Source organism: Gallinula chloropus, assembly GCF_964237585.1.
Source record: "Gallinula chloropus genome assembly, chromosome: 4".
Lineage (NCBI taxonomy): Eukaryota > Metazoa > Chordata > Aves > Gruiformes > Rallidae > Gallinula > Gallinula chloropus.
In genome coordinates, this window is record NC_140088.1 from 24140533 (window position 1) to 24212544 (window position 72012).

The following is a 72012-nucleotide window of genomic DNA, read 5'->3' on the forward strand; positions in this document are numbered from 1 at the left end:
CCACTCAGTTGTTAGTTTAAACTTGCTTTTCAGATCCCAAGACAGAAACCACTTATGTACACACTTGATTTTAATTAGACGTTTCTCTTCCTCTTTCCCCAGAGACTTGGCCCGGTCTTCAGGTTTGTTCATTCTTAAAATGGAGAAAAGGGAATGTGAGGACAAAAGGCTGGAGAGTGTGTGGCTCTGTAGTCCCTTTTCAGGCAAACTCTTGTCTGATTTGGGGTTGCAGATAGAGTAAGGTATCATCTTGCAACACATCATTGCTACAGATTGCCTGAATGACAAATTCTGCATCCTTCCCAGAAGAGGGAAAAAGTGAACAGTAGCAATAAACCATTTTGTGTTTCACCCTCTGGATTTGTGTGACTGTTGAGCGCTACTCTGCTGACAGCTCCTGCACATTAACCTGCTTTGCTGCTCTGTCGGTGCTGGAGTCTGTGTCCAGATAATTGTGTGCACAATTTTTGTTGCCTTTGGGCAGACAGCATCACTGTTTCCAGCAAAAATTAACCTGGTAGCTTAAAAGCATGGGCTTTTGCTCATGCAGAGCACAAGATAAAGTCACTCTTGCTTTATGAGGTAGTCTGAATGTGCTGCAGTCTTTTGTGACACATCCTCTAGAGGTTTCACACAGAGCAAAATGAAGTGCTGAAATCTTCTCTTAACTCAGAGCTTGATTTTGCTGGCACTTATGCACATGAGTAAGTGCTTCTGTGACTAGTTTTAGCTGCTCATGTCAGTATAATGAAGGACACACAAGAGTGTTCAAAGCAAGGTTATGCAGTTATATTGCCGTTATTGTTTAAGGTGACTAGCTTTCTGTAGAACTATTCTGCCTTCAAGGTTTTTCTCAGTCATGGACACATGGCAGCATATTTCTTCTGTATCAGTGTATAATAGGTGTAAAATGCTACCAAAGCTGAATATTGTTCTCATCTAAGTTTTGCATTGTTACTAACTGCAAGATGTAAGGTAATTGAGAATAAGGCTGTGTCTGATTTCAGAAACAGGAGTGATTCTGACCTGTTCTTGCTTTAGTGGTATTTTCTTTTGGTCATTCATATGCTGTTGGAGAGATACAAAGATGGGGCATGTTAGGCAACAGATGGGCTTATTTCTTTCAACAGTTTAAAAATTACACTTGTATTTGAAAGAAATAAAGAAAGGAAGCAGAGGAGGAACGTTTTAATTAGATGTGGAGTATGACAAGGCACCTGTACTGAAGGCAGATTCCAACAGTTGCAGTATAGCTTAAGAAGAGGTTACTTTATTTGGCCTCTCCAGAAATGTCATGTTTCAAGTTCCTTGAACAGCAGTATGGGTGAAAAAAACACTTCTATACCAGTGTTTGAAGATTGTGATGGATTGCAGGCAGTAAGGAAGGTCAAAGAACAGTGTTTGGGCCTGTTGTCTTTGCAAACTGCTTTATGCTAAAAACCAAGAAATGTCATCAAGTTACCTTGTGTCAGCTGAACCATAACAGCTATGCATGCCCACTCTTAGTTTCCTTTTGTAAAAGCACGAATCACAACTCAGCTTGAATTTTAGCAATGTTGTCTTCTGTTTGTATTGGAACGAGAGCACAACCTGTTCAGATACTGCAGCCCTTTGTGTCAGGACTGGGTAGCAAAAGGAGAGCTGTAAAGGGAGGCAGAGCATCTTCTGTTATACCACTTGACGCAGTTTGGAGATATAATTTGTCCTTCAGTGGTGAGTCAAGAGGCACCAATTCCTTTTTTCTAGTGGTGATCACTTATGAAATCCAGTTAGTTCTTGGTTCTGTACCTCACAGACATGCTCCTGAAGAGTAATGTGTGCCCTGCAAGGCCTGTTTTTCGGGAACTGTTGTACAGGGCTGGTGATAATGTCATTGACAGTAGTTTCATAGGAGCAGCAAGGGTGCTGATGGTGGACTTGGAACTATCCACACCATCCTTTTATGGTGCTTGTTAGGTTTTGAATGACACCTGCTCTTTAAAGGAAGGTTTGACTCCCCATGGGACTTGCCTGCAGGACATCTTTTCTGTGTTTGAGCTTAGGCTTCAGAAAACGCATCAGAAAACAAACTTAATAAAAACATCTAGCTGAAAATAATTGGTTGTCATTTTCTCCTGCGAGGGAGGGAGAGGTGTTTCTAAGTGGCTATAAAAAGTATAAATACCATCTGTATGCTTTATACCTTATTTTCTAGTTTTAAGAATAACTTTTGTATTATGTTTTGACACAGTATTTCTTATTATTGGACCTGCATAGCTCTTCCATACTGTGTTTGTATTTTTCTATTACAGATGAAAGACACAGCATGTATCCTGGTTTTTACAGGAAGTTTTGACTTGTAGTCCCTTGTCCTGGGTAGCAGAGGATTGCTTAGTGCTAAGATGTGCTATATTGGTTGAGGTCTTTTTTTTTTTTTTTTAATGCCTCACATATGACTGTTGAATTGTTTTTACCTGGACGCTGTTGTCTTGTATCTTGGTGTCTTCTAAGAATATGATTTTAATTGTTTTTAAGTATGTTTTTCTTTAACATGCAGATGTGTTTGTTTACATGCAATGATCACCTCATGTCTCAGTGCCAGAGGTGAAGTCTGCATATCAAGATGATCCTTGATTTACTAATCTATTATGAAAATGGAAAGATCAGTTTCTAGCGACATGAACTTTCTGTCATTTCAACAACACCCCTGTTAGGAGAGGGTACTTCCAGGATTTAGCCCTGTATGCTGTAATTCTTCAGGAGACTTCTTGATTGGGTTTGTGATGCAAAGTTTGTTAGCATCAGTAGAATTGGTGTATGTGGGCTTTGGATGAGACTATGGATGAACTGGCCTGATGTTCACAGTGGGTGGTGCTTTAGAAGTAGATGTCAAATCATAAAAGCCTTGGAGGTAGTACGTTGTATCATCTAGATGAAAAAATACATCTCTGGCCTCTCCTGCAGCAGAATTTGTAAAGAATTAAAACGTCTTTGCAGTTTATTAGAGGTGAATTTCTTTTTGGATACCTGCATGACCCTCTTTACCCATATTTTTGCTATGTTTTGAATGGCATGTTGGGGACAGGCTCTGAGGCTATGATGGACTGTTTCCAAATTATGTGTTCAGTTAACCTCACTGTGTGGTAGGTAGGACACGTTCAGCAGTCCTTCACAAGTAAGTACTAAGGATCTCTTTCTCTTACAAACCTTTAAATATTCTCTGAAATTTTATTAAAATTGGCTACTGTGATTTCAGCTGAAGGCTTTTCCCATATGGAACAGGTGTCTCCCAGCAAAGTTTAGTTTATGAATTGTCCTTTATCCTGAAATACTAAAAGAGTTTATGGTATGTAGCCTTTGGATACCTGGAAGGCTTCTGGTGGATCCCAGTTCCCATATGCAGGCAATAAGCAAAAACAAGTGGATCAGTAACAACAAAGAAATATTCTTTATCTCCTTTCTATGCTTCTCCAACCCCACAGATCAGTGGCTTGATACTTCCTCTATGAATGAATCATGGACTTTTAGAACATCTTTTCAAGAAAAATTATGTGTAAAAGCCCTGAATGATTCTTGGACATCTGACAGTGTTAAAGCTTAGATTTTTCACTTATTTTTTAGGATTCTAGTGCATAAAGGATGTAAATGATAAACCCAGAGGACCATCTGTCCCGGAGCAGACATTGGAACTATGTGACTGAAAGAACTGAGTGCAGTCAGGTGGTAAGTAGACCAAGGAAGATCAGATATAGCATACTGTTAATTCAGTACAGATGAAAAAGTCATATGCTCTTTCAGAATTTGTCCTGTTTGTAGAGAATGAAAGTAATAGGAACAAAACAAAAATAAAAGAAAGGAAAATTAATTGCAGAGCCCAGTTAGCATGGAATGTACTTTTTACTAGATCTTTTTGTTTTGCAACGCATCTTCTAATCTAGCTGTTGTTCACACATAGTGCAAAAAGTCCATTTTACTTCCATTGCCAACTTGATGTCTATGGAGCTCATTTTAACTAGGATTTCTAAGGAATCCGAAAGCCTTTGTCTCCTAAAAGCTTCTTTTAAATCCAGTCCATAGCCGTCTCAAACATGGGTTTTATTTGTTAGTGGTAAACACTAAATAAATTAGCTTTGTTTAATCATCAGTCATTCTGGACTTGATTCTGTTTTACAGTACAGAAGCCAGTTCAGCTGATGCAGGTGTGCCTTTGGAATCCATTCCACACTGTGAAGGAGGCCTAGCTTATGGATAGAGGATGCTGAAAGCCTTTATTAAGGAGCATTTCAAGGGAAAAAACATGTTCTTGTATGTGAAGAAGCTTTAAGGTGAATAGGTTCATTCCACCTGCTGTATGTTTTACTTCTGTAAAGCACTTGGGAGTTGTAACCTTTTACTTATGTAAGAATCCTGAGAAATTTCAGGTAACCTATAGATATTTCTCTTGGGTGTTCATATTCTCTTTCCGGATTAGATAGAAGTTGTCAGGTTTGGCCAACTAATAGTCAGTGCTTGCTACTCACTGGGTAGCAGAAAGGATGTACTTTCCTTTCTATAACCTCAGAGTCAGAAAGGCACAAAATGGTAGGGGTTGGAAGGGACCTCTGGAGAACTTCTAGTACAACACCCCAGGGAAAGCAGGGTCACCTAGAGCAGATTGCACAGGACTGTGTGCTATCCAGAGAATGAGACTCCACAGCCTCTCTAGTCTGTTCCAGTGCCCTGTGACCCTCAAAAGTAAAGAAGCTTTTCCTCATGTTGAAAAGGAACTTTCTGTATCGCAGTTTGTGCCTGTTTCCACTTGTCCTATGGCTGAGCTCCACTGCAATGATTCTGGCCCCATCCTTTTGACATCTGCCCTTTAGATATTTATAAGCATTGACAAAATCCCCTCTTGTTCTTCCTCAGGCTAAGCGGACCCAGCCTTCTCAACCTTTCATCATATGAAAGATCCTCCAGTCCTATAACCATCCTTGTAGCCCTCTGCTGGGCTCTCTCCAGTAGTTCTCTGTCTGTGTTGAACTTAGGAGCATAGAACTGGACACAGTACTCCAGATGTGGCCTCACCAGTGTAGAGTAGAGGGGGATAACCTCCCTTGACCTGCTGGCCACAGTTGTCTTAACGTACCCCAGGATACCATTGGCCACCTTGGCTGTGAGGGCCCATTGCTGTCTAAGTCATGCTAGTGTTCTTCACAGCACTTTGTGTTCTACATTCTTGTTCAGATCCTTTGAGAACAGTGTTAAATTTAGGCCATAAAACATCAGTAATATTTACTTTTCAGTTGAGGTGGTCTGTAGGTGTGCCAAGTAGATGGAAACCCCATTATGTTAGGATGCGTACAAACATACAATAAATGGCAAACATACACTTTTTGTCTCAAAGCACTTTTGATAGTTTAATATTAGTAAAAACATGACATTGTATGTTACCTGATCTTTATAGTAATAGACTACATTAATTTCAAAATAAGATACAAATGCAATTCTGCTGCTTATGCAAAAGAGTAAACTCAGAAATCATTTTGTGGAGTTGTTGAAATGTATCCCTGCACTGAAATTTGGATTAAAATTGAGTTTAAAGTTAAACCATGAGTGTATATGATCCATTTACCAACACAGAAGCCACTCCCACACCTATTTTTGTGGGAAATATTAAAAAATTAATCTGTAAATCACATACATGGTTATGATGGATAATGAGTATACTCAGAAGTCTTTTACGTTTCACTTACTATTTCCTGTCCACCAGTATGTCTGGTCTGGGGGAAAATGTGCTTTTTTTCTTTTTGCCCTTTTCTTTCTCCCCTGCCTCTCCTGGTTTATATGGTACTTCTTTCCCACCTTTTTTTTTTTTTCCCCCACTCAGGCTTTAATATTGCCCTAAGAGAAGTGTTACCCTCTATTCACTTCTCATTTGCACTGAATTGTACTTGGCCAAAGTATCATGTGTTCATGCACACAGCCAGAAGCTTTTTTGTCAAAAAGTTCTTGAATTCAGCAGTGATATTGGCCTACTCTTTATATGTGGGCAATACAAAGGGAAGGTTTTCAAACAGGTTTGTTTTTATTGCAGAATAAGGCGTGGGTAGTTTTCCTTGCAGAAAAACTTAGCCTGGGAAAACCTGATGTGGGAGGGGAAAGAGAAAAGATAGAGGATCATTTAGCATGTGACATCAAAGTGGAATAGTTCCAAAAAAGAAAACCTTGTGGTAAAGCTTTCCAGCTGAATGTTAACTGGAGGTCATGCACTTGCCTTCATGTTAACATAATAGCATCATCATAGAAGCACTGGTAAAGTACCATAGAAGTAAGTCTGTTTGTACAAGGGGCTTTTGGCAAGCATGCTTGCTGAAGAGGCCCCAATCTGAGCTGGCTGAACAAACTGGTTTAGGTACAAGAAGCAAAGATAATTAAAAAGTATTAATGGTAGTCATTTGAGTGAATGCTCAGGAAATGATGTGTGAAATGCAAATCCTTGTCTCTAAAGTTGACAGAAGATGTTGCTATAAATGTTTGAAGTCATTGTCCAGGCATTGTTACAGGATGATAGACTGGCCCTTTTTGCAAATTTGGCTATGAAGAGGGCCACAGCTTGGCCAACTATTTTCGAATTATCAGGTATTAAGAGTTATGAAGAGGGTAGGATTCTGTTCGGCTGTCAGAGACTTCATAAACTTCAGTATTGCAGAACATGTAGAATGTGGCCGAAGGTTTCAAATGTTTTAGTGCCTAAGTTGAACAGTCAATAAAGCACATGCAAACAAAATAGTCATTTTCATTGCAGGGCATGTGAGCTAAGGAGAAACTTCTAATGTGCTGCTTGGTTAGGGTAGGTTTGAGGGCAACTGTTAAACACATGTTCGCTTTCAAATTCTGAAAAGTGCACTGGGAAACTGTTAGGATGTGTTTGTGCAGACCAATGAAAAGGGATGGTGAAACCATAAAATTATGAACAAGATTGAAAAAATGGTCATTATAAGTAACTAGAAGGCTGTTTATTTCAGAGCATTGTCTCTTAGATTTTGCATGTGCTTGCATCCAACATAGTGCATGGAGCAAAAAGTGCGGAGTGAAATAAAACTGGATTATGTTCCTGGGGGGTTGCAGAGTTTTGCTGTAGCTGTGAAACATAGCCACGTGCTGGTGGAAAATAGGATACAAGTAAAAAAGGTTTCATGAATCTGTGGGGATGAGCAAAATTAATGTGCTAGTTTTGAAGGAGTCTGCACTTGGGTTGACAGTTGAGGTCTTTCAGTTAAATCTTTGTTAAAACAAGTTTCTTCTGCAGTGTCTGCACAAAACTGAGATGATGAAAATCTGATTCCATCTCTGAAGATCATCTGAAAATCAGATGGTGAAAATTAGGCAGTTTGCAGTGCTAACATGCCTACATCTACAGGTTTGCATCTACAGAGAGCCTGATTTAAACACGGAGTTAAACTAAAAATCAGTCTATTCTTTTTGACAAGTATCTATTTGGTAAATTATCATATGCCAGTTTTAGTTATACAGTCCTTATTGCTTTAGTGCAGTTTCTTTCAGGATTATGTAAGGTAGTTTACCTTCAAGGAACTTTTAAGAAATGTATTGGCTGTCCACAATACATAAGAGAGTAATTGTTTCTCACCAGCCAGATTGTAATCACTGTTTCATTTGATGGTGTTGCACAAATATTCCTGTGAATAAGCAAGCCTTAGTCTGGCTCTGTGTGTTTTATGCTGCTTTTGTTTGAAAAGTAAAATACAGCAAAATACTGTCAGCGGAAAGAACACTTCTATAGGTAAAGGAGGAAGAGATTGTTTTCTTAATTGTTTGGCAAATACAAGTTGAGAGAATGTTCATTCATTGAGCTTTCTTTACATGGACATTCCATGATTTCACTGTATTGTAGTAAACAGTAGTCAGTATTTCTAATGAATGCTTGATTCGGAAAGAGGTTTGTGCTTATGAAATGTTTGTATAGTAACTTGAGCAGAGTTTGGCTAACCATATGCTTGCATGCGGAATGCAAACAAAACCATGAAAAGAGCCACTCTGACTTTGGCATGAAAAATCCCACCAATTTTCTTGCAGGGTTGTGGGTTTTTTCTCTGTTCCGTGACAAATCAGATTAGCAGCATTCACAGCACAGCTAGGCAGTTCTTGTACTTCACTGTTTCTCTTACTGGACAGGTAGTAGAGAGTTGACTTGATGCTCTTCCTTTTCCTTCTTTCTGGTGTATGCTCATACCAAGTAAGAGGTATAACTCTGGTAAACTGGCATTTGTAACTTAGACTTGAATTTGTTGATGCTGTCCACCAGTGTATGTTTATTCCTCTGACAGCTCCATCAGCCCGGCATAGCAGTCACAATATCAAGGATATCTTTTTTGCTTAATACTAAAGATATTCCTCTGTAATCCACAGAGACATATATCTGTGTTATTCCAGGTGCATTCTACCCTGCCTCTTTACTTCCCAGATAAACAGTGCATTTCCAGTTGCAGTGACAGAATGGTTTGGAGTTCTTTTTCCAGATTGGTAAGATGAATGTGACTCTTGCTTAATAATGTTACACTGTGCTTGTAATGAAAAAATAACCAAATAAAGTTCAGTGTACATGAGTTTGGGCTCACATATTAATTTGACCAGACCAACTATTTGTTTTGGTTTCAGATTTTGGACTTTAACAGAAGAATGTCACTTGAAAAAGAATTGAGAGCGTATCTTAACAGAACATTGAGGCATACTTAATATGGTATGACCCAGTAATGCCAGCAGAAGTAGGCAGCTGTATTTCAAAGGTAGATAGAATCACAGAAGTGTTTTAGTTGGAAAAGACCTTTAAGAGTGTCAAGCCTAACCATTAACCAAGCGCCACAAAGTCCAACTGCTAAACCATGTCCTGAAGTGCCATATCTACACATCTTTTAAATACATCCAGGAATGGTGAATTGAACACTTCCCTGGGCAGCCTGTTCCAATGACTGATAACTCTTCCAGTGAATTTTTTTTTTTTTTGTAATATCCAGTCTAAACTTCCCCTGCTGCAACTTGAGGCCACTTCCCCTTGCCTGAGCAGTTGTTTTAAAGTCTTTTTTTTAAGACCATTTCTTGAAGTACCTAGGAAGATTGGGATCCTAGGTCCAAGCTAAATGTACATTCTACTGTCTCTCCACTACTATGCAGTGGAGAGACTTTGTACTATTGAAAATAGTATCTCTGGACCTTTTGAAAAATCTGGCCTTTTGATGCCCTAAATCATTTAGTGAGGAGGGTACTCACCATCATGTTTCCCACCAGAAAAACGAATCAAAATCAATGTCTGGTTAAGAGCATAGAGTGGCAATTGGGAAATGATAATCACAGAATGGTTTAAGTAGATTTTTTTTTTTACCTGCTTCAGAGCAGGTACCTGTTTACAGCAGGGTATTCCAGAGGAAAGAGAAGACTCTCTGCCCTAACTTTGATGTTACTTAATCCCCACAAGAAAGGAAGTTTTCAGTGTACTGCACTTGCATATGCTGCCTTGTTTGATTTGAGCTATTGCCAGACGCTGTTTTTAGTCTCCACTCAGTCCTTCTGCCAGGCTTTCACACTCCTCCTCCTCCTCCTTTGGCCTTATATTTATTTTCCTCCTTTCATCTTTTCTCTCATCAGATATTCTCATTTAAATTTTTCTCAAGCATACAACTTTTTTGTCACTTTTGTCACCTTTATTTTACCTTCTTTCTCTGCTTGTTGCTGCTAGTCTGTCTACCTTAACTTTTATCTTTCATGTTTCCTGATAAGAGTAGTTTGTAGAACCTCCTTTAATGTCATAGAACAGTCGTTTTAGAGGTAAAAAATAGAAAAGGACCAGTTTCAGGGATATAGGATCCAAAATGGTGCAGTGTTTTGAATTGGGTTTATTGTTCCATAACATATTTCATGCCTCTCTCATGGTCACTATTTGGGTTGGTGGTCAAACCAATCACTTATCTAAATGCTGAAATAAGCTGAAAGTGAGTCTCATAAAAATGCTGGGCGCTTTTGAGAACAAAAGCTGAACAAAACGTGTCTCTTTGCAGCAGTATTGTAAACTGAGGGTTTTTAGCTGAAGCAAACCACCCTTTGTAAGTCTAATATCTGTTGTCACATTATCTCAAGCCTCTAGTGCTTTTGGATATAATGCTTCCTAGACCTCAGCGTTACCAGTCTGCAGATTGAGATCTCATGCTTCCCTTATGCCTGCAGGTGACGTCTCTGTCACCATAGGAAAGTGCAAGAAACCTCAGTGAGAAAAGTATTTCAGTAAGGATAGTGTTAAGAAGGTGGGAGGGGAATACAATCCCCAAGAATCAGAGGTTTTAATGATGGAATTTTTTCTTCATTGTATCACAGTTACCTCTCAGAAAAGAATTACTGGGAACCTGAGACTTGCTTTATCTTTGTGAATCTTATCATCTCTTTCCTCCTACTCATGATCTCTGATCTTTGTTAATCTGGATCTGCTCTGTATGTTGACAGGGAAGAGTTCTTAAAGGAAAGAGGAGGAGCTGCAAAGCTGATGGAGAGCAAGTGTTGAGTCATGGTTAACTGTCCAAAAGGCAGTGAGGAGTGGAAACCCTGCTTCTGGGAAGAGTTGTCAAAGCAGAGATGATCTTGGCATGGTCTCACATGGTTGTGAAATTTTCAGCTGCAGTGTGTTGCACTAGGAAATCTGGTTGAATGCTATCTGGGAGCTCCCCATGGCCTTTTACCATAAAATGAGCCTTTCAATTGAGATCTGGCTGTGTCGCAAAAAAGAGCCATATTCAAGCATGTTGTTGAGGGAAAGAACAGGAAGGGGAGTCTGTCTTGGTGAACTTTCCTTAGGAGCATTTAGAGGGCAACTGAGGAGCTTCAGCTCTAAGATAAGTGGAGAAAGGAGAGATTCTGGCACTCTGTAAGAAGAACTTTTGAGAGGACAGAAGAGGAATTCAGTAAATACTGACATGCTTTGATTTTTTGGAGGGTGCATTTTAGCAACATCTGTCAAGCTTTTTTTAAAAAATACCCAGTTGGCTTTGGCTTAACTGGATATTTTCCACACTTACTTCCCAGCATAAGATATTGTCATTCTGATTTCACAAAAAAAAACCAACCGGCTGATTAGTTTCATCCACCTGCTCATGGAAACAGAAACCCCATAGCTTGAGTTTGTTCTCATGTGCTTTGCCATCATAGCTTTCTGGTTGTCATCTAAGCTTTAAAAAAATCTATTCTGTTCAGGTTTTGTGTTGTACTGTATTCTGTATAATTTCATCCCTGAAATTGCACCCACCACTATGATATGTGCTAGCACTGGGTTGTTAGACTGTTCTCACCATGGGTTCTGAATGAATGCCTCTTCACTGTAGTGTATTTGGCTTCTTGTGTGCTGAACCCCATGCTGTGGTAGCAAGCTGCCTAGATATTACTATATTGTGGTTCTTTGCACCAACCAAGGAGCATGAAGGCTTATCAGGTGTCCTTAATAACATGAATCTGGCACTGCTTTATTTTCAACTCAGCTGTTTAGCTAAAAGAATGTGTTATTTAAAAGAAAAAAGTGATTTCACCTGAAAGTAAATGGCCAAGTGGAATTTTATTTAGTCGTGACAATAAAGGCCATTTGCTGTTGATGATTGCCATCATGGCACGCTTTAAGTGAGAACAAACATACTACCCCACTCCAATACACACAGGCCTTTTTTCCTAACAGATTTATTCATTAAGCATATGTTCAAAGACTACAGCTATTACCACTTTTAAATAGAACCGTTTTTTCATTGCGTTTCATAGATACAATGCTACAGTGTTATGAAAAACCCATTAACGTTCCAGATTTAATTAACTAACATACTCTATTAAAACTCCTTTCTGCTCCAGCAGTTGTTTGACAATAGGCAGATAAATACTGTTTGTTGGATTCTGACCTTCAAATGACAGTCCAAAGTTGCTGCTTTGCAAAGTCTTTAGCAGTTTGAATGCGTTTGTCTTTCCTATATGTATGTTTAAAATGTCTCTTACTCTTGAGCCCAGAAGTAGGAGGGGAGGTGAATAGGATGCTAGGCTTGGTCCCAAATTCTTACACAAACACCATTCTTTCTGAAATAGGTGAAAGTTTCATCTGACCACTTTTGCAGGCTTTCAGGAAGAGGGATAGCACTCCTGAAAGACACCAAATGCCTACCATTTTTGTATGCCTTGTGGGAGACAAAGATAAATACAGAAAACTTTCTGAATAGGTAATTTTTCTTTCTGTCATTTCATGTAGGGGCTCTCAAAACTGCCTCTTTTAGCACATGTGCTCACTGGTAGTGGCAGGTTCTGAATGTCCTTTGCCAGAGCATTGAGGAGCCCGTGCTATTTTCTGTAGGGAAAAACATTTGTGCAACAGGTCTTAGGTGAAGCTTCCTATGTTCTTGAGGTTTTCTGTGTGCTCCTGAAGTGCTGTTCAGTTGGTAAGATCATTTCAAGATCTGTAGAGATAAAAGGATGGACTATAATGTTATAATTATCCCCCAAAAGTAGGACTTGTTATTTCCTTGATATATATTCTGTCGTTTACATTTCTGTTCAGCATATCTGAAATAGATCACAGTGCTTCTACCAGGGCCACACATAAAACATAGCTCTTTCTTGTCCATTCATCTTACAATCTTCCCAGCACAATTAATGCTATTTTCAGGAAGAAGGACCAAGGGGGAGTGTGTTGCACATAGTTGTCACTAGAACTTGAGGGCTGTAGGGAAAAAATCTTACAGCAGAATCTGGCCCCTGTGGAGGAAGACAGAGGAGGGCTGGGTTTGAAAGCACTAAACTGGGCCTTAGAAGCAAAGAATGAGATTTACAAGATTACTCGCTACAGGTTTAACTTCTTCATGTTGAAGTCAAGTGTACAGTGTGGGAAGAGACTTGGTATGGGGCGTTTGGCATCTCCTGTTAGTGCAGATGAAGTGTTCTGGATAGCAGAGCAGGAATATAGCTGTGTGGATGAAGTCTTACTTTCCATTGACACATACCAGCACCCACTCTTCATAAGAAACAAACTGTGGAAGGCAATTGATGACTACCCATATTTCAAAATATGTTATATATGCAGCAGTGTTTCAACAGAAAGAACAGTGGGACAGCTAGGCATCCATAAGGATATGTTTGGTGCCTTTGTGGTGACTTGAGTTATACATCTTATGAAATCAGGAGCTTCTGAAAAAGAAGAAATGCCTCAATTTGTGTTGTATATATGAGGTGGTAAAATAACTTTTTCTTTTTTTATACATGTAGCAATAAGATTTTAAGTGCACCTCATTGGTGGTTCTGCCATCCACAAATGCAGCATACCATGTACCTGCTTCCATTTAACATCAGCTCATACTTAACGCCTCTCTATGATGGTCTTGGTCTAAGGTATCAAAGAGAATTTCTGCACTCTTTGCTGGAGTACAGAACAAAAATCCCTGGGCTAGCTGATACCATACTAGCCCTGAAGCTATAAGTAGAAATGCTACACTGATGCAGAATCAAAAATTTTGTCTTCTCAGAGCTTTGCTTACCACCTTGTAGACCTGTTGATTAATGTTAGTTCTTGTTAAGGTTGCTCAGTATGAGGCTGTGGCATGAGGCACAGTCACAACAGATCGGGGGAGCCTTGGGATGCAGGTGTCTGTAAGAGGTTCGGTTAGGTAAGTGGTTCAGAATCCTCCCAGAATGATTGCAGAGCTCATCACCAGCATGTGCTTTCCTCACCTCACCTTCTCTGACACAGATCCATAACAACTTGTGCATGGCTGCTTATCTGTCTAGACAAAACATTGCTCTGTGCATGTTTCCTCACTGGGAAGAGGATGAGAAGACAAGCTGTTGTGGTTTTTCTTTTTCTTTTTTTTTTAGTTCACTACTTAAGTAGTGAAGTTGCCTTCCTTTACATGCACTGTTCACTTCTTGTGCTGGCTATGCGCTTAGCTAGGGAGAAGGTGAGAATATCAAGACAGTTATACTTGCCACATATTAATAATCTAAGCATATTCCTAGCATGAAGGGATTGCAGTTATAGAGGTAGGAAAGCATTGAAGTGGAAGCAGTGGTATTTAACTGTGCAGGCTTTGAATTTGGGCCCTTAACGGAGTAGCCCTGGGTGGAAATAGCACTCTAGTACAGAGGTGAAATTTGGTGTAGACATATTGTTTCTAGATGTCCTCACCCTTATTTATACAAGTGCTATTCTGGAGCCTAAGATAGTAACTGAATGATACCATTGCTTTCTGAGGAAGCCAAGGAGTGCAAATACAGCCTTTTTGAAAGCATGAAAGGAAGTGAAATGCTTATACTTGGGATAGTACCCTTGAGGCATGTTTCAGGTTTGTGGTTGAAGATGATGTTGAGAGTGGTCTTGATATAATTTACTTTGCTCAGAAAAGAGAGTGTCTTTGAAATAAACATTGAATGTGATAGCAGCTTTCCTAAATGTTTTTGCTGAAGGCTTCAGGGCATAAAATGTTAGTCACTTAGTAAAGCAGGCTATACCCAAATGAATGGCATCAAAATGTTCACATTTGAACTTGGCAGGAAGCTAGCATGTCACCCATCTGCTTCAAGGTCCAAACCCTCTCATTCACTAGAGCAGAAAGCAGATTTAATACCTTCAGGACAGCAGTCTAGTATGTCAAGGAAGAGAAATTAGAAACACACAACAGTACTAGCAGTAGAACTGCAGTAGTTATTAATTTATGAGAATAAATTCGCCTTTATTTTTTTCCCCCCAAGGAATACAAATGTGCTAACACCAATTTGGATGGTAGTAGTATGACTAGTAAATACTTTAAAAAGTACATGAAACCATAATGTGCTTCTTTCTTTTAATTGTCAGATTCATTCTTGTATTGCAGAGACAATAGGTTTAAATTACTTCTATATTACTGATGCTATTTTTTGATTGTGCATTCAGGCACTTTTAAGTATATCTGGCAGTTAAAGGTGCAAATCTTATAATTTGGGTTTGGGAGGGGAAGGTTCATTATCCTGTTTCAGAAAGAGAATTCAACCTTGTACACCTCAATCTACATCATCAGACTGTTGACAGTTCTCCCTGCCTGTGTGTCTGTGCAAGGCCAATTCATGAACAGTCAAAGCTGTAGCTCTTACACTGTGGAATTACAGAGCTGCTTTGTGGGTTTCCATTTTCAGTGTTAAAGGGAGTTTGTAGGCAGGGAATAATTCGGGAAAACTGACTCCACTGAAAGTCAACCTAGAGTCTGTTTGCAAAAAAGCTCAAGTCACCTCCAAAATTTTCAGCAGATACTTAAACTTTTGCTAAAGAAAACAGCATAACAAAGAAATTTGTTCCTTATTAAAAAGAAAAGAAAAAACCCTGCATCTAATTGTTAAGCAGTAATCAGATTGACCTTCTCTAAGGGGTTTAATGGGAAAGAAGGAAAGAGCCTTTTGCAAAAAAAACCCCGAAACCCAACAAAAGCTTTGAATAGAGCCCTGATTGAAAGATGGCAAATGCTCATTATGTGTGGGTGTGATAAAAGTTAATATTCACTGTCTTTGCCCACTGAAGGTCAGCATTCACTTTTCAAGAGTTGTAAGTTGACACTGTATTTAATATTTTAATTGTTTTGAAGCAAACACTGCTCTAGGGGCCCTAGCTGCCGCGAGAAATAGCATATCCTTTTAACTTGACACATTTCACGGCAGAAAAGGAAAAAGGACTTGTGTTTAAGGCCTGTAAGCATTAGCAGAGCCATTAAGAATAAGCCTCTTGTATATTTGATTAAAAGTGGGAGTATGATTTGTATGTGGACAAGGGCATAACTAATGTTGCATTGGAAATTAAGAGCAACTCCCACATTATTAGCAGACACATAGAAGTTTATAATGAGTATTTTAAGAGAATTGGACCTCAGCAGATGGTACAGTAGCTATCATGTACTTCCCATATGGTTGCTTTATCTGACAGTCCCATAACTGCTTCTGATGACTTGTAGTAATTAATCTTTGCTGAACTGGGTGGCCTGTATTTCTAGAGCAGAGAACCTGATGATTTTGTTGTCATCTGGTCCCATGTAAGTGAAACTTAGACCTGGTCTAGAGTGGCATCAGCCAAGTGTACAGTGAGCTGCTCTGCAGATGTTTCATATGAAGAGTTACGGGCTGGAGATGCAGTGAGGTGATCAAATAAATTATTTTCTCTCTTACTAGAAGGACTGGGTCTATTTAGTTAACACTTGTGTTGTTTAGGACTTGGGGTCTGGGAGAAGTACTGTCTTGAGCTTCTGATTTCTTCCAGGAAGGGTTTGATGGCAGTTCAAATGAAGTCTCCCAGTCTCACCCCTCAGTGAAACCAAGTCTCTGGTGGCAGGCTGTATCCTACCCTCTGCAAGGATGACTTCACAGACCTGAGTTCTTTCTTATATTTTGATTATCTGGAACAAAAACCCTGTATGGAGGCAGGGAATATTGAGAGGGTTTTGAGCTTTGCTTTTTTCTTTCCCATATTTCTTTTCCCCTGCAGTTAACCATATTTTTTCATGAGTTGTTTCTTGAGCAACACAATGATGAGCCATACTAGGAGGTGGGGAGTCAAAATTGATGTAGAATGGCATCCTAATGCAATATCATAAAGCCCAGTCAGAGAAGAGTTTAGTCTTTGCACTTAAGACCTGTACAGCACAAGCACATTTTCCATTGAACAGACTTGCACCAGAATTACTGAGAAGCAAAGCAGAACATTGCCTAAGAACAGACTCTTTCACATAGGAAAAAATAGGTTTACTTTTAAAATTGGTAATTCTGCTTAATAAAACAAAATCCTTAGTTCCCAATAAGCCCCCGGTTTTTCTACTGAATACTGACTGTAGCAGTAGGCTAAGAATTAGTCTGAAAATTAATCACAGTTGTCCTGGTTTAGTTTGAAAGTCAGTTTCAGAAGTGCTTTTTCAGATCATTGATTTAATAAATTAGGAAGCTTCTAGGCATTTTCTTTTTTTCATGACCTATAAACCATACTGTTCAGAAATCTAATTACAGAAAAAAATTACTACCTTGATAATTATATGTAATTCTATATGTACAGCCCAGCTGAAGAACAATCTGGACCCACTATAATAATGAGAAGCTTTTATCCCACCACTGATAGCCCTTTCCTACATAGAATTTAACAGGTAGTAGATGTTGGCTCCTGTTATGCTTGGGTTTTATCAAAGATGCAAGAAGATTATCAAGATTTTTCTAGTCATCTTTTTGAACAATGAAAGTTGAGGGTGGTAGACATATCCACTGTGGCAGCTCAGCTGCCCTTAGGAGCTGGAACCTATCCAGATGGTATGGGCACTTACCATTGTGGCACTTGCCTGTGACAGCCAGTCAATCACTGCACAGTACCTGTTGGATTGCTGAAAAAAATAATCTCGCAACAGCTTGAAAGCTCCTCTAAATCAAAGAAAAGAGGGCAAACCTCAAGGCCTAGTCTGAAGCCTGAAATGTGCAGGATATATCAGCAAGCACAGGACATAGGTGACTGATGTGGAATCAGATGAGGTCTGAAACTTGTTCATAAACGGGTATTTCTCTTCTCTCTCCTTCTCTAGCAGCTTGCAGTCTTGCTTTTATATGTGACCCTGCAGTATTGTAACAATGGTCTTGGGTGAACATGAAGGCTTTTTCTGACTTCACCTCTTTTTTTTTTTTTTCTCCTCCTCCTCCCCATCCCAGATGAAGTGGCAGGTGGACTGAGTGGGAGCAGTGTGAAAACGAATGCAGAGAAAATGTGTGACTCAGCAGTTCATTGGGGAGCTGATGAGTAGAAGGCAACTATTCTCTTCACACACTCTGGTATCAGGTTTCCATTCCCTCAGAGATGAGAATAGGCCATTTATGCATGGACTTGTGTAGCCTATCAGCTGGGAGAAGGGCCTGCATGCTCTTCTCAGCAGAACTTCAAGTAGAGAGGAATGTTTCCTCTCCAAGTTTGCTAAAACATTTCCAGTGAAGGGGGAGAAGCATTGGCCTAGAAAGCCATAGACCTCAGTTCACTGCCTAGTTTGCTCACAGATTTGCTGTATGATTTTCTTTTTCTCTTGATGCATCTTTCCATTTTGGTCAACAGAATTTGGCTTAAGCAGCAGCCACTTTCCCAGCTAAGCCTGAAAAGTGTAGGTCTCTGGTGCTTTTTCCTGGCTAGTAGAAGACACCCATTTCCCATTCTGCACTGTTTAAAGAACTCCACAGAGAACATTTGTCTTTCTTGGATTGAGGCTGCTGGCTTTAATCATGCTAGCTACCGTTTTCAGACAAGCAAGCACAAAGGAAAATTAATTTTATTTGTGGGTTGTCCTCTGTCACACAAGAGTAAATTAACCTTTTTTTCCTTTTTTTTTGTAACTCAATGCTAGGAAGGGGACATCACAGTGTCTTTCTCAGCGATTTTGCAGTGATGCAAAAAGCTGTGGTATTTTTGTATCAGTTGTCATGTTTTTCTTTCAAAAGGGAGGATTGAAGCAGATTTTTTTTTTTTTTCTGGAGACCAAGCAATAGCAGGTAGACAGTTGAAATCAGTGGTCATACTTGCTAAAAGTTCAGTTTATAAGCTATAGTATACAATGTGGTCACCAAATTTTCCAGAGTTTGATCTTTCAGGTGAGCTTCCTCTCTTCTGGCTGATGTAGATAACATGCAAGAAAACCCACCGCCACAAAAAAAAACCAACCAACCAAACAAACAAAAAAAAAGTACAAGGTGGTGTTCTTCTGAAACTTTGGGAGAGCCTGAAAGTTTCACTTGAGAGCTCTTGACCAGCTGCATTCCTCTTTATGTACATATTAGCCCAGGAATCAGAGGGAATAAAATACCAATACTGTTGGTTACTTTGAGCGTGATCGTTTTAGTACAGACATTCAGCTTTCCCAGCTAAAATCCCAGAATGTTATAAATTTCAGTTGTTCCCTATGCAGCTATGAAAAATTGTAGCTTGGCCCAGCTAATTCTTACAGTCCTGGGTAGATACACTTAGTGCAAACTGAAAGCATTAGAAATCATAAGCTGGATTTCATCTCAGAACAAGTAACATAGGAGACCGACAACTAGGTTGCCAGCATGCAGACTGAGTCTTGGTGAAGACGTTTCTATTCCTCTGTAATGCATCAGAGATGGTAGTTACAGAGGCTTGGACTGCTTACTTTGATTAATGCTATGTCAATGCTTATTTCTTTAAGCTTTGGTACACAGAGAGGAGAATGAAGTCTGCAGTTATAATTTGCATTACTGGGTAAACTGGCTTCCAGTTAGATACCAATGAGATTTTACAATTGCTTTGGTGCCTTGCTGTGTTAAGTGAGAAACTTCGTAGGGTATCTGGATCAGTCTGGATTCTTGCTAGTTTTTGAATAAGCTGCTTGACATCTTCTGAAGTAGCTCTCTATGTGATTTTGCATTACAAATGCAAGATGCACCAAGCAAAAGTTCTTGGCAGCTAAAACTTGGATTTTTTCCAGAGTCAGCTTGGAAGGACCCAAGTGATTACATTGTTGTAAATCCCTTTTATCTCCAGTGAGGCCATAGAAAGTGTGTGAATGGTGTATTTGGGAATGGTTTTCTATGTAACTCTTAATCTGAGTAGTTTTAGGGACTAGGTGCTCTTCCCCTGATCAACATTTTATTCACCCATTTGGAAAATGTAAGTGTGTCTAACTTTTGTAAACAAAGCAGGTCAAGGATCAAGTAGAGAGAAGTAGTCAGTACCATATCATGACTAGAAAGGTAAAAAAAAAAATATGGAGGAGCCAGAGAGAGATGCATTGTTAGGGTAACAGCAAGTGTTGGAAATTAGGATTTCCAGCTTTCAAGACAACTCATTATATCTTGAGTGTAATTTTTTAACATGGCAGATGAGTTAGGAGTGCAGTGTGTATCAAGAAAAAACCCCCATGCTTTCCTAGGTGGTGAATTGTACCCATCTCTGAACAGTAATGATGCAGCTTTTGCATTACATTTAGGTCCTTTATATGAGATTGGCTGGTTATTAAGGAGTTCAGTAAAAGTTTCTGAGTTAAAGAATAGTGACCCACCAGTTGGTTTCCTGCAGTGAGAGGAACGTAGAGAGAAATGTAAGTACAACAATTGTTTGTCATGCACGTATGGAAAGTCCCCTTTCTCTTATCCACTTCCTCCCATACCACTGCAGTGCAAAACAAAAAGACTGACTCTTGGTCCAAAAGCTAATTATTCTCTTTCTGTCCTTTGCATACTGCAGTGGCAAACAAAAAAGTTAATGTCTTCTCAGCTGGTACCTCTCTCCTAAAGCTACATTCTTTGGCTAGATGAACTGGTTTTTTACCCTCCAGCACAAGCTACCTCACTGATGTGCACTCTGAGGCAGCTCAGTCATCTTTGATGTCTCTTGCCAGCATCTGGACTTGTCTGCCATCAGTGTGGCTCGTGACCTGCAGATTTCACGTGGCCTTGAACCGGATATGTGAAGTACAATGCCGGGGCTATGTCCTGTATGTGCAATTTAGGTGCATGTGAAAATAAGCCATTGATTTGCAGACCCACATCGGCAGTGACATTCATCTACTATTCTCTAATCAATAGCAGGTCTACCGAGCAGTTAGATGAAAATTGGAGACAGTGACTTTTAGTAGGCAGTCACATTTTGATATCTGAAGATGTAGAGGCTCTGTGTGGATTTAGGACTCTGGTATGAAATGTTGGTAATCTTGATGAATGCAAAATACTGCTGGTATGTTCATACTTCGCAGTGCTTCCACACTGTGGCCCCTTCCTATGAATTCTGATGCCATGCACAGCCATAATGAAGATATAGATAGGTTCAGATAGATACAGACCTCCACACATAGAAAACAAATATGGAACAATGCAGCTGCCCTGCTGTGATGTGTTGACTGCTGCAGTATAAGAGCTGGCAGAACAGGTGAGGCCTGTTTTTCCCACATATCTTGTGCATCTGGCAGATAAATGCTCAGAGATTCTACCATGAATTTAGAAGAAACCACAGTGAAAAGGCAGAACCAACCGATTCTCCAGAAGCATAATTGCCATAGATACAGTGTGGTAGATGTAAATAAAATATAACGACTGTATTAGCACTATATTTTCATTGCTGGGGTACATCTAATGTCTAGTATAAAAATCCTTTTGGTAGGGAACAAGTCTTTTTTTTCACCCCCAGAAGACATTGTTAACTTAAGTCTTCCAGTGGAGCTGTGTCAATTCCTTAAGACTAGCACCTGTGCACAAGAAGACAAAAAATCATTTTAAATTGTTGATTTCATTAGGAAACACAGCCAAGATACATAGTCCTGGAGGTTTGGTTTTTGTTCTGTTTTTTCTCTGAAGCCTCCAAGTATGAATCAGTTGAGTTGCAGAGCAGCATTGGATTGGATCATGGCATGCTACTGCAAGACATTGTTGATTGACCTATCAGTGTTATAGTGCCTTTTGGTATTTTAGTTAAGTCTGGTACTCTTAAGCTTTTTCTGTGCTTTTCTGAGACTCTATATAGGCCCTTTATGTACCCACATATGAAGTCGGAAATATAGAGATGGAGGCATGGAGGGGTGTGTGTTAAAATCAGCATTGTCTGAATTACAGAAGCCAGCTGTTACCTTGTGGATGGACAAAGATGTTTCCTTGTATAGACTATTCCATAGCAAAGTGTTGTGCCATTTTTTTTTGTAGCTTGTCCTGGTGGCTACATTTAAGGGAAGAACACAGGATGGATGGATCACTGGTTTGATCCACTAAGTTCCTTCATCTGAAAAGCATGGATGAGATGGAGTTTATGATACTGTTTTGAAATGTCAGGTTGTTTTAACAAGTCATATTGCTGCTACAGGTATCAGAGATGTTTTAATTCTTCTACTTTTTTTCTAGCAAGCATAGCCCTTTATCAAAGCAGAAATACTTGTGGAACTTGAATCCCAGTCTCCATGATGAAGGAATTCAGGAGGATATCACATGAATGGTTAGGTTTCACTGCCAGTAAGATCACTACTAGCAGAGAAGAGTCTTAATTTGCTCATCCTGTATGTAGTCATCTTTATGAGCTGTCTGAAGACCTTTGCATTGACCTTGACACAAGAAAACTTTACTGATGTTTCACTCATTACCTAATCTGTGCACTGAAAGAAACTAGGGACCATTAGGGCAAATAATACAGGAATATAGGATTGCAAGATGAAGTGTGAATGGTAATTGAAGCATTGTTTGAGGCTGACATAGTTAAATCAATACAGAGCCCTAGGTGGGCATCATTATGTTTGTTAAAATCTTATCTATTGTGACTTAAAGTAGCAAATTTCTGGCCTTTAGTTAACCTGAGGCACTTTTTTATATACCCAAGACATGAATCTCACTTTATACATAAGAATTCAGACAGTTCTCTATTATTTTAATTCTTGACCTCTTCTACTCTATTACTGATAACACCTGTTGATAACAGCTGAATTGTAGCAGTTCAGCAGAGCTGGAATCCTCAGCTCTTATGTCTGTAGACTAGATACCTACCTTAGGCAGTGAAAATAATTGAAAGTAGTAGTCCTCTATTGCCCTTCATATAGACCAGTCATAAGAAAGAGAATGTGACTCTTCCAGTTGTACAGCTGTTGTACAACAGTTGTACAACACTGGAATACCATGAATTGGACTTCTGGGCTGCAGAGAGGCATAGAATCCCCATGGTTACAGACACAGAGTGGTCCCCTAACTTTCGCACTTTTGTGCCAGAAGACGAGTCATTAAGTGGCCTTCACATAGTCATACTAGAGTCAGGGTTCTATTTCCAACCTAGATAGAGGTGACCGTGTAAAATCTCAGGCTGTTACAGATATGAAACAAAGAAATTCTGTTGATAAGCTGCATAATGCATGTGAATGAACTTTTGTTCAGTTAAAAAAAAAAATCTTCTGAAGTATAAAATATTATGGCATAACAAAATAGCTGAAAGCTGAGCTTGAAATCTGCATTCCCTAGCTCCTTGTTCTGGTTGTCTTCTCAAAGATATTTTAGTTCTGCTCTGTGTATATTTTGTCTTGAGCTTGGGGAGGGGTATCCAGAAAAGGAATCACAAGGGCTTGGAAAAACAGTAAATAGGTTCATTAGCCTTTCTTGGGGACAGACAGGGATGTTATTTATGCAGATAAAGGAAAAGTAGAATTTCAAACGTGCCTAGTGAAAATGTAAGGGTAGGTACTTTAGGAGCAAGCCATAATATACTGTACATAAATAAATATTTTTGAAGGTTTATCTCAGCTACAGGTGCAAATTTTTTTGCATGGATGGCAAAAATAATTTCTGACATCAAGATTCTGTCAGTGCTAAATTTCAAATTCCTGTTCCAAAAGACACAACATTAACATCCTACAAAAACAGCAGGACAAAAAAAAAAAAAGGCGAGGTGGAGGGGGAACATTAGCAAAGGTTTTCGCTTCAGTTCTTGAACAAATCCAGTGAGACATGAAGCAGTTCAGAAGCTTGAAAACTTTCAACTTTAGCTGTTAAGTTTTAGCACATCATAGAAAATAAAAACCAAGGTCAGCATTGAAAGTATTTAAGCAGCCTTAATCGGGGCTGAGTTGTCCTCCTGGAGAACTATGGATCCAGCTCTGTGTAACATACGGTTGGTGTTCCTGAACACCAAGGACTCTGGGCTGTGTTTCCCAGGGTGGTGGTGGTGTCATGGACCACAGATTAACAGGTAGAGCCTCATCTCTTGAGCTATATTCCAGAAACTGCCTGCTTTTCTTTGAAAAGTGCCATTTTCAAGTCGTCCTCTTGTAGCATTATAGATACACAAATGGAAGTGAAGGAAGTTTTACCACTGGGTGAAATGCAGGCTGGAGTTGTTGACACTTCTGGCTTTACCTTTTTAGTTCTGTATTTTTCCACATTTTATTGACCTGTATTTAATATGCAAATTTGACATTGTTTATGCAATTACTGGCATAATTGCAGGACATTGTTTATGTCCTTCCTGGCAAATAGTTAATTTCTGTGTGCCTACGATGTGGCATTGGTGTATGTCTGTCTGTATCCACTTTCTCTGTGCTTCATGAGAAACACCTGCGGAAAGACAATGAAAATACATATATAATCCATTATACCCAGCATACCCTGCTGAAGCCAATACCCATCATAAACTGACTGGAGATATTTTGAAAATCACAGACTCATAGAATGGTTTGGGTTGGAAGAGCATCTAGCTCCAACCCCCTGCCATGGGGGAGGTACACCCTCCACTAGAGCCTCATCCAAGCTCACCTTGTACACTTCCAGGGAGGTGGCAGCCACCTTCTCTGGGCAACAAAATGAGAAACCAGTAACCTGACCTGGGGATGTACCTGGTAGTACCTTGCAGGTGCTCCTTCTTGTGTTATCTCTGGGTCTCCCCCATCATTACACAATTATTACCTTTTGTTGCTGGGCAGCTGTGGGAATGGAGAACCTTGTAGAGGAAGCCATCAGCATTTCCCAAACATTTTGTCTTCTTGTGCAGGGATGGATGTTCTAAGGTCTGTTTCAGTGAGGGAAGGGAGAACAATTACAGAGTGAGAATAAGCATCTCATGTTCTTGTCCACTCTCACAGTTCTGTAGTTTAGAAATCAGAAAGGAGCATTTTCATTAATCTTCACTGTACTGATGGTACAGAACCAACCTTTAGCTGATCCACAGATCCTATGTTTCATTTGCCTCATTAAGGCTGTGGCTAGTTTATAGATACTTATTTGACTTCAGAGTTACTGTTGTGATATATTTACAGAAATGTCTGATTAGAGGAATATTTTTTAAAAATCTGACCTCAACAAACCACAGGAGGACAAATGATGTAGCCTTGCCCTGGGGCACAGGTAGCTGGCTTAGGCTTAAGGCTATAGTGTTGTGCATAAGGCAGTCTTGGTACTTTCCTCATGTAGAAGGGTGTAAATCTACTGATTTGCAGTACTTATATCAAATGGATCATATCTTTTATTCCTTTTAGCTTGTAAATTAATTTCTACCTACACAGACTGTGTTCAAAACACTGTTACTGAAGGACTAGCCACTCCAGTGCGTATTTCCACTGAATGGAATAGCATTACAACATTATTAAATAGCTCTTGAGTATGAATTCATCCAAGAAGCAGGTTATTAGAATAAAGTTACTTTATTAGTGCCTTAGGACACTCAGCCAAAATCCAGAGCCCTTGAGCACTATTCAGACACATAACACAAAACTGTCTCTACCTCAGAAATTTACAATCAAATTAGAGGAAGTAGGCAAATAAGGCGGGGTGGGGGGGGACAAAATGGGTTCTCTGCCACTATGTAGCTGGGAAGCACGGAGCTAGGAAATAGCACAGATGGTTCCTTTTAAAAAGTAAAACTTGAAAAGGTGCAGTGATGTAAATGAGAATTTATTAACAACACAGCCCCGAATCTGCACCTCCGGAAAGAAAGGGAAAATCATTTATCCGCCCACACTCACTTTTTTCTGACGAAGGCAGGTGAATGCAGCTGCACTAATAGAGTGTGACGCTCACAATCCTGAGCTGCGCTTACTGATGTGGAACTGAGAGGTCTCTAGGAAAACAATAGCCCTTGCAAGCTCTGTGGCGGCTGCAGGGCTGTATACTATTCATTCCCTGCACATGTCATTTTCACGTGAAGGTCTTTCCAATCCAGCTGTTATGGAGTCTATGGAGTCACTGGATGAAGCTGAAGGACAACAAGGACAGCTGAACAGGAAGGAGCAGTCCCTGAAAACCTCCCAGAAAACAGCACTGCTTGGTTGGGCTGCGCACCGGAATGGATTAATGCCTGGAGACAGCATGTATCTGTTTGTCCTCTCACAGATACTGGTAAGGCAGCTTAGCTTGTCATTGCTTTGAAATTCTGGGACCCTTCTTTTAAGCTTTGTTAGCTTGGGAGATTTCCTTCTCATTCATTGAACACGTGGCAGTGGACATAGCTGTAGTCCTCCCATCTCTGCAGCCCGCCTCTCACGGCCTTGCTTTACAAACCACCTCTGCATTTTGATGTTCCAGACTCCATTCTGTTTCCTGCCACTTTGTGAATGAGCCATCTCCCGAAAAATCCATCTTCTGTAGCTGGTATGTTATGGGAGTAAATAACCAGCTTGTTCAAAAGTAGATAGAGAGGTGTATCCTTTAAAATTGTAGTGTGCCCTTCATAGTTGGGATGAGGGTACACCTTTCTGTGAGGGTGTTAAATACAGCATTATTGATTTTGTAATTTTCTGAACTGTCTTATGTTCAGCAACCCTTAGGTGGTCCAAATCAAATGTTTCAAAATGTCCATGTTTGTGTATCTTTTTTTAGGGATAACTGTGGGAGAATGGCTGTTTGTGAGACCTTTGCATAGTATGTGAATAGGCCTAAATAGTCCTTTCATAACATACAAAGATCATTGAATAACTAGTTTTAATCTAAAAGTAATAATGCTGAACGTACAGAAGTCAGAGGAATCTGTTGCTCTCTTGATTTTCAGGCTACTCTGGGCAGTCCTTTAGCTAGTGTAGATCAGCGTAAGCTTGCTTAATTCAGTAATACACATCTAGTTAATGGTAGCCCAGCATTTAGCCTTCAGTCTTTTTTGTTCTTGTTAAGCTGCAGCCTAGAAAATACCTGACTTCTTAAAGCAAAAATGATGATCAACATGAAATCAATGAGAACTAGATTAGTTAATTATGCGGTCTTGAAATGAAAATGAATGTTTATATAATAACAGATGCTCATTATGTATTTTCTGATTGATTGCACAGCTTCTCTGCCTGATGCTGTGGTACAGCACTTACGGGACCATCCCGGCAGCTCAGAATGCCTTTGACCTGCTGTCGTACTTGCTTACACCATTTAAACAGTTGTTGTCAGATCAAGGGGAGGTAAGTCCCTGTACTCCTCTCTGATTACATGGTTGATGTCGGTAGCCTTCTTTAATTAAAAGTACAATACATGAATACTGTGTCCTGAAATGGTGAAGAGTTTTCTGAGAACAGAGACATTTAATCTTAAAGGTACAGGCCTGAATTTGTGGCTATGATGTTAATTCAGCACAGCAGATTTTTTTTTTCATAATGTGCAAATGATTGCAAGTAAAACGAAGCAATAAGGAATCAGCCTACTAAGGTTTAGTCCACAGTAAAGGAAAAGCTGGAACTTAATCTATTAGGATGGATAGAAGTTTAAATTCTGGAAGAATGGATCAACCCATGTAAAGGGTGCAAATCACAAAATTCTGTTTTTCTTGAGTGTTTAGGGCATATCTTTCTGCAATAACAGTATGTCGTGTGTACTAGATGTACAGATAACATGGTATCTACAAAACTGCAGCAGTAAAATTGCTTGGCTTCTCATCGTGACATAATGACACATATACCAATATGATTCATCTGATAAATTTCTGGGCTAATTATACCCAGTGCTGACTTCTCTTGTGTGGACAGAATCTTAATTAAATGGTGAGCAGCTACTTTCAAAAAGCAAGCAAAATACATTTTCTGTCAGAATGTTTAGATTCATCATACATAATCTTTGTGTCAGAGGCTATGTAGTACAGATACATAATTTGCCTCAGTGTGACTTGTGGCTGAGGTAGAGTGGAGACTTTTCTGTGTTCATTTAACAGTATTTGAGATGCATGTCACGTGCTCTTTTGTTTATTTGAAGAAGCACTTTTTCTTTGGCCTTTCTCATCTGGCTTTATTACGCACAGCCGCAGCTCTTTGTAGAGATTTGCAGTGGGTTAATCATTAACAAATTGTTTCTTGCAGATAATCCCTGATTTATAGGTTTTTTACTTAATATAAGTGTTCAGTGTGGAGGAAACTGTTTCCTAGAATGCACCACAAGAACACCCCAAGTATGACTGTGTGGATGTTTAAGCATATCTCTGAGGACTGTTTATTGTAGCATACTGTGCAAATTTAGACTTGAAAACAGTAAAGTCAAAGAAATCTTCTTACATTAAAATAAGCAAGTGAAAGCTCTTAACTCTGAGTTTCTCTTTGGCTGTACTAGTGGGTCAGCAGCAGTACAATTCCCTTCCTACTGAAGGACATTAAAATTCTATTTTGCACCTACTACTGAGAATAGGCTGAACTTTAAACTACTTAAACATGACTAACATACTGGAGCAAATATCACTGCCAGTGCTGTGAATGAACTTTACAGTATTTCACAGAATGCGTAGAAAATGTAGAAAAGTTTTCTGTGCCTTGGTTTTACATAAAGACCCACAAACATGGGAACACTACTAAACTTTCTTCAGAGATCTTTGCCACAGGATAAAATTACACTAACTGTGGCAATGAAACATGGGTTCAGGCTTCAAAATTGAATTGCAGATCCAGATCTCAACTTGGGTGCGTGAGTGTAGGATGCTGATTTCCTGTTTACATTCACAGTGAAATCTGTTTTTTAGACCTTCTGAGATAATGGGACTTAGATGTAGTTTCAATTTCAGTCTTCTCTAAAGCCTGGCATTTTTGAGGTGGTGGCTTTTCCATGGGCAAGAATATGGCATGACTAAATTGACGTGGGAGGTCCAAGAATGAATACGGTTTGCCAAGAACATGTATGCAGATACTATGCTGTGCCCCTAAAGACTTTATGGATCATTGTCAATTCTGTTGTTTCACAGGACCTGACTAGAATTGGGAGCATTGTGGTGTCATATATCCTGCTGTCTTTAGCTTCTCTAGGACTGTTATTTTTAGGATCTCTGGTAAGTTATGATACTGAACAAACTAGATTCATGCCCTTTTTTAATGAGCTTTTCTAAGATGCCAATTTTACCCAAAGTTGTAGATGTTATGCTGAAGTTCATTGTAAAGCAACATTCTTGGGTCTATTTATTTATAATTACCTGATTGTTTTACATAGGGTAATCACAACTACAGTTATCCTTACTCCATTTATTGATGAATTGGGGATTGCGCTGATGGGTTTCATTCTTTCCATCCACAGATGGGCAAACTTTTTTCACCTAAATAGAAGAAATGTGGTCCAGTAATGAGGACCATCCAATATTTCAGTCTTCTGAAGTGCCTGCAGACTGTGTCCATTGATTTTGGCAGAAGTAGCTGTTCCAGAGCACCAGTGTGCTTGTGAATGTAATGCTGCTGTAGATGTAGGCCAGTGCCCCAGCTGCAGAACAGCTTTTGAGGCATGACTACAATTAATCTAGTTAGCTGTCAGCTGTTTGGAAGCAGAAGGAGTGTATTGGTGTTCTCCATTGATTGTATAACTGGCACAAAGGTGTGTGCTAGATAGAAAAACTTTCTTCTTAGGCAGCTCTGAGCATGGCTTCTCATATCCCTGTGTGCTATTCTCTTAGAGTGGGAATGCAGTTACCAAAAATGCAGGCAGAACACCATCTCTTGTCCTTACAACAGTGCACCTTCAGGCAGATTAGGAAGCTGCAGCTGCACTATATACATACTGTTTGTGTGGTGCACAGTATAATGAAGCACATCATAGAATCATGGGACTGTTGGTGGGAAGGGAGCTCTGGAGACTGCTAGTCTAACATCCTGCTTGAAGTAGAGCTGTTGCCAACACTTGATAATGTCAGCCATGCATTTTTCTACACTTTTTTTTTTTTTTAATCTCCAGGGAAGGAGGTGTATCATCTCTCTGGTTACTTGTGCCACAACTTCATGGTGCTCTTAGGAAAGAATTTTTTCTTAATGACTGATTGGAATTTCCTTAAGCTGTGGCCATTGTCCCTTGTGGTGTCAGCTGCTACTACCAAGAAAAGTCTGGCTGCATCATCTCTGGAGCTGCACTTTGAGTAGTCTCAGGTGCTGTTAGGTTACCCCAAGCTTCTCTTTCCCAGGTAGAACAAACCCAATTCCCTCCACCCTCTTCAAAGGTTGTGTGCTCCAATGCCCCTGGCCTCTTTTGTAGCCCTCCACTGAGCCCACTGCAGTGTTTCCTTACCTGTCTTAAAATTGTATTCAGGGTGCAGCTACATCAATGACAAGGAAAGGGAGATAATACCTCTTGATTTACTGGCCACACTCCCTGGTAGGAAGCTTGTCATATTACATACCATGGCTAAGTTCACTCAGGAGGCAGTACAGTGCCAAAATCTTCTGTTCAGTGTGTTTTAAGTGTTGATTAAAACTTTTGTACAGAGAACAGTTTTATAACAGCTCCCACATAGTCAAGCTTGCTCTGTTTTGTAACCCTGTGGTCTGTGGAAACAGTCTTCTAGCTAGAGTGGAGACACAAGTATGTGTGATAGCTTGTTCTCTGGACAAGTTGCAGAGAACCAGAGCATAAGAAACATACTGTGTAGTCAGACCAACCGTTCCTCTTGTCCTGTATGTTCTCTAACAGTGGCATTAGGAAGAAGATGATGTTTCGAGAGAGGATATGAGCTTTGTCCCTTCCTTCCTACCTGCTACCTTACTGCCTGACCACAGAATCATAGAACGGCTTGGGTTGGAAGGGACCTTTAAAGGTCATCTAGTCCAACCCCACTGCAATGGGCAGGGACATCTTCATCTAGAGCAGATTGCTTAGGGTCCCATCCAACCAGGCCTTGAATGTTCCCAGGAATGGGCTGTCGACCACCTCTCTGGGTAGCCTGTTCTGGTGTTTCACCACCCTCATTGTAAAACATTTCTTTCTTACCTCATCTGAATCTACCCTCTTTCAGTTTAAAACCATTACCTATTGTCCTATCCCTACAGGCCCTACTAAAATTTTATTTCAGTCTTTCATGTAAGCCACCTTGAAGTGTTGAAAGGCTTCACTTCTCTAGACTGAATAACCTCAACTCTCTCAGTCTGTCCTCACAGGAGAGGTGTTCAATCCCTCTAAACATTTTTGTGGCCATCCTCTGGAAGTGCTCCAACAGGTCCATGTCTTTCCTGTGTTGAGGACACCACAGCTGCATGCAGTACTCCAGGTGGGGTCACACCAGAGTGGTGTAGAAGGGGAAGAACCACCTCCCTCGACCTCCTGGCCATACTTCTTTTGATTAAGCCTGGGTCATGCTGCTTTGCAATCTGAAAACATCTGTTTCTAATAGTATTGAGGAAATAAATTCTAAAATAGTCATTAGCAGAACATTGAAAATGGTGTAGTGATGGAGCTAAGCTGGGTTTCTAGAATCCCAGGCTGGTGGACAAGAGATGGTTGTGTGAAGACATTTTATTTTTCCCCTCTTCCTGAGCTGAATCATATAGCTCTTCTCCCATCCCCTCATCCCTTTCTCCACAACTGGGTTTTAAGTGATGTGCTGTGCTTCTTAGAAGGGACCTTGAAGGGTCTTTTACATTGAGTGTCTTTATGATTAAATCTTACTTTCACAAATGTACCCTTCTGTCTTTATAGATGGACCCAGTAGATCAGTCCCCTATATATACATATACAAGTTGGCTTACCAGCTTTTGCATTTTTTTATTCAGCAACTGTGGTAACTTACAGTAATGCTTTTGTAATTCTCTGGGGAAGGGGAAAAAAAATGTACCTTTTCATACAGGTACTATATTGCTTTAATATAGAGCAGTAACTGTTGGGCCACCTAATGAGGAAGAGAAAAGTGATTCTCTGAGGTGATACCAAGAGAAGAGAGGCCCTGTCTGGTCTGTGCACTTGCTGAAGTCCAGCTCATTCCTCTATCAGGAATTTGTGAGTCTAATACATGTAGACCACATGTTTTGGGACAGCAGAAACTTCAGCGAAGGTTTGAGGCACTTTTCTGAGAATACCCAGGTAATGGAATGTGTTGGGAGGTTGGCCATCACAGTGGAAATAAAAGGGTGGTTAGAGTGCTTAAGGTTTGTACTGATGATGCTGCCTGGTTTTTGCCTCTAAGACCCAAGCAGCTGCAGAGAGCCAACACAGAGGTGCCTAGTCCTCCTGAACAGCTTTTCAGAGCTGACTATCTTTCTATTACTTAATTTAACCACATATTTTTGTAAGTATAACTTTTTGTTTCTTTGGATTTACAGTGTGTTAAATCACCAGTAGAATCAATTGTGCATCACCATACAGGATCTAGAATCTGTAATGCATAATTGGTACCTAGGCCTTCAACTTGGCCCTCAGCACAAGTGTTGATTTTAGTAACAGCAATACTCTCCAACAGTACAAAGTTGTTGAGCAGGTACTTTAAACTGTGAGCTGCTCAACTATCACAGGCTTGCAGTATGTGAAAGAACCATGGCCAGTACTGTGGGACTGTCAAGCTCCAGAAATCATCTTGGGGAATGAAAATAGAATCAGGTCTTCAAGCTTCTTGCTTGTCATCCAGCAGGCCAAGCATGTAGTACAGACTCTCAAAGGAGGGCTTTTTCTTTGGAAAATACGACTCATCCTCTCAAGAGGATGCACAGCAGTATGGTTTGTCTAAGATTCAGCCTGCTTGACACTGCTTCTAGCTCTATGCTAGAGGAATGATAAGGTGGCCTGTAGTTCCAGATCCTGGAATTGGGAGGTGGATGTCAAATGTTCAGCTGAGGTCTGTGTGTGGGATTAAACAGTCTACTGATACAATCTCCGAATTATCTAGTCTGCCACAGCATCCATGCAAACCAATGATACAATAATTCTTTAGATCTATGCCACTTCAGATTTTAATTTTACTTTTGTGTCCTATAACTTCACAAGATGTATTATTTAATGTATATAACATGTTTAAATCAGATAACTAGGTGACAAAGCAGGCTTTTGCCACTGAAACTGATATGGGTGTTTTGAGCCTCAAAACCAGGTGCATTGAAATTAAGGCTTGTTTAAAAAAAGAAAGATTGGTTTGTATATGAATTCAGGGTACAGTGGCCAATTATCAAAGATGTGCAGTTCAGGGAAAAAAAAATCTGTTTACTTTTTCTAACCCAGCTATATCTAAATTTTAGATGGAAAACATGTTGTGTCAGGAGAGGTATGATTTGTAAAATAGTACAGTAGATTCTTATTCTGTAAACAAGCCTAGGAAGGATAAGAAACTGAACAAAAGGACAGCGATGCCACATTGGCTTGCATATGATAGTCACAAGCACATTCTGCTTGCACTGTATCCCTGAGTTAAGCCTGGCCAGCTCTGTGGAAACCTCTGTGGCTGAAAAGCAGGTTTGAATGGGTAGATGTGAAGCCTTTTAACGTGCACCACAAAGCTACCCCTGCATGGAACATTCCTGTTCTCTTCAATACTCACCAGTTCTAATACATTGTAGTGAGCTGGAATGCTGCCTTAAAGACCCATCCTCTAGGCTGTATGGCAGGGCTGGCAACAAGCAGAAAGCTTTCTTAAATCTTTGTTTCCTCCAGTTTTGGCAGCTACTCAGAGCACGTCCAGACCTTCCCTTTCCACTACAAGAGGATAGACGCCAATCTGTGAGCCGGCAGCCTTCATTCACGTACTCAGAGTGGACAGATGATAAAAATGAGGATGACTTCCTAGATTTGGATCCCGTACCAGAGACTCCAGTCTTTGACTGTGTAATGGACATTAAAGCGGAGACAGATCCAACTACTCTAACAGTTAAATCCGTGGGCTTGCAAGAAAGGTAGGGTACATGGGATTAAAAGGGGAAAGTCTGGTCCCAGATTTTGTGGATTTAGGATTACTGTGCCTAGTAGGAAGCTTTATTGCCTTCGTGAATGTAATTTTTAAATGTGGTGGTAAAGCCAAGTACTTCCTTCATTTCCTGTCTTGTCTTCAGTCCAGTCATAAATACGAAAATATTGGCTAAAAACGATACAGTTTCTGGACAGTTGTCAACAAGTATTATTCAAAAGAATCGTTTCTTCCCTTTGAAATACCTATTTGTGTTTGATCAGTCTCTAGCCATTTGCCAAGATGGTAATGGCATAGCATAAAATCCATGATAGGGTGGTGAAAGTTTTTACCTCTGAAAGAGGTAGATCATGCTGGAGGGTTAGTCCTTTCTCCACAAGCAAACCATCAGACAAGTAGTAATCTGCAGTAATTCTCATGTAAATGGATTAATTCAAATGTAAGTGAATTCCTTTGAGATTAATCCAGTAATGACATGTTGGGGTCATACATTGAACCATCAGGGCAAAGGAGCTTCTCAGAGATTCACAGCTGGGAAAAGGCAGTTTTAAAATAAAAGGAAGATCTTTTTCTGTTTTGTGCTTTCCCATGTCTTAGTGAAGTATAAAAAAGATTTTGATGATAGAAATCCTGTGGAAAAAATTCTGCAAAGGTGGTGATGTTATGATTAGGAATGAGGTTACTGATGGGCCCAATGTAGCCTTTCTTTATTGCTAGGTTTTCAAGCTTAACTGGAGTGCTAACCATATTTAATTCTCAGATCAAAAACTTAAATGGCAGAAGTTAGATTTTTAAAAATATAGTACTGAGTTTCCCAGGCAAAAGTAAAAGGGAATGTTATGGAAGAGGCTTTCAGTTTGTGCTCTGTCAGCTTAGAATGTGGCTTTTTTTCCTCATGTTAACCTTTGTTACGTTTGTCCTAAGATGTCCTACCTTTTATTCTTATATTCTACTTTCAATATGAGATTGCAGTTACTCTGGGGCTTGTCCCTGAACCTGCTGCTTACAGTGAGTTTTACCATTGCTTTTCATTATGAGCAAGCTTGGTCTTGAAAGGCATCGGTCATTTGTGCTCTTCACTAGCCCTGATTTCATTCCATCTCTCTCATTTTAAAGATGCTGACATTTCCTATCAGGTGACTGCTAGCCTGCAAGAAAGATAGTGTTCCAAGAAAATTGGGGAGTGTTATTTGGAGAATATTACTTGGTTCAAGTAATGAGCTACAATTCAAAACTGTCAAAGTAATAGAGATGGGAAAAAGAGAGCAATTGTTTGAAGTTCTCACACTAGATAGAATGCATACACTTAAGATGTAAAATAAACTAGTTTTCAATATACATGTGTGCTTGAGAAGCCAGGCATAATTTCAGGTTTGAGCTGTGCTCTGATAGATTTCATTTACATGAACCATTGGTCACTGTTTCTTTGTGTTGTGTTGTACTGAATTATCTACCTATCCTTCCTTTGCATCCATTCTGCTTCTCCATCTTCCTTCCTTCCCCCTCATTCTTTAACCACCTGTACTATTAGAAGGGTAGTCACTAGTTAAATTCACACAGCACTGAATTCTTAAGAAGAAACTATCTGATTTATTCAGGGTAAAGCACTGTTAGTATCTTTATGTATGTAGCCTTGAAAGAACCAAAAGCATTCATTATCAAATGCAGCTGTTTCTCAGGAGGAATATAGTAGTTATTAACAGCACACAGGAGGTTAGGGTCAAAATCTTTTGAAAGGTGTCACTAAAGGTTCAGGGTCTAGCACTAGTAGTCATGTTTCATCCAAACCCATTTTCCCTTGACTGTGAGCTGTAGCAGGAGGCTGGCTGCATAATGTTTTGGAAAAGGGTTGTGAGTCATATAACAACCTCTACTGTCTTCTCTGTGAGCTGGCCATGCCTGCATGTTTACATGTTTTTTCCACAGCTCTTGCAAACACGTCCCAGCTAGGTTTTCCCTGTTGAGAGGCATCAAAAGTAGGTTTACTGTGTGAATACATACAACATTACACCTGGTAATCATCATATTTTATGTTTTTTATTGTTATATTACAAATATTTAAATACAAGTTCACAGATGGCATTTGAGTCTTACTTTTGTTTGTGACTTGAGGTTGACAGAAGCTCAGAAATGCTTTAAAGCTGCATTCAATAAACAGTTCAGGCATTTTGACATTTTGTTTTGTTGTGTGGCTGAGATTAAAGCCACTAAAAATTGTATGCTCAACAGCATCTTTGTTTTTAATGTAACTGTTAAAATGTTGGGACCTTCTTTTTTAGCCTTCTCATGATGATCTGCCGTGGAAAGGAAGTTTTTCAGACAGAAGAACTATTTGCTGCAAGGGTTGGCTCACATCTTTATTAGTGTTGAGCTGGTAACGTTTATCCCAAGATCTTATCTCACTGGTGGCATGCTATGAATAAATAGTTATTCAGTAGTATCTGGTCTGATGAAGACAAAGACCAAGATTTTCACCTATGATACCTGAAATGTCAGCCCATATTTAGGCATCCAAAATATGGTGTGATTTACATCAGTATGAAGACTTTTCCTGCAATTGCCTGCTCAGCACCTTTGACAAGCAAATTGCTTCTGTTTAGCTGATAAAGTATACAATTACCTCACTACAAACAACATTTTTAAAGGGTTGACCTTCATAGTTCAGTGTACAAAGTCATCTTCTGGTCTTGCCTACATAAGAAGTGTCACCCCTTTTTACAGGTAGTGACCAGAATGTACACAGCAGAACCATCTGTGTGCTTTTCTAAAGTTGCTGTTTATCTGTCATCGGGCCTGTGTCTGTTACTGACAACGATGGGTCAGGCTGTTGTTCTATAAGCAAACCAATTCCTCTGTTTTGCAGGAGAGGTTCAAATGTTTCCCTCACACTGGATATGTGTACCCCGGGCTGTTCTGAGCAAGGTTTTGGCTATGTCATGTCACCACGGGAACAGTCAGCCCGAGAATACCTCCAGACAGCATCAAACATCCTCACTGAAGAGGAACTGCACAAGAAAGCTCTGGATCCTTTCATACTCCAGGCAGAGTTCTTTGTGAGTATCTGATCTCTCTTCTAGAAGCATTAGGAAAAGGGGATGTTGTCTCTTTTCTATGAACCTTGCTGTTATTTTCTGCAAGTCTAAAATTAGTACATACAAATTCCACTTCCGTCAGTGAAGCATTTAATCCAATTCTGAAATCTGTCGTCCCTTAAAATGACAATGTCTGAAAGCTTTCAGTGATACCACTTAAAAACTAGAGGATTGGTTCTGGCAACGAAAATAGCTTTGTTGTCACAAGTCTTTTTCTTTTTTTTCCCCTTTTTATTTTTCTCTCAGTGTGTTAATTTTTCACAAAAAAACCTCAAACATTTTCACTAGAGTACAGAAGAAAAGCCAAGTTTGTTGTAGGCATAGCTTCTTAAAATGTTCCTGGAGTTGCTCTGGGGATGAAATTAGTCCAAGTCCATGCTCTTTGCTGCTGAATGTTTGGCATGGAGCTACTTTGCAAGGCTGACTGTTCTCCAGATAACCAAAGCACAGGATGGCTGTCACTGCGCAGGAGCCATAGAAAGTATTTGCTACTAGGAGATTTTCAGTATAAAAATTACTTACTAGTTTTAAGCTACTCCATTAGTTGCTCTTAGAATTCTGAAGTATGTTTCCTTGGCTCACTGTATCGTTGCTTTGGGAGAAAGAATTCTTTGCCTCGTTTTTGGAAAAAACAAATGTACACAGATGAAGCAAGTAGCTGAAAAATGGATTTCTAAGTAGTTTAGGAAAAGATCAGAAATGTTTTGATATAGTGAGTACACTGGCTTTTTAGGTCTTTGCATTCTGTGAGTATCTCCCTTAACTGCTTGAGTGTCTGTGTAATAGGCGTTGTCATGTTTATTATACCTGACAGGAAAAAAAAGAGCTAAATGCTCCAGTGGCTATGAGTGTTACATCTGCTAGGCAGGTTTGTAAACTCCTGCATAAGGGGGGAGATAACCAGGCCGTCTTTGCATGCTGGGGTATTTCAGAGCATGTGATCAAGAACTACTGAAGTTAATGCTGCCAAGTCAGATATCCTCTTAAACATGCAGTCTCAGCAGAGATGGAAGATGATGATTTGTAACAGCCCTTTAAGCCTGTCCTCTTTATTACCTGCAAGGGTCTGAAAGGGCAGGAATAACACTCTGAGTATCACTTGCTGTTCTCCCTCCCTCCCTGTGCAAGTGCAGGTTTGGGGTGGGGTTTTCTTCATTTTCCAAGCACAGGGGAGATAAAATAGTCTGGACTTAGATTTTAAAAGAGACTGTCAGATATCTGTGGTCCTTAAATTGATAGTGCTCTATGCAAGTTGAAGAAAAGCAGCTTTTGAGTAGGCAAGCCTTGATTCTTTTAAAGTAAAGCATCTATTGCTGTTCTGGGGAGGAAGTGTTTGCTTAGTGACTGTCTGAATTAACTGCAGAACAAGTCCACATACAGTTTCATCAGTCTCTAAAGAGTGCTGTAGCAAAGAAAATAATGTTAGAAGTAGGGAAATATATGCTTAATTTCTCTGGGAGTCTTTGAATTCACTTTCTTGGTGTTTAGAAAAATCACTCTGCAAGCAAAATATCCCAAGTACTATTCATTCTTTAATGGAAACTGACAAAGAATGTATAAAAATGCTGTGGTAAACAAAATGTCATTTCTGTAATTAAAAATTGTAAACTAGGTTTTTTTATTGTTAAATAATTATCACTAGCTAGCTCTCATTGTGTATTTTCAGGCCAACCTACTTGGTTTTCAAAGTCAAGATTCATAATGAAGCAAGCAGTTGTTTCATTTGGGAAGAAAAGTCAGAGGGGATGTCATTTGCAGGACTAAGTCCTGAAATTCTTATAAGATTTAGTGTTTCTACTTAGATGGAAGGTCTGTTAATTTCACTTGAAATATGCTTGAGCAGTGAATGATCAAGTCCTAACAACAGACAATGGAGTTTGGCTCAAGAGCTTTGAGTGACAAAGTCCTGAGTAGCAGTTCAGGAAAAGAAAAAGGTTTTATTCCTATGCATTTCCTCAGATTGATAGGAATTTACTTAGAAAGAAAAAAGCTTTTATCAGCAATTGCCTCTCATTAAGCCCAACAGTATGCTCAGTACTGTGGAAGAGGCAGAATACAGGTAGCCTTCTAAAGCTCCAGAATTTAGCCTAGTCTGTAGCTCTGCTCATTTAATTTCTTCCCAGAGTGAGGCATGTCTTTCTCAACCCTGACTCTGGTTATCAGTACGTCCAGTACTGGCCTCTCAAATCCAGTGTGCGGCAACTGGGATGACCAGCTGTGCTCCCAAGCTCCTGTCAGCACTTTCTCTGCTGTGCCTGGTTGACAAATCCCATCCCATCACGTGCCTAATGGCTGTGGTTGGCAGATGGTTGCTGCCTGTTCCTTCTTGGCATTGGCCAATTACTTGCAGATGAGTAGCGGGGAATAAAAAGCCCCTCCATCTTTTTATGTTCTTTGGGTCAATAACGTAGAAAGCAGGTAATCCCTGAACCCCCATTTGCTGTCCTTGCCCTTGAAACTTTCAAGTGTGGTGAGCCAAGTGAGACTACCCCCAGCTCCATGGAGTCGGGTCAGAACGCCAACCTGTCGTGATGTGTGTTAGAACTTGCTAGTGAGTCTCACTAGCAAATTATTTCCTTCCACCCTCAGAGAGGAAGGAGGAGTGTTGAGTCAGAAAGGGTGGTGTCTGAGGTCCAATGCTTTTGAAGCAGAGTATCTTATGTACCACCTTTTGCTTAGTTCTGTGCCTACACTTGCAATTCAGTTCTAATAATATTAGGAGCTAACATAATGCTGTTGCGCATATTATTCAATGAATTAGTCACTGTGAGCGTTTTCATATTAAGGATTTCAGGAAAAAAAAAAAAGCCAGTGACAGTAAAAGGAAACATCAATCATATTCTGGTGGTAAATTGCTAGAACTGTACCATTGACTTCATCACTTTGCCTCCCTCACAGGCAGAACGTAATGGACTTGATTTTTTTATTCTTCTTGTGAATCTAATAATACTCTCTACTGTGTTTTTCTTCTGGGTTTTTTTTAACAGGAAATTCCAATGAACTTTGTGGATCCAAAGGAATATGATATTCCAGGCTTAGTGCGTAAGAATCGCTACAAAACAATTCTCCCAAGTAAGTTTCCTGCTTTTAAAGTCACTGAGACAGGGTGGTTTATTCACATGCTGAAGGGCTCGGCAATTTCCTTTCCAGAGTGCATAAAGGGTGCTGTCACTGCCATGTATTGTTTAAAGGCCGTATTTATGAAGCAGCAGCATGACTTGAATGCATATCTTAAATTTCAAAAGAAATGCAGAGCATGAAGAACGTAAGATTCACTGAACATCAGCAGCACTTAGGATTTTAAGTCATTAGAATCACGTCATTTGGTGCTGCTTAAAAATTCTACCTGAGAACTTGGTGTGTTTATTCAGATGCTGCTTAGTAGTTTCATTGATAAAACTCTTTAGCAGGACTGAATTCTAGCAATGTTATTTTCCTGACTGATGTTTGTAAAAAAATCATGCCTCAAATGCAGACTGAGAATATTGAGAGCTGGCCTGATGGCATTAAGATGATACAGCAAAACAAAATATTTTCTTTTCCTATTACACTATTTTTATTTGTAGCCAGGAGTTTTGAGAAACAGTTTGACATGTAAAAAATTGTATCATCATTTTCCCCTGTGTCATACTTAAAGTTACTCTGAAAAATATGATTAGTGGTCATGCCTCCTTTTTGCTCTAAGTCGATGGTGGAAGATGCCACCGCTAACCACAGCAGCTCTCTTTGCAAAGTTCAAAAGGTTCAGTGTCAGGTTAGTGAAGGTAAGTGCAGAGAAGTCAAAACCTCCTCGGCTCTACCTATAGTTTTGGTCAGTGAGCCTGGATTGAAAATTAATCCAGATGAATTTTTTTATCTGGATTTACAACTCCAGCAGCTGCAGCCACTGATTCAATGTGCACAGTCTTTCTGATTATTTTTTTACTCCACCTTAGACCAGAAGTTTAAAAACATTTAGCCACGTTTCTGTGTTAATGACTGAAGTGAACTGTTCAATTGACCGGGTTTGCTGGAAAGGGGAGATTAAATCTAGCATCTATGCTTCTGAAATTACTAACCATTTTTGCAAAGCAATCTATGTATACACTGAGTTTGGTATCTAATGTGTACTTTGACAACTGGGTCCATTTTAAATAGCTTACATTGGATGTTTAAACAGAAGCATGAGAATTCCTGCCATTTGGAACCCTGTTTCAGAGTTGTAAACAGTTGCTAATTGGCCCACTACCATGTATTTTTAAGAATTAATTTTTTACTGCAAAATTAATCTCAGCCATACGGATATCTGCTAGCAGCCATTGTCATTTTGAGATCTCTAGATAAGATATCTAGTTTCTAACCTACCATGCAGATGACATCAAGTTGGCCAGGATTGTTATCTGCTTAAGAGTAGAAAGGCTCTTCAGAGGGATCTGGACAGGCTGGATTGATGGGCTGAGGCCAACTGTATGAGGTGCAACAAGGCTCAGTTCTGGGTCCCTCACTTGGATCACAACAACGCTAGAAGCTTGGGGAAGAGTAGCTGGAAAGCTGCCAGGTAGAAAGGGACTTGAGGGTGGTGTAGGTTGACAGCTGTGTGACTGTGGGCCAGCCAGTGTGCCTAGGTGGCCAAAAAGGCCAACATCATCCTGGCTTGTATCAGGAATAGTGTGGGCAGCAGGACTAGGGAAGTGATCTCTGTACTCAGTGCTGGTGAGGCTGCACCTCAAGTACTGTGTTCAGTTTTGGGCCCCTCACTACAAGAAAGACATTCAGGCTGGTGAAGGGTCTAGAGCATAAGTCTTACGCAGAGCAGTTGAGGGAACTGGGATTTTTTTAGTCTGGAGAAAAGGAGGCTGAGGGGAGGCCTTATTGGTCTCTATAACTACCTGAAAGGAAATTGTAGCAAGGTGGATGTTTTCCCAGGTAACGACTGATAGGACAGGAGGAAATAGCCACAGATTGTGCCAGGGAGGTTTAGATTGGATATTAGGAAAAATTTCTGTGCGAAAAGGATTGTCAGGCACTGGAACAGACTGCCCAGGGAAGTGGTTGTGTCACCATCCCTGGAGGCAATTAAAAGCTACGTTGATGTGGTGCTTAGGGGTGTGGTTTAGTGGTGGACATGGCTGTGTTAGGTTAATAGTTGAACTTGATGATTTTAAAGATCTTTTCCAACCAAAATGATACTGTGATTCTCTGCCTTTGAGGATTATGGAGCTCGTTATAATCTGGGTATTTTGTCTGGATTAATTCCAAAACTATAACCTCTGTGCAACTTTGTCTCTGGTTGTGACCAAGCTTTATCTTAGTGAGAAAAGAAGAGGGAAAGAAGAGATTTTTATTCTACTACTTACATTTTGAAGGACTTGGTGCTGGCAGTAAAGAGGCTACCAAGGAGAGCTGAACATCCCCTTTATGCTTCAAAGCCAAGGATCCCAGTAAAATGTCCATGTATAAAGTAGGAGAGTGAACTGGGGGCAAGATGAAGGAGAGCCCAGTGCCTTTCAGGCTTTAATGAGCCACTCACAACTTAGTTTCTGAAGTTACCCAATATAGCCTATGCTGCCTTGAGTATCTACCTAGCATTCCTCCAAGTTCTAGCTGCAGAAGGCAGTTAATGGCAGGAATTCCTGAACAAGCTGTAGAAGAGCAGACTCAGATAACTTATTATCATAGAACATGTTATATTGGAAGGGACTTTTAAGTCCCTAGTCATCTAGTCCACCCCCCCTGCAGTGAGCAGGGACGGCTTTGTTAGATCAGGTTGCGCAGAGCCCCATCCAGCCTGACCTTGAATGTCTCTGGGGTGGGGCAGCAAATAAATGGTTGATTACCAAGCTAGAATCAAACCCAAAATCCGAATTTAAGAAGTAACTAAAATTTCTGTACCAGCTGCATCACCAGACACAATCTAGGTAGTTATCACTAAAAGGTAAGCAGTCATTTAACATAACGGTTGGTTACTTGGAGTCCTTGAGCTGATTGTAGTAAGTGAGAGACATGACAATATTCTGTAATTCATTTCATATTTCTCTTGTAGTAAATTATTTTTGCAAATTCCCCAATTTTGCTCCTGGTAGTAAAATGGCTTAGAAGGTGTCTTTTGATGACAGAAGGTTGCTTTTGGAAAAATGCCAAGCTAAGGTGATTGATACATCTATTTCATAACTACAAATTTGTTTAACAGTCCTTTGCTGGGAATGAGTCCTCTGGCATTTCCTGGAAAATAACTTTTCTCCAAGATGTTTGGAGACACTTTTTGAATGGAATTTCAGAGATGGCAAGAACTTACTAGAGCATGTTGTATATCATTCTTATTGATATGCACTCTCTTTTCTCAAGAGTAATGTCTAGACAGACTTTTAGAATTTCTGCATAGCTGTATTGCTTTTATACCCTTTTAGTTATGCAGAATATTTCAGTTAAGTTTAGCAAATGCAACGGTTTCAATACTGTGGTATAAACTGGTATCTTTGTTTTTTATATATGTCTTGTAGGTTGTGGTTATATTATCACACAATAGATAACATGAATCTGCTCTGAGGACAGCGTGTCATGCCGAGTCTGTTTGTAGAACAGTAGAAATTATTCTGTGTTTAGTCCTTTGTGGTTTATCCAACATCACACTATTTTTGCATTTTAAAAATTTTGTTCTGGTTTCTAAGCAGGCTGGGTTTTTTTATGAAGAAGCAATCTGTGGTTTGTTTTTCATATTCTCCTGGTGATATACACAGTTGCTGTTTATTGCGGCCTCTGTCAGGAGTATGTTTTTTGTCAGTGATAAACTGTGTACTACCGGTGAAAGTACATGAACATGGGCCTGTGTCAGCTCACATTATAGTCAGAGGAACAGCTCCCATTGACTTTGGGAATTGGGCTGAGCTGCTCTGGTGAAATCATGTTTTCATTTCTTGTTTTATTATAACAAGAATAATGCTACAAACAGCCTCAATGAGGGAGAGTCAAGTACTGAACAGACTTAAGTAAAGTACAAGAGACTTAATATTCTTTAATTTTTCCTTAACCATTGTATTTGTTAATAGCACATCCTGAAGTTTAGATCCTTTGAGACAAAACAGGGAAAGAGGTACTGTCACCTTGCTTGCCTGTGTTTATGGTTTCAGAGAAAAGATGTCTTTTCACAAGCGCTATTCTAATGTTTTATAAGTCAAAATGAGTCTGTTGACCTAGCAAACAGAAATAATTTGCTGGAGTAGAAAACTACTTCTATAGTCAATCTGAGACACTGACTCTGCAACAGGCAAATTAAGCAGGCTTCAGAGAGTGAGTAAAACTATCAGAAGAAGCTGATTTACCCCAACCACCTTTTTTTTCAAATATGGGAGCTTTCCAAGGCCACTCACACTTACGGTGGTGGTCATCAACGCATGTAAATGTCTTGCTGCACAAAATAATCTTGTGTTACTTGTTATCTCCTCTGAGCAACTGTTAAACTATTACTTATCTATTTACACCTTTCAGATCCTCACAGCAGAGTGTGCCTTACCTCAGCTGATCAGGACGACCCCCTTAGCTCTTACATCAATGCTAACTACATCAGGGTAAGAGCTCAATAATCCAGCATGTCTGCCTAGCCTCTATCAGCCACTGTTAATGTAAACAGAATTGCAAGATCCCCTGGCTTTCAAAGGCATCCTAGCTCTTATGTCCTGCTTATATTAACTGAAAACCAGATCTCGCAGAGCCACTGTACAGGTTCAGAACAGACAAAAACATACTTCCACACTTGATGCGAATTGCTTGTCACCTGGGCTGACCAAGGCACTGCGTGACAAGCCTGAATATGGCTCTTGACCTAGCCAGAGTCACCTCAGGGCTGCTGGACACTCGTTGCCGGAATTGCGTGAGTCCACATTGTGCCTTTGCTCCATGTACGCGCATGCAGAAGGGAGATAGAGAGGGGAAGAACTGATGCTGTGAGTCACCATTCCAACCAGTGGTAGCTCTGTTTTAAAGACTGAACCTTAAAGGCTGTGGTTGTTATCCCTGTTAAAATTGATCTCTTGTTGTTTTGTTGGCAGGGCTATGGAGGAGAGGAAAAGGTATATATTGCTACTCAGGGACCAATAGTTAATACTGTCAGTGATTTCTGGAGAATGGTGTGGCAGGAGCGTTCTCCCATCATTGTCATGATTACCAATATAGAAGAGATGAATGAGGTAATGGTATTACATATAGTCTGTATTTTTATCTGTACTCTAGCAGACATTTTCATCACAGATGCTAAGCCAGTGAACAGAAGTTGGTTCAGTGGCCTGAGCAATCAGAGCCAGCGTTAAATTCTTGAGGCTCGGAGATGATGTGGGCTTCTCTTTCTGTTCATTTTAAGTCTTGTTTTGCTGTCTGACAGCCTACTGCTGGTTTTGGTATTCTTCCTCTCCTGTCTGACCTGAAACCTCTTCAAACCCAGCTCTATTTGCAGGCACTCTTTCAAGCTCTCTCTAGAGGAATCAAAACCAATAATGCCTCATAACTACTAAAGTTGCCTATTTTTAATTAACAGAGTTAGCGCTGCTTTATCTTGCCTTTATTATGATTCAGTGTCTATATCCACATTTCATTGAGGCTGTCTCTGACTTATGAAAGATGCTAATTACAATAATCAACGATTAGAGCTGACTTGGATATGGAGGACCTTTTTCCTGAATGCGTCTAGGAAATGCTTTTTAAATATTGAAATTAAGATGCTGAATTTTTCCATTCACCACCTACTTCCAGAAATTAAACTGTCATGGTGTTTCTGCTATTCCACCTAATGTGATTTTTGTTTGCAGTTTAAAATACCGTTGCCCTCCAGCTGTTCATTACTTACCTGCTGAAATATTTGCCCCATAGCAGACTTGAAAGAACGGTGTGCCTCGGGTAGCTAAGCAGAGGTCTGCCTTTATTGGTAGAGTAAGATGTGAGAGTTGTCTGGGCATGTGTTGAGCTCTGCATCCCACCTCACCAGTGGCAGCAAGGTGTATTGGTGAGATGCAAGTGGTATTTCTTAAGTTGCAGCAGCAGTATTTGTCAAAGCTTGTCCCTCAGAACCTAATACTAATTTAAGTGAGAGATATTCCTTTGGAGAAGAGGCTTTAGACACTTAGAAGCCCAAGAATATGGATGCATCTCCGTCATATACAGTTATAATGGTTTAACTGCTCGTTGGAAGCTTTGTGCACCAAACTTCAGCTTTCCCTGTTTAAAAAAGGCCAGTTATGACAACTGGCTGATTGGACCCATACTGTCAAGACATTGCTGATGCAAATTACAGTGTGTTGCTGATGTAAATGTTTTGCTTGCATTAACATTTTAAACTCACATTTACCTCTACCTGAGAAGCAGCACTGACCTGATTACTCGGTCTTTGATCAGAGTTACCAGTTTATGGCAAATAAGATCTTAAAATATCATGAACTAGCATAACAGAATTGTTTAAGAACTTTGAGGTTTAAAGATGATGCCGAGGAAATATTGGTCCTGAGTGATATACGTACCTGGTGATAAGTTCTTACACTATAGTTCTCACAGCAAGATTATACTGCTGCTGCAACAGGAATGTAAAAGAACATCTGAATTTCCTGTTATCCACACTGACCAAGTATTTCACCCATCATATGAGTCTTGGGAAGCAGTGTACTGCAGTGCAGATGCACTGTATGAACTGAAGCTTGTTATATATATACCTATATATCGTAACAGAGCTACTGAGTCTATTCTGATACTTTGGTATCAAAAATTAAATTGTGTCAGGAATCTCAGCCATAAATATAGGGTAAGTCCTTTCATGTAAATGTCTCCTATATTCATTCCTTATCTATAGCACCTATATTAATATATGAGTAACAAGACTCAGACGTATGTAGATTCAAAAGTAAACCCTTTGTTCAGCAATGATGCTAGTAACAGGCTTTGCGTTCCTCTTCAGTGCAATGACTTTGCTGAAGTGAGTATTAAAAGCTCTGTATCTCAGCCCTCTGTCACATCGAATCTGAAGTGACAGACAGCCCACAGAAATGAGTGGGCAATCTTACTCCACTCCTTTAAGCAGAGCAACGTCTGTACTATTGATAGCTGCTAGTGCTCTTGACAATTTTTACAACGGGTTCTGCAGTGTAAAAGGAAAGAAAGAAGAAACACAATCTGCGTAAATAACTTTGTGGAGACATAGTGGGCCACATTCCCAGTGGGTTATTAGCTGATGCACTATGCAGATGGAACAACACTGATTCTCCCACACATAAATTTTGACTCACTAACTTTGCAAGATACTTTTCAGTCGTTAGTCTTTGTTTTTGTTGGTGGAAAGCAAAACCATTTAAATTGCTTCCTTCACGATTGCATACAGCTGTGTAAAAGAGGAAGGTTACAAGTATTATGTTTAATTGAGTTTGTCCACTAGAAAATTCTTCTTCTCCTGTGATAACAAGATTGCTTCTTTCGTTGTCTTAAGGTACCCTTTTTCTCAGACCCTGCCTTGTTCATGTCATTCCTTGTCCATGATCTAGTTCATGTACTGTGTGCTCGTCTCTTTCTTTGCATATTGATTAAAGAAAAGCCAAATACCAAAACCCAGTCTTTTTCAGGATAGGAGTGCTTGCAAATTCTCATCTAGCCAAATCTAGTGCATCAGTACCACAATACAGCTTTGCAAATGGACTATGGTTTCTTCTTCCCTAATTGTCAGGCTGTGCTACTGTGTATCTGACTTTTTTTGGCAAAATCAAATGTAGTAGTCTATTTCTCACAGCTATTACTTGATTTTGTTTCTTAGCTTTGGAAGACTGTCAATATCAATTTAATTGGATTTTGGTACATAACTCAATTCCCAAAATATCCCCAACCATGTTCTTTATACAAAACCCTATGCAAGCTATCATCCTATAAAGGGAAAATGCTATCTGAATATAAAAAAAAATTACAAAAGTATTCTGTGTTTCCAATCAGCCAATGTATATGCATCACAGATATATTGCTAACTAGTGTATATCATACTAATCATTATTAGCTTAATCTAAAAACACAGGCACGTATCCGCTGGCCTTTCTAATGAACCTTCAAAATGCACATCGGTTGCATAAATATAAATAAGGATGTGTGTATTTAAAAGCATTGGCTTGTCATTACTTGATCTGTGCATTTTTAATCACGCAATCAGACTATTATGAGTGCAGCAAAATCACCTGAAATGCGGTCCCTGTTTGGGAAATGAAAACTTGTGCTTATTATAGAAACAACGTTCATTCATATTCATCTATGCATGTGCTACATCCAGTTTCAGAGGAGTAAAAATGAACCTCCCTTGATATCTGCTTAACTAGATTTATTTTATATTGCATACAGAAATGCACCGAATATTGGCCAGAGGAACAAGTCACCTATGAAGGAATAGAAATCACGGTTAACAGAGTCATACAAGCAGATGATTACCGTTTAAGGCTCATCACCCTAAAGGTAAATCATTCCAATGTACTTAAAATAATTTAGTTATCTAAACCCTTAAATGAAGATGTTTCTGGAAAACTGTGTAGAAATGTTCTGCAGAGTTATGTATTGCTGTACAAATACCACTTTTCAGTACTGAAGTCATCATAGGTTTGCCCAGTTTTGCCCAACATGGAAAAACTACAGTAAAAAAAAAAACTTCAGCCAGGGGCTTGACTACCTGTGTGCAATCTGAAAGTTATGAGACCAATTGTAATAGTACGGTGTTTACTCCATGGAAGTGACTCATTCTGAGCCTGTATCTTCTGTGTTGACTGGTCATTTAGAGTGACATAATAGCTCACAGATAGCTTCTTATGAGCCTTTGCAAGTCAGATATCACTTGTGGAATAACCCACTAAACTCTGTGATGATGTTCAGTGGAAGTCAAGGGCACATGGACTTATGGAAAAGGTTACTGATTACTGGATACCCACCAGCTGCTTATACTTAAGATGACTTGTGCTGCTTACTATAAGTAGAGTAGTTAAGAAAAAGCAAAAGGCTTTTTAATTTCACTTACCTATTCTGTTTTTCTCAGCAGTGGGCCTACTGGTCAGCTTGACAATTTGCAGTGGTGTGGTAGCACCACTTCACCATGGTTGAACCCCTTTTAATAGGTACCATGCTAACATATTCTTTGAACAATTTGGTTGCCTTGACTTGGAAGATGCTTTAAGGAGTCATTCCACTCCAAGATGCTAAAACTGTTGATGGCCTTAAACACATTGACCACAGTATTCTCTATGCTTAAATTTCTAAGCAGTAGTGTCGTTCCAACTAACTATATGTAGTTTTACATAGAGTAACTACACTATCATCTTGTGGATGAGGAGTAAAAACACAGGTTTAATTTTTTTAAGTACTTAGATCCTACTTAAGTCTGAAGTACTAGAGTCCTATTTCACAAGTGGTTTTATTGTTAGGTTCTAGACTCTCAAGCCATGTATCTTAGTAAGAACAGTCTATTTACATAAACTTTATACATCTTTCCGCTACCAGGTCTACCCCTGACCCCTGTATAGCACCTGCTTCCTTTCAAGCTGAAAACACTCTTCGTTTACCTAATCAGTTTCAAATCTCTTCAGCCATATGCTAATAGGCAGAAAGCCAGCATGTCTGGATTGAGAGTGTGGAAAGTCTGTCACTCATGCTTTTGGCAAAAGCAGCAAGAAGAAAATCACACTCCCTGACAAGTGGGAAATAAAGAATTTTTACAAGTATGTTGCAGATTTGCAGAGGTCTTTAATACAATTTATCCAAAACATTACAGTGCAGCATCAAGGATAATACATAGATTAATTTTGATAGAATGCTGATACCTATCAGAACCAGTCACTTTTTAATTATGGTGACAAAAAAAAATTCCTCAATAAAAACCTACACTGTCTTGCAGAAGAGTTTTTATTAATTGTTTTCAATTGTTAAATACAGCATTTTAATATTGGTGGATATTGCAAAAAAACATTTTTTCAGCTTGACAAGTTTAGAGATTTAAGTTGAAATGTTCTTTCCCGCTCCCTAGAAAAAAACCACCACCACCTTCCCCTCTATATTTCCGGAAGGAAATTTCATTCTTTCCCAGGGGAAGGATCATTCAAATTCTTCTCAAGAAGGTAGTAGTTCCATTTTCAGATGGGAATTGCAAGGGAGTGGCTTTTAATATCAGTATTGCAGTATCATCCAAAAAACAATCTCATTTTAAAACACATTTCACAAAATAAGCTGTCCTGAAGAACTTCCGTACAACAATTCAGGCATATTAAGCCATAGTCCCATCTGGCAAGTACTTTGAGCTATATATTTGTCATTTAAGAGCAATAGCAGAGTACTAGTTCTGGACTATATGTATGCCAGATAACTTGGTGATGAAAACTGGGTAAGCCATTAATTGATTCCTGTTTTCCCTTAAACAGTAGTGGTCAGAAGTATGATACCACCAGCAGCAGTGTGATTAGTACATGTGTTACAGGGTGGACTGTCCTACTTCTCCCAATAGGACACTGGATTTGGCAAACTTTAGGAATCTAGACAATGATCAGGCAGTAGCGCAAAACTTGTTTTCCTTTCTCAAAGGAACCTGGAAGTGCATAGGCACTGATTCATGATCTCAGCCTCAGCTACAGCATACATGATGGTAGACTTCAAACCATCAATTAAATCTTGCTTCTGCTTAGATGATTCCAAGTCTTTTCAGTCTCAAGGAAGTACCAATGAAGAATATTTTTTCAAGTTAAATCAGAAGTGTATAGAAACACAGAAGTCAGGCTTCTTGAAGCAGAAGTGTAAAACTGGTAACAGTTTAGAGAAAATTAAAGGCATCCAGAGTATATCATTAGAACTTTGGCTGTTTTCTGTTTCTGTCAAATAATGAATTTATGTAGTGATTCATGTTTTTATTCAGATGGCTTTTATCTTTTACTTTTCTCTCAGTGTTATTGACAACACTCCTAGAATTTTTCATGACCCACTTAAGATCCGGTGTTTATAACTTCTGTGGCTCGCACAGTCACACATTCAAAAGCTATTCTGTATGTTCATGTTGCAGAGCAGTGTGAAATTTGATTGAGTTTACTGTAGTGAGTTCAAGTACTATTCATGGCCACTAGTTGTGCTCTCTTACTCCATTGAGAACATAACTTCAGTTAAATAGCCTAAGGCCAGGCTCTGTACTACGGTAGTAAGACTCTTTTCTTAGACTGAGCTAAACGTACCCCTAAGATTCCTGTGGCTGTGCTTCAATGAGCACTTAAATCCAGTATAAGTTGGAAAAGCAACTGAGTGAAGCCCAGCCTCCATTTGTCCATCTCTCTTGTTCCTACTCTTGTGCCATCTCCCATGTGCCCCCACAAACACTTATGTGGCTGTATGGTAAGCCAAAGAGGGGAAACTGATTGGTCCATCTGAAAAATCATCTGCAAAACCTTTGTCAACCAAAGAGAAAGATGGACAGCATCATGACCACAGAGCACTTTTAACATCCAGCAACTGACAGTCATAGGGACTTTGGAGTATAGATAACAGAAAGTATTTCCAGACTTTTGTGCCTGGCTCTTTAGAAAGAGAAACGTTTGTTCTTTTTTTCTTCCACTTTTTAACGCAGCCATCCAGGGGAGGTTGTGGGAGCTAACATTTCTGTTCCCAGACCTTGTGAAGACATTTGCTTAGCCCTGTGCCAGCTGGCTTATGTAGTAGTTGAAAGGGTAAGGCTGGTTCCCTAAGATCTGTGTTACTATTTGGCACCTTTAGAAATCAGGCAGAAGGATGTCGCTTTGAACACACAAAATCAGGATCATGCACTGTTACTTGGCACCCTGGAAAGGTAACAGCATATTTGCTATATTTTTAGCTGTGCTGAGACACAGAGAAATGGAATTTGTGTCTCAGAAAGCTCTGGACTACAGCTAGATATGATTCCTACCTTTCATAGTGTCTAAATTTCTCACCATGTCTAAAAGAAGAGTAGAATTGACAGGAAACTGATATGAATCTGTCTGTCAGAAGAGATAAAAAAATAAGCTCCCATCTCTCTTCCTCATCTATCTATCTAGCTATCAGAGATATGGCTTCTGGCTCTCTGTCTGTCAAATACATTATGAAAGTAATTATGTCACAAGTACAGCTCTGGCTTTGCTGAATGAATCTGTCAAGAGGGAACAGACTGCCTGGAGTGTTTTGCACACAGCTCTTGGCACTAAAAGAGCAGCATGCTTTGGGGGGGAGAATATCTTTTTTCTTAGGCAGTTTACTAAAGTGCAGACGTGTTATTTGAAATCCAGATTTCTTTGTTGTGTGACTTGCCATTTGGATCTCATGTTCTGTTTAGCATCGATTTACTCATCTCAATTTTAAAGGGAAGACCAGGTTTCAGTATCAATTTGCAATCAGAAATTCTTTTAAAAATTTGTGGTGTTTGTCTTAACTGGATTGCAGAAAGGAGAAGAAGTCAGAAACCTGAAACATTACTGGTACACGTCCTGGCCAGACCAGAAGACACCAGATCAAGCCCCACCTCTGTTACAGCTAGTACTGGAAGTGGAAGAGGCAATGCAGAGTGCAGAAGAGAAGAATGCTCCAGTGATTGTTCACTGCAGGTAAATAAATACTGTATGAGACCTCCAAGGGCTTCTTTACATACAGTAGCAAAGTGCAGATACTATCATAGTAGCCATAAATTGGACATGGAGGAGATCTTGTCAAACTGCTTGGAACTTCTAAAATTTCATGACAATAATTTTGTATTACCAAGCGTTGCATTCAGATACAGTCTGCAGTGAACACAGAAACTGGTGCTGACTCAGTTACAAGTAAGAACAATATAATTCTATTTGCCTTACCAGTCATACGTGTCCTTAATGATCTTAATATGGTTAAATTACCAAAGATTAACATACTGGGAATGAAATTGAATAGGAATATACATAGAAGCAGAAAAATGAGACTATCCAACTCTAAGTGTCAAACCAAACCCCTCCTGTTTTCTAGATTCCTTCTTGGATTTTTAAAAAAAAATCCTCATTAGGCCAACAGTAATTTAAGTGCAATACATAAAACAAATGAAATGGTGGCAAAGGTGATTTGCAGCAAGTACTAATGAGCAGACAAGAGATGTGTGCAATTGATAGCAAAACTGAAATAGCTGTGAAAAGCCCATGGCAAAAACGGAAGCTTCTTAGATGAAAGAAGCCAAATCTTTACAATGGTTTGAAGCCTGATGAGAAAATTGTAATTATCAATCACAAGAATGTAAAAAATACATGAAGATAGATACTTCTGTCTTCAGAAAGAAGTAGAATGATGTACTTAACACTTGTAGATATGATAAGGTACGTTCTTTTGTGCTACTAACTAGGGAATGTGTTAAGCAACAACTACTAACCATTATCAAATCAGCTATACTGGATGATTTTCACCCAAGAGAATTCACCAATTTTAAAAAATTGGTCCGCAGGCTCTAAAATGTTCAAGTTCAGTATAGCTGCATTTCAGTTCTTGAAAAATTGGAGAAGATCCAGAGGTCTAAAAGGAAGTCCTGATTTGCCACTGTTTAGAAAGGTTAAATGTAATTGCTTGAAAACTGCAAGTCCGTTCTCAAAACAGTTATTCCAGGTAAGTAGCAGAAAGTCTTGTGCAAGATGCAGTAATCTTGGTAGGGCAATCTTCTCTAAAATTCAATAAAATACATTTTGCAAAATTAATCATCAGGATTTTTAGAAGGGATTCTATCTAGTTTTGCAAAACATTTTCTAGGAAGTGGCAAGTGGTTACTATCCAGGAGCATAGTAAATGGGGTATTTTAAAGGGACTCTTGGCATTAATGGTTGGTAGCCCACTGTCATCAAAGTTCCACCTATAAGCTAGTATGGAGTACTGTCTAGTAAAATGTTTGTATGATGCCACATGTCCAGCTTTACTGCCTGTGTTTCCAAACAGATTTTGAAAAAATGGGGAGACTTCAGAGAAAAATACAAAATGGTTTATAAGAAAATCCCCTTTGCCCCTTGAAGTCTGTGACTCTAAGAGCTCCTTGAAGTATTATGGTATTTGCTGCAGAGAAAGATACTGGTCACCATGTCACTCTTGCTTTGCATACTTGTTTTGTCCTCTTGAGTAGCATCATCCCTATTATAGAGTAGTAATTTCAGGGGTGATGTGGCATTTTTTTCTGAAGACAGAATTTAATACATTGTCTCTACCTGAGAGTGGTATATGCAGCAAGCTGTTAGCCGGGCCAGTATTAAGCGGAGTACTGTAGTTCCTTCAGCTGTTGTGGGAGATCCTCAGTAGAACACAATCACAGTGACTTTGACCTTCAGTGATATAAAGCAGTGCACCTTTAAGGAAAAAAACCACATACAAACCTAATTATGAATCTTATTAGAATCATAGAGTGGTGTGGGTTGGAAGGGACATTGAAGTCATCTAGTCCAAACGCCCAGCCATGGGCAAGGACATCTTCAACTACAGCAGGTTAGAGCCCCATCCAGTCTGGCATTGAATGTTTCCAAGAATGGGGCGTCTACAACCTCTGGGTAACCTGTACCAGTGTTTTACCACTCTCTGTGTAAAACATTTCTTTCTTATCTACCCTCTTTCAGTTCAAAACCATTATTAACCTAATACAAGCCCAGGAAAGCAGTCCCTCCCCAGCTTTCCTGTAGGCCCCCTTTAGGTACTGTATGGCTGCTATGAGGTCTCCCCAGAGCCTTCTCTTCTCCAGGCTGAACAAGCCCAACTCTCTCAGCCTGTCCTCATAGAGAGATGCTCCAGCCTACTGATCATCTTTTGTGGCCCTATTCTTAAAAGCAGCTTCATGTTAAGACAGGCTAAGCAGTCTTGTTGAGGTCCTGTGAATAATGCACCACTCCTGGGCAGGCTTGGAAAGATTATGACTTTGTCTTAGCTATTGTGAGACCTACAGCTTGTCCTGGCACAAGTGCAGTCTGTGCTATTTGCTTTATTTAAAAATGGGTGGTGTTCCCTCCCTTTGTCAAACACTGAGGTCTGTGGATGAGAAAGAGTATGTGAGGGCTGTGTACAGTGGCCTGTTTGGTTACGGCATAAATCTTAAGATTTTTTTTTTAACCATTGATGTACATCCATATGTAGGAAAGAGTCCTCTGAAACACCAAAGTAGTTGAAGTATTGATGAACAAACTTTATGCAGTAAAGAGAAGCAGGGCATGAAATACAGGGAGGTTCAGAGGCAAAAATTTTCAGTCTGGTAGGTACCTCCATCACAGTTCTTTGAAGACTGAGAAGGGTTCTTAGTGAGTAAGATCATCCCCAAACTTCCATTGAATTGCCTTGATGATTCTGTAATGGAAGTGACAAGAATTCCAATGTAGCTGTTTCCCTAACAAGCATAAATGCAGAGTGCAAAACCTGTCTGTACAGTCAAGGAGACAGTATTACTACTAGTATTAGGGCTTTGCAACCAGTAGCTAAGTGCTGCAAATTCCATGGTTGCTTGTATATTTGTTGCCAGTGTTTTTATATTATGAACTTAGTGCAATTTAAATGGAAGCAGGATTTCCTGCAGTTGTGTCAAGTAATAGTTCCTGAGGATGCTCACTTAATTACTTAATGCATAAGAAAGGCTGTAAGCTTTTGCCTCAAAGAATCCACTGTTGATAGCACTGTGCCTTTGAGAGTAAAATCAATTCTGGTCGTTAAGCAAGAACTGAATCAGGTACAAAGGTCTTCAGGGAAAACAAAGGTTTTTAATAGTGAATTTGTTGTATCCTCCACTAATTCAGGGAATTGCTAGATCACAGCTCTGATCAGCAAATGGCATCACACTTACTGTATTGTGTTTAAGTATTTAAGCAAGGGGGTGGTTGTTGGGTTTTTACAGTACTTGTGATTGAAAGTAGCTTTCAAAGAAGCTGTTAGGGTTAGGAATCTCAAAGCAAGGGTTGTCTTCAATCCTAGTCTTAACAAAAAAGTACTGTTTAACTTTTTTTTTTTTTCAGTGGTTCAGTGGCAGGCCTAATGACCCAACAGGTCAAATGGCACCCAAAAGTCCATTTTTATGACTTTGTGTGCAATATTCATCCATGTTCTGCAAGTACCTCACCATTATGTTATCCTACTGAAGTTAGTATATACTCTTTTCCCAGTTACAGCTGCATATTCACAAGCGCCCACCTGGCAAAGATGGGGGGGGAGGAAAGGGTTAATGTGTTTTGCTGGTTTGATGATGCATATTTAACAAGAAAGTTCTAAATCCATTCTAACATCTCCACTGCCTCTCTCTGCTTTTCCCTCCCTTAGCGCAGGCATCGGGAGGACTGGCTGTTTTATTGCAACTAGTGTCTGTTGTAAACAACTGAAGAGCGAGGGCATAGTTGACATACTGCGAACAGCCTGCCAGTTACGGTTAGACAGGTAAGAAAGCCTGCTTCCTTTCCAGAAACACACAAATAAGTAATGCTAGCCTTTCCCTTCAGTTAAGGAGAAACAAATGGAAAGAGGGGAGGAGAAAAGGCAAATGGAGGCCAAGAGAGAATGTTCCCAGAAGAAAGTTGTCCTGTTCTAAGCGGTTTTAACTTGTAAACTTTGCCTATTTTATGAGCAGTAAACCTTATTGGACAGCCCTAGAACTGAGCTGGACTCACAGCTGGCATCAAAATCCCCAGAAATGGGCAGCTGCACAGCTCAGTGCAGCAAGGGATGACTTTTCACTAGCTGAGGAGTTGGCCCCATATTCTTACAGAAGCAAAAGCTCAAAGGTCTGCTCTCGTTGGGTTCAGAGTCACAGATCACCAGCACTTTGCTCCCAAGAGGGGTAAAGAATGGCGGCTTTGTGTGGTTGGAGCTGTGAGCACTGTTGGGAGGGCATGGCTGTTGGGACTCTGTGGGGACAGGGAGAGTACGCACAGCCTGGAGTGTTTGCAGACATGAGAGGAGCTGTGAAAATCTCCAGAAATGCAATGGCTTCCAGTTAAGCATTTCTTAACACACCACCTTGAGTTTGATTATGAAGTAAACAGACTTGAATTTTGCACCAGAGATGTTATTTTTCCTCTCCCACTGGTTTCAAGTGCCATCAAAACATGTCTCAGTGCTCTCTTAATGATAATGATAAATGTAGTCGGGGGAAGAGATGTCACGAAAAACATACCAAAGATTTTTCTGAGGAAGGAAAAAAAAAAAAAAAGAACCTCAACCCCACGCTGAACTTTATTTCAGAGGAGAAATTATGCTCAGTGGGAGGCAGAAAATGAAATGCTTGCTGCCCTGCTGAGGCTCTGATAGACATGGACCTGCAGGGGCTGGGAGGTTTGGCTATTTCACTGGATTTCAGGCCACACAAGGAAAGGCTTCTCGAGAAAAAGAAAACTAAAATGTGAGTAGTGAGTGCTGTGGCCCAGTGAAATAGCTGTCTGGACCTGAAATACCTCATTTCTGTGACTAATGTTACACAGGAAAAGAGCCATACAAATGAAGGTTGAAGATACCTGCTCACAAATGTGCTTCAGACAGAAGGCAAATCAAAATACTAGTTTTGCAGGGAGAGTGGACCTGGCTGTCATTCACAGAGGCTAGACCGGGAAGATTCCACTTAAAGGATGCCATGGAGGAAAAGGAAGCCTTCAGGCACCTCTGTATCCCACCTCTCAGGGGTGGGATAGAATAGGAAAAGGCAATTTAAATGTTGTGGGAGAAAATACCTGATGTAGAAAGCAGTCAAATCGCCAACCTTGCTACAGAAGAGCACTGTTTCTTCAAGGAGTAAAAAAATGGGGCTTGTCTCTTACAAGTCATAGTGCTGTCCACTGCTATTGTCAATAAATGCCCACAGAAGCTCCATGTAACTTCAAAATCAGTGTGAGGATGAGGTAAGGTCCAAGCAGCTATAGGAAGACCCTCTCTGTCTCCTCCTCCTGTCTTGTGGTTACTGTCTAGAGGAAATAGGGTGGATGGAAAGGGAGTCACCAGGAACCTTAGGGAAAGAGGCTTTGATGCAGGCCAGAGCAGACTCATAAATTAATGTACCTCACTGCTTTGCAGCAGTAGAAGGGTTGACATGAGCCCTGAGAGAACTGCCTTTGAGATTCCTGTGGAGCTGATCGGGGAGAAATGTTTCTTTCCCTTCATTCCCTTACAGGTCCCTTGGAAAAATCCTATGCACTAAGCTTTGCACCAGTGGCCATTGGTTGATCCTAAAATAACCTAGTGTGACTAAGGAAAGGAAGTGATCATTCCTGAATCCTACCCTAGTGCTGAGAGACATTTGCTGTCCTTTCCCACAGTGCAACTCAGATTTGAAAGGTTTCTGTGGCAAATGGGTGTAAACATAATTTCTCTATTCTGTGCCAAAGCCTGGACAGCAAGCACATGTCATAGTGTGCATGTGTGTGGGAAGGGGAGGCAACTATCACATAGCAGGGAACCAGACAAAAAGGAAGGTAATTTCCTGTGGTCTGAAACTCAATGGCCACCCTAATGCTTCTGTTGCTACAACTTCAGGGTGCAACCTCACTGTTAATGGAATTGCATGGGAAGTAATTATCAGGTATGACTAATGTTAATTGTATGTCATGGACTGACATAAATATATTTCAGTGCTGTGTATGGCACAGAAGGACTTGGATCAGCTGTGAACTTGTATTAAGTAGAGCAGATAGGGAGGAGATGCTCAGCTAGGGAACAGTTTATTCAGAAATGCAGCATGTGTTTCCCACCTTTGCATACTGATGAGAGGTTGGAGCTTGGGCCCCTGCCCTTCACTGGTCATCAGTGTTACTTCAAGCAGCTGCTTATCAAAATAGCTGCAAGAGGCTAAAGGAAGATTTTCTTTGGTCTACTCATCCACCCCTTATAGCTATGGTTACTGTGTGACCCCCAGTTGTTAAGCTGGACCCTATAGAAAAGGGCAGCCCTTAAGGAGTGTGTTAGCAGTCTGCTATCCATTTGGCTCAAAGGAAGCAATTTTTCATTAACTTTCTCCAGTGAAGGTTACTGAGGGAGTGTGCCACATAACGCTTTTACCCAGGCTGACAGTCTGGTTGGCTCCAGTCACCCACAGGTCCCCAAGTTCCTTAACTTGTCACTTCAGCCTACTTTTGGCACTGTGTTCCTGGTATTTGTGCACCAGCACCAATGCTGCCACAATTCTGCGCACGCCTTCTGGGAATGTGAGCCATGGGGCTTAATTTTTTTTCATAATGGATTATCAAGAGGTTGTATCACTGTTGATAAGGTTCTCTTAGCTGACTTTTAAGTGTTGGTAAAATCTGCTTAAAATAGACAACTTTGCCCTTGTTCTTTTTGTTCATTTCTGTCTACCGCTGTAGTGCTCGCGTTCGTTAATACGCTACTTGCAGAAATACACAGACTAATGATACATGGAAAAACAAACTGTTTCTGCTTCTGCTTGCGTTTCCTTTCTGGTTTGCAGTTATAAAAAGAACAGCAAAAGCTGAAATAAAAGCTGAACCAAAACAGATTTCTGTGCTGGGAGGCTTTCACTGATCAGGGTGTGCGTGGTAGTTACAAATCTGAAGTTTTTGTCGAAGTTCCGTTGTGAGTTCCAAAATCCTGCTGGCGATCCTCAGAGAACTTGCCAAGAGCACAGCGTGGGATGGCACGAAGGAATGAAGGCTCATTCCAGAATGCGAAGTTGTGTGCTACATCAGGTGTCTGGGTTGGTCTGGCCCTCCTTAGTTTTGAATTCAGTTTTTAGTGCAGCTATGAAGTCTTGGATAAGCTACTTCCCCTCTCTATTCCCTCTGGTACCATCTGTCCATCTAGAGATTTGGGGTGAGGGTTGCTTTTCATGGTGTTTAAAATGGTGCTTAGAGTATAAGTGCTCTGGTAATACAAATGTAAGTGATGATGGTGTTGCCTTGCTGGATGAGGGCCTCTGGCAAGAAAAATGAAGGTAAAGCCCGTTTCTATTCTGACTGCCTTCTGTTCCTTGGTTAGCAGAGACTTTAAATATGGAGCTCAAGGTCAGACTGTGAGCTGGTTGCAGTTGGTGGGCACTTTCCACTCGTTTCAGAAAGCAGAACACAAGTTTCATGTTAGCTGTGCCATTTCCTCATGTTTGCATATAATAAGGCTCTTGTTTCCCTCGCCTCTTTTTCTTTCCTTTTCAGGGGAGGAATGATCCAGACTTGTGAACAGTATCAATTTGTCCATCATGTCATGAGCTTGTATGGAAAGCAGCTTTCTAGAGCAGCAGAAGAATAAGTGTTCATGATATTCCTAAAGCCTAAAACCAAGAGAACTTTTGACTGCATTCAGATACATTTCAGATCTGATAAGAGATACATGGTAACCTGGCTGTCTTAGCTGGAGAAAAAGATATATTATTTTCCTTTGATATTGCTTTTACGCTCTTGTTTGCGTTGACATTTAAGAGCTGAGGTACGCCTTGTCTTAAACATATGTGACAGGACATACTCTTCACCAAAAAGGCTTATTTATACTGTAAATAAGAATAGTAGCTTCATTTGTTACAAAAGCAAGAAAAAAAATCTTAAAAAAAATCCATTGTCTTAAGTTTGCTATTTTTAAAAGATCATTGCTATTATATCCAAGTTCAGTGTAAAACTTTTTGAATTGTCATGCTGAAATGTGCTGTATGTTGAATAAGCTTGAAAGTAACTTTTTGCCTCTTTCTGATTGTTTTTACATATAAAACTACCGAATACTGTGTATATTGTAAACCTTCTGAGGCTCTGCATTGAAAGATTCAAGTAGATACACATTGAAATGATGTTTCACACATCATGTTTGCTTGTTTATTTTTTCTAAAGCAGTCCACCACCAATGTTATCAGAACTAAGGGGGGGAAGAATATTTCAATGATGTAAGTCAAATTCTTACCTCCAGTTCTCACCAGCAATGTACCCCCAGTACCATGACAGCTGGGTCAATATGAGGTGAACAGTAGAAGTTAATTTGAACATAACTTCTTCACGCTTTACCTTTTCTTTGTTAGTATTTTAGCATCTCAGTCTGCAACCGGATTTGATTTTTGCAAACAGTTTCTTTTATGTAGTCAAACCACAATCTGAATACGATTCTGCATGAAATTTGAGTTTTAAAATCAGATGAGGAATTTTATGCATCGAATTAATATTTTTTTAAATGTCATAATAAAATCATTCTATGAATTTAAACTTGTTTCAAAGCTTTGAGGGTGACCATGTGCTCATTAAAATTAACAGAAATCCTACAGACAGCTTTAAAAGAAAAATCACACTCTGAACATGTTGGCTGCTTTTTGATAAATTTGCCCTCAAACCAAATTTAGACAGTCATTAGCCCATTCTAACCACTAGTCCAAGCAGCAGTGTTTCCTTTTGAGTAATAGGGACTGCTGCCCATACTTTCCTTTTTAGACCTCAATCAGGCTGTGAGGACTGTGTTTAATTGTGCTCAATGCTTTGAGGTAAGCACATGTTTAAGTGCTTTATTGAGCAGAGAAAAATGGAGGTATGCAGGACCCTTAACATAAAAGATGAGCATTTTGTGAATAGAGCTGTAATGATCTACTAAAAATATTTTTGCTTCTCTTTATTTGTAACAGCAACCAAAACCCACTGCTTGTGTTAGTGCAGGAGATCCTGAGAATTTCCTGCACTTCCTAATCGGGAGAAGGTAAAGCCGCTCTCAGAACAATAAGGGCTGATCCTGCTCCCACTGAGGTTTTACCATTGACGTCAGTAGGTGCAAGGTGTAGGGCCTGAAACGTTATGCCTACAACTTCATCACTGTGGGGAAAGCTTCCCAATATTTCAGTACACATCCTTTGTGTTTATTCTGTATCCATGAATCTGTAAAAATCCTGTCAGCAGGGTTTGCATGAATGTGTGGCAAAATGTGTTATCTTTAAACCACTTGATTTTATTGCTGTATTTAAAATATTTCCTTCAGTGAGAAGTTAGCCAGAAGAACTGGTATTCTTTTTAAAACTACTGGTGGTAGTCATTAAATAGAGCAATAAATTTAAGCTTTTGAGCATAACATGACTGTTAGTGTTATGTAAACCTTGCTAGCTGTATTCTCCCCATTGCTACTGATTCTTTTGAAGGGGTAATACTATTCCATCTAAGCACTCCTTAGAAATAACAAAAGCACCACTGATGTTCTGAATAACATTGTAAGTGGAACTCCCTATAAATGATGTTTTCAGCTCTTCAGTGCCCTTCAGTGTCAAAACTGACTCAGTTAATAAAATTACTTGTTGTGTCATCAGCTTCCTGTGCATCTGCTAAAGAATATTTGTTGATGATTGATAGGAGTGTGCATATAAGAGTGAAGTTCAATGTAGAAGTTGACTCCTCGATAAGAAGACTTTCTAGAGGAGAATTGTTCTATGGCAAACAAAGTGTCAAGGGCTCTAAGGTACTGATTGACTAGACCCTCAGCTGGTGTTAGTTGGCAGCACTTCACTGACTTGAGTAGAAGTGAACAGTTGATAATTGAAGAAGGAAATCTAGCCTGCTGTCCACTCCCATTCCATGTATGTGGAATGTCCTGAGAGAGTGGTCACAGATAAAATTGAGCTGCTTTGCATCAGTTAACTAGTATAAAACAAATGTCAGCCTAGCTGCGCAGTCTGGCTGTGAGGCTACACTGCTGCCATCTCACACCAGGCAAGAGCATGCCACTTGTTCAGAACCAAGATATTCAAATGCCTCATGAATCATTATTTTCTAAAAGATTTGGAGCTAATCCTCCTATTTACTCTTTGGCCTTACCATAATTAATGTATTTCTTTCTGTCTTTCTTTTTTTTAGTAGAATTTGAGTTCTGAAGGACCTTCTATCAGCTGTTCTGATCTCTACTGATGGCAGAGGTAGTCTTAAGAAGCGCTTAGGAATACTGGAAAGGAGCTCCGGCTTTGTAGAAGCACTTGAGTGGGGCTAGTGCTGCTGTAATCAGCAGGTTTGAAACTGAGTTGACAGTAGGAACTAAGCTATGTGTCTTACTTGAGTTCGCTCTGTACTGGGCATTCCTGGCATGCTTCATCCACTCTCTGCAGCTGACTGCCCAGGCCTCTTTGTACCAGAGACAGCAGCATTAATGTGATTTAGTCTAGGTGATCCTGCTCTGGCAGAGAGGATGGACTAGATGATCTTTCCAGGTCCCTTCCAACTCCTAACATTCTGTGATTAATACCTACAACACAGTTGTTTCCCAGAGGACTGAGTTGCTCTGTCCAGGTAGGTTAGTATATAACAAACTTGAGTGTATTTTATTAGAACCAACTGTAATGTCTTCTGTTTCATAAACTTTTTTATACTTTATGAACAGGGCAGAGCCCAGATCAGTGCCTCACTCGTTTGCCGGTCATTTGGTCTTTGGCCATCACACTTAAACAGTTTATGTTTCTGTCATGGTTACACACTAATGACATGCTCTGTCCTTTGTTAGGTACTCTGAAATCAGCAGATGCACAGGGTTATGTAAAAACAGAAACTAAGATTGCACTTGAGAGCAAGAGCTGTCCCAAGATAAAGCACATGTCTGACTTTCTGAAGGATCAAGATAAAGATGTTCTGAAATGCCAGCTATCTGGCAGTCACTTAAAGTGAGTGTTGCATTATTTTTTGTGTTCCTTCCATGGAAACCGTTTTGAACAAAGAGAAATGGTAAATTTACAATTTGTTAAAACACTTTTTCTGAGATACACTGGAGATAACCTTGTTTCTTCTGTCAAGTCTGTAGACATATAGTTATTGATGCCTGGGAGTGACTATCAGCTTAGGATAACGTAGGGCAGCTGAGGAGTCCAGCAAGAAAAAAAATTACTCTGTTGAAAAGCACAGAAGAAATGTGTGAAAGACAGCAGCATTTGCAGCTTTGTGCTTAAGGGGCGGGAAGTCAAAGAACTGCATGCTCTGGACAACAGGAGCATTGCTTTCTAATGTCTAAAAGTAAATGTCACGTATTCATAAAGAGGGGAATTCCTTCTATTACATGCAAGGAAAGAGAAGAGGCTGTTCACCTCCCTGAGTACTGATACAGATCAGGCTCCAGCACCCAAGTATAACGTGCCACATTCTTATGGCATGGTGTGAAAGTCACAGAAAGGGATACTATTCTCTGAAGTGCAGAAGACCAGCCCAAGCTTGTGTGCCATGTAATCTCCAGGAGAGCAGCAGTGTCAGGTTTATTGAGTTGATAGCAAAGATGAATGCAGAGAAAAGCTAAATTATTTACACAGAATTAAAAGCCAGAGCTGGCAATGTGGCTCAGAGCATTTAAGAAGAAAATAAAGTTTAAACAGTCTGGCAAAGGACTCAGATAACTGCAATTCCTGGCCCTTTCTCTCCACTAGACCATGCTGTTCAACTTCTGTGTTCCATATTGTTTCTTCCTCTTACCTGCTATTACTGCTAGGTTTAAAATAAAATTAAGTTACTGCATTGCCTTAGTTTTAATCTGGTACGTTGATTGCTGGTGTTTCCCACTTCCGTTGGCAATAGCATGTCTTGATCGACAGTATTCAGGTGGTTCAGCCTCTTTTGCCTACCTTTTGATCTCAATACATCTCAATTTTGGGGACAGAGCAGTCTGCAGTACTGTGAATATTAGTAAAGGCATTTCTCCTTTGTGAAATTGTAGCATTTGTCTGAGTCAAAGTTTTCTTATTGTCAGACCTTAACTTTCCTAGTCCCAGTAGCAGCTCTGAGGTGTCTACTTTCCTCTGAAAAGGCATCAGGGGGTTTTCCCCTCCCTGCATAGATCCTTTTGCTCTTTCTCCTTTGCCTGCTTAGCTTGTTTGCCTCTGAAGTGGACACAAATAAGACCATCAGGAGTTAAGTTGAAACTAATAAGGGACAGCAGAATAACAGAAACAACCCGTTGTAAATTAGCTTTGACTCCTTTTGTCTCAAATGAAGGAAAATCAGATGTGATTGGTTTTACCTAATCCACTGTCCTCATCTTGGTCTTCAGGCTGTTGTGAGGAATACAAATTCTGGGTAATGAAGGGATCATTCAGGGTCATTCCTCCCCTTTTTTGAGGCCTATGTCTGGCAGTGAGGCCAGCTTAATGATCCAAACTGAAAGATACTCTCTTTCATACCTGTTGGTTTTCCCCCAGAGCACGGTGTTTGCATGTGTGTGGATACACGCATACCCACTCAATGTGGCACGGGAAGTGGTGTAAGAACAGAAGCATGAGGGAGGATTCACAGGCACTGTGAAATGAACATGGAAGGGACTGCCTGGATTATTTTAATCAGCTTGAGTAGGTAGGAGGAATTGGATCGGCTTGGCAGTGTTTTGTTTTTGTTGGGGAAAACGTGACTTTCAGCACAGATACCAGGTTTCTGTTTCTAAGTTGGTCTCTTGTTTCTGAATTAGACTATTGACAAGCTAAGTGAAGGTTGGTTTCTTTATAGATTTATTAGGCAAGCAGTAAGTAATACCTTACCCACTTTACAGCATGACCAATCCTATTTCCACACACTTATGTGATAAATGCAGATGCGTTAGTAGCAAAATGAACTACAGCAAGGGGCACAGAGCCTTCTGTTGTGCTGGAATCCCTCTTTAGCCTGTATTTATTTTTTGCTGTCTGTATGTGGTATTTTTTGCTCAGTGGAAAAGTTGCCAGTGTTTCAGCCTTTGCACATCTTTTTCTTGATTTTTTTTTTCTTTCCCCTTATAGCAGAAAAAAAAAAAATCTAAAATCATCATGAAAGGTGGCATATTCCCTAGTGGTTTTGCCATTGCTTTTTTGAGTTTACCCTAGAATTATTCCACTCAGCCTACAGATTTTTAATTTCTTTGGTTTTTTGTGTTCCTGTGTTTTGCAGAGCATAACCCAGGTGCCTCCTGTATTAGACTCTTCCATTTTAATTTAACATAAATGTGGAATAGGTAACAGCAGTCTGTTCCAAACAGGAATATAGTGTGGTTAATTAAGAGAAGCAGTTTATTGTCTGTAGTTCAGCTTCATTACAAGCAAGATACACAGTTTGTGTTCTTCAGAATGGATAGACCCATGTACACACAAAATGGTTTCTTGTACCTGCTCTATTTCAGTACTGCTGCTGTTAAGTAAGTTAGAAGAGTGAAATACATAGGCTGAGATCTAGAACTCAGTCTGTTCTTGAGAAGTACCTTGTTAGGAATGAAGTCCATATGAAGAACAGTGACAGATTCTCAAATTTACTAAGGAGTAGAAGAGAACTGATTCAAGAATGCCCTCTGTAATCTAACAACTGTGAACTGATTTTACAAAAAGCTTAGTCCCTGCTTAAGTAACTGAATGAACAGGTTGTACTTGGAAATGGTGGAGACTGCTGCCTGTATAACTTAAAGCCAAAGCCTGCCCGATTCACTGAGGTGTGAAAGGACTAGGGACTGAATGTAGGGGTTTGTTGAATGTTTATCTGTTTGAAACCTGGACCCACATATTTGGTTTTAACATGCAAAACAAGAATGGTAAATTTAGTAATTTATCATTGATAAAAGTTTTGAAATGTTGTAACAATAACTACCCAATACTGGGTTTTCTTATTAATGTTTATTTTTAAATTAAAAGATACTATCTTGGCCTACAGAATGTTTGCATCTTTTAGCCTTGTACTTGAAGTTCTATTGTCCTGTTATTCAAAGAATATGAAACTGCCAAAGCCCATGTAAAGGATGTAACAACTTAGCCCACAAGAGGCCAATATGTATTTAAATTTATAGCTACTCATAGTTCTCTTTGTCCAGTGTAAAGGGACCCCAGCATCTTCCTCAGACTGCAACAATCTACAGGACTTCATGTGAGCTGAGGGATACAGAAGGGTCAGTCATGGCCTTGAAAGCTCCTTTTTCCTAGTAAGAATGATCAGGACTTTAGCAGCTGGGGGAAAAAAAAAAGTATGTAAACATATGTTTTCAAGAATGTCCTAATGCTTTGTATTCTATGTCTGTGGGTAGGCAGGATGGAAATTAGCTGTGCTAGTGTTAGTCTCATATTTGCTTTCATTTCCCTTCTAAGCAACCTTGGGAAGTAGTACTTTGAAGTATGACTCCTTGAGACACTTAACAGAAGTAAAAGCACTGCAAAAAATACGGTGTAGGGAATTCTCAGTTACCTACAAAATAATTAGTTAAATTCTCTGTTCTGTAACTGAAACTAAAATTGCCATTCATTTACACCAAGACTTTGTGATGAGTACTTGGTACTGACACATCTTTCCTTGAGACCTGGTTTGCCTTGTAAGCGTGTGCTGATTCTGTTAATAGCAGCCGTAGTAAATACAGTGTGATAGCCGCACTATATATCATAGGTGAAGTTAATCTCTGCAGTGTATCCATGGGTTGTTTTGTGGTGTATCTGGGTTCCAAAGCATGGAAGATTGTCTGCATTTTCTGTTTTCTTTTTTTTCTTGCCCACAGTCAAGGTATGGGAAGTTGAGTCATCATGATGGGCAGTAACAGACAATGTTACATCCTTCACATGGAACTTTTTGGGGTCTGGAAGTTGGTTCCTGTCTCATCAAGAAACAGGAAATCTTGTAATCTGACAGGGCTTCCAAAAGTTCATTGCTTACTCTTATGGGCAGTTTTTCTAACCAAGTGCTTCCTCTCATGACTGGTGAAACAGAAGGTAATGTCCCAGAAGTTTAGAAAAAAACCTGTTTCTTACCAGCCATTTCTCTTCCATAGCTGTCACAAGCTACTGATGAATCTTAACCTGTAATGTTTTCATGATGGAAAATCTGTGGCAAAGGATGAAAATTTTGATCAGGTAAAAGAAGTATAAGTAAGGTGTAAGGAGGTACTGTTAAAATGGTGGGTTGGCTTTTGAACCATGAGCTTGGTAAAGGTAAATCTGAAGGTATGTAGTGACTTGTGCAGTGCAGCAGGTGACTAAAGCAGCATGCTCATTTCAGCACTTACTGCAACTGGATTGCTGTGGATTTGCCCCATAATGAGTAAAGGCAAAATACACTCTTCTCTAGGGTATTTGAGATTATAGAAAAACGTCTCATCTCTTGCTGACTGTCCCCAATCGTTGCTGTCACCAACACCAATGACCATTGGTCTGCAAGGGTGAAAGGCTGAGAAGAAGAGAAGAAGGGGTGGTAAGAGCCAGGCCAGGGAGTTGACACATCATTGGGAAGACCAGGCAAAAGTAAGCAATCTCTTTCTCTTGGCTTCTTGGTTTGTAAGAAAGACTTTAAAGCTTGTATCTGTGAGAAAAATTCAGGGCAGAAGAGGAAAGACACAACAGGGTCTAAAGATGCATAATTATCCCTGAATAATTTTAGAGGGTATATGGAAAAGATAGTCTAACATAAAGACTCTTCACCTAGCTTCTGTGCATAAGGAATCAGACAACATTTCTCTCAGGCAGGCTGGAGACAAAAGGCCAGCTCAGCAAGGAAACCAGGTTGTGTATATATATATTCTGATAAGGTGCAACATATATTCTGAACTGAAGAACTAGTTGTTATGAAACCAAAACTGAATAGGTTTGTTCTGATAGAAAAATACAGGTCTTTGGAGACTCCTGTAATGAACAGTTTCAAAGAGGAGGGTTTGTCTTATGCTGTGGGCATTTGTCTAAACATAGGGCATGAGGGGCACTCAGGAGCTTAGTACAGCTTGTGCAGAACAGAGTAAGTCCTAAGGGGCCTTTGATACGTTCAGTTCTGATACCTTTCTTGAACAACATCATCCATGAAAGCACATTGGAGCACCCCTGTGCAGCAAAGCAGCCCAATTTTCCCATTGTGTAGATGACAAGATGGGCACAGAGAGCACAAATTACTTGCCCAGAACTCCACAGAAAGACTGGAAAGAAGCAAGGAATTGATCAGCAGTCTCCTGTGGACAGCTCGCACTTCTCCTGCTGCACAAACCGTTCTCTCCCAAGACTGAGCCAATTTTCTGTCTAACTTTATGTTTCAGGGCTTCTTGTCATATCTACCCTTCTCCACTCCTGGTAAATAGATCTTTCAGATGGTATACCTCTGTTCTGCTTGATTAATGTACATTTTCCCCAACAAAAGAAGCTGTTTCTAGGAAGTCTTCTGATTTATTAGGAGTCTTTTACCATGGTGACATGTTCCTTTGAGATCCTTGCTGGAGAAAGCACTCCTGAATTCATGGAAAACTCTTGTCCACTGCCAACACCCAAGGGTGAGTAACAAAACTTCTGGTGGAAGTTCTTTCCTAGTACATGCCAAAAATTAACTGCATTTTCAGGTGCTCTTAGGTATATTCATCCACCTCATGCAAATACATATGGTCCATCATATTACACAGTGATAAAGAACTGCGGTTGCCTGTGCTCATCCTCAGTTTTGAGAGATCTGTCATGGATCAGTCAAAATCAGTGGGAAAGCTGCTGTTCCTTTCAGCTGCTGGAAACATGTCTTAACTGATTTAAGTACAGCCGTTCTTGTTTATGTAAAACTCATGATCGAATAATTTTCCTTGGTCTGGAAGAATGTGGCCTTTAATGCATAAGTAAAATAAGCCCGTTCCAGTATGTATAATCTCTCCCATATGACAGGTATAAAGTGACACAAAGATCATATGAGTCTACTACATATCACCAAAAAATCACAAATCATTCCTGTCAGTGTGCAGAGCACTGCTAATGAACGAATTTCATTCCCAGAGGGGTGTCTGTGATGGAGGTGAAGTTGTAATCAGTACAGTAAGTAAAGCAGTGTTAACCTAATCTCCTTCATAAAGCAGACAGGCAAATAAGCAATGCATTTAAAATAAACCCAGAGAAAGTAAGTACCAGGTCCCTGTTGCAATTCACTAATTTAATTAATTCCAGAGTTGTTTCTTTAATTTTAGCTCTGAATATTGCTTTGTCTCCTAAAGTTAAAAGTAAACGAAAGCCTAATGCAATATGGGAAAGAAGGAGTGGGTTCCAGTACAAGAAGTATCCAGAATGGTTTTTACAGTATTTTTAAGTAGTATGTAGTGAAAAACACTTTTTTTCTTGCCATTAGCTCTTTTTTTTTCAATTTTCACCACAAAGACTGTAAAAAAGAAAAACTTCAGCAGTTTTGTATTCCTCAGCAGCAATAAAAATGTCCCCGTTTGCAGTCAGCCTGCTGCAATACTGCTACTTTCAAATACTGCTGTATGTTTATAGGACAGCTTTTTCCAATCAACAGAAGAAGAGCAGGAGAGCAGGAAGCATTATTTTTGTTACTTGCTTTTGTGTTTGGTATAGTAAGGCTCTAATGCCTTTGTGTGCAATTCAGGCAAAACCAATGCTAAAACTTAGTAATTCATAACATTCAAGGCATATGTTCCAGTTCAGCTCTATTTAATTTGTGATGTCCCATGGCCGCAGAAGTCCTGACGTCCTTCTGTTCTTTCCTTCCTCTGTACTTTGCTCTCTTCTGTCCTTAATTCTTAGTTCCCTCTAATTTACCTCTTCTCTCAGACAGTCCTTTATTTACAAGTCTGCCAGCCAGGGCAGGTCAAACTCTTTCTGTTCTTTTCCTACAGTACTCCAGAGCCTTAAGTCCAGTTGCTTCCATTCACTGTCCTCTGGTCTCTGCATTGCTCATACAGTTCAGGGGCGATTCTCACTTTCAATGCAGAGCACCAGAATAAAAGGATGGATGTCTCTGAGAAGAAATGTGGTTTTGTTTTGCTTCCTTAGGCCAAGAATGGCGCTGATCCAAAATGTGTCACCATTAGTGGGAAGAGTTCTGTCTTACTGGGGCTTTGAGAAAGCTGTGAGGGATCTTTAGGGAGGATTTGGCCTAAAAATTTCTGCCCTCAGAGAGATTCTAGATTGTCAACAGGTCAGTTCTGTTAATGATTAAATATATATATGTGTATACTGACTTAAACACAAATGAAGACTTCCCTCATACATTTGGCATATCTGCCTCTATGTGGAGATCTAGCTAATTGCTTTCTCTGTTTTTTTTTTCTTTCTGATCTGAATTCTTCTCCTGAGATGATATAAATAACTGCAAGTATATAGTGTCCAATACCCACACGGATGCCATCTACATCGTATCCTTGATCATGATTACAGGTAAGGTCTAGAGGTCTGGCTTGTAACTAGACCAGTTAGTAGCAACTAGGCTTGGAAGAATTTTTAAGTTAGGCATGACTGAGAGTCTTTGCATGGCAAATTTGCTGCAAGTAGAGTGGGGTGAAGCAGGATGAAAGAGTCTATCCCCTGCTGTCTATGTGTCACTGTGTCCACTGCACAAAAAGATATTTTCAAAGGTGCAAGCATTGTACTTAGTATGGGGAAGAGCCTTTGTGGTCCCTGTATTCTGTGAGGAAAAAAAATTATATTAAGTGTCTCGGTATGAAATACATTCTGTGCATCACCAATGTAAATGGGCAAAACTTAGGCACCTGCAGTTGTCTTGTGGCTGAAAAGAAACTCTGATGCTGAGAGTGACAGATAGTCTTTGTTCTCAGATACACGAGGTTCTGTGTACTTCAACATCCACAGACAAAATTTTGAGAGTCAAAACTGGTGGGCCAAACTGTGATCTTCTTTTTTTTTCTGATATGTCTTTGCAACGTTGATGATTCACCGGTCTTCAAACAGACATAGAACACTGTACAAGTTAGAAGCCAACCCACAATTACCAGAGTGCCCATGTGAAAACACCTTTCATGAGATAGCAGATTTCAGTTTGAAGTCTAGTTATTACAGATAATAAGCCAAATTCTCCACTGACGTCAGTGTGGCAGGGGTGTGAGTCACTGCTGAATTTGGTCCAGTTTTAGTGGAAAAGACGGGAATGATAAAATGCACCTTGGCACTGTCCTTCTGGTGGAAGTGAACTTTTTGCACAGCGTCACAAGACTTGGGAGTGAGTGGATGGGCCTGGGCATAATGACAGTGATCTTTTTTCATCTGCATATGCTTCCTACAACCAGCCAAATGTGTGCCTGCTGTTTGAAAGAAAACCAGCCACATTATGTACAGCAAACTTGCTTTAAATGAATGCTAAGTAAAATTGAGGCTGCCCACCTGCCTTACCTTTTATTTCAGGAGTACCATCTTTTAAAGATAAGGTTTGTTGTAAGTACCATTCCTTAAGTAGAATAATTACGTTTTTTATGACAGAGGGCTTTAGCAGGGCTTGGGCACAGGCTATTTGGTAGTGTGGTAAATTATCTTACTTAAACCAGATAGTGATGCTGTGCCAGGCACTGCAGCGCTCTTGACAGATAATGCAGGAAGATGTCAGTCCTCCTTCAGCTTGCCAAATGGTTCCAGGTAGGCTTTTAGATGTCATCTGCAGTTGTCTGAAGCCATTTACTTTACAATGACCTACAGTAAAGGAGAGAGAAGAAAATCAGAGCTGAGACAGAAGAACTGAACTGAACTGAAAAACAGCGTGTCTGCTGGTGATCAGCTTTGTAGGAGCACATACAACTTTTGCTGAATGTTATGGGCTGTGGTTAGCTTAATTTTCACTGAAGGAATTAATTGACCTTTCTGCTACCACT

General features: G+C 39.9%; 2 protein-coding genes across 2 annotated transcripts in view; both read left to right on the top strand.

The window, feature by feature from the left end:
- Positions 1-25645: 25645 nt before the first annotated feature.
- PTPN5 (protein tyrosine phosphatase non-receptor type 5) lies at positions 25646-59775 on the top strand (the record flags this gene model as incomplete). The annotated part of the gene is made up of 12 exons (XM_084263335.1): positions 25646-25821; positions 26745-26864; positions 28622-28705; positions 33265-33503; positions 36378-36567; positions 39594-39678; positions 44071-44150; positions 44631-44768; positions 47935-48045; positions 52009-52169; positions 55852-55965; positions 59682-59775. The coding sequence occupies exons 1-12, from the start codon at positions 25651-25653 to the stop codon at positions 59773-59775; spliced, it is 1587 nt and encodes a 528-aa protein (XP_084119461.1). The 5' UTR covers positions 25646-25650.
- An 8831-nt stretch (positions 59776-68606) lies between these two features.
- IGSF22 (immunoglobulin superfamily member 22) overlaps positions 68607-72012 on the top strand; it is a gene marked incomplete at both ends in the record, with an annotated part of 17189 nt that continues 13783 nt past the window's right edge. The window contains 2 exon segments of the mRNA XM_084263126.1: positions 68607-68691; positions 70490-70570. Of these exon segments, the coding sequence (XP_084119252.1) occupies positions 68607-68691; positions 70490-70570 (166 nt within the window).